Below are 71,360 nucleotides of genomic sequence, written 5' to 3'. Positions count from 1 at the left end.
TACAGAAGCTGGCTGGAAAAAAAGAGGCAATAATTCTGTGTTTTTGTTGCTTGTGGAAAATGAAGAATATGAGAACATGAAGATCTAGAAACTTGTTCACGAAAGCAGTACACTTTGCCATAGATTAATGGTAGAAATTTACAACTCCTCCAAAAATCATCAATCTATTAAAAGGTTTAGAAATGATGCATATCAAAACCATCTTTACTTCATTTCATTCAACCTGCAAAAAACCATTAATACTTGCTCATTGTGATATTTGGATTACTAAGCACACACTTGTATCCTTTCAAATTGGTAAGTATTTGGATGCGGTATTGTGTGATGTAATCTCAATTCAAGTGACACATGTATTGTTGGGTAAAGCGTGGATATTGAGGTCAGAAGTTAAATATGATGGACGTACTGATAAGTATTCCTTCGTATTTAATGGTCATCATTCTACACTTATATCACTTGATTATAAGCAATTTTGTATTGATCTAACATATATGAATAATAAGCATGAGTGTTATAGTGCGAAGAAAGAGCTAATTGAGTGAATATTGATTGATGAAGTAAAATTCGAGAGAGTTGAAAAAGAAAAAAAAGGCTGAGAGTAATAAGAGAGAAAAATCAATTGTTGAGTCAGCTATTGAGCAAGAAAAAGAGAGTGAAAAGTCTAAAAATAAATTGATTTTGAGTAAGAGTGCGAGGTCCTATATTTCCTCTTAACATCACAACGTACAGCCTGTTTGTAATTGTGGTATTCTAAATTTTACAACAATGAGGCAAGATGAGAAGATGAAATTGGCAAAGCTTCTGGACCGCATCAGTATTCCCATTAAAAAGTCTTGAGGAACCTAGTGAGGAAGATCACTATTCCCAAGGTTTGTTCTTGTCATAAGTAATAAATCTATATGAGTTAGCTGATTGTCTTGTCACATTGTGTATATCTTCTATTTGTCTGCTTTCTCTGGGCGTCTATGCAAGTGTTATTTGAGATAGTTCTGAAGAGATGCAAGAAGTTCCTATATGAAGCATTCGGAGTTGAAAGCCATTCGCATCATTATCTGCACACAGCTTGAATCCTGAGGTGGTTGTTGAGGTGATACAAACAAGTAGGATGCAACAGATTATCTGATATGGACATTTGTGTATGGAATTCAGAATCCAAATTTGTATATGGACATTAGTATAACTTGCAGGGATTTAGTCACAGGCATCTATTTGATCACCTGTCAGAGGTTGTTGAGAACACAATAAATCTTGAAGCAAGTAAATGTGCTCTTGTTGGAGATGATTCCTAGCTTTCAAGTTGAATCTTGGCATGAAAGCACTCGGCAACTTATACGGTTGAAGATGATCAATGGTTAGAAGATTTAATTTCTCAACTACGATAGCACTTACAAGATTGGCCTTACAACTCCTATCAATGGCCAAATTACAAATTTTATCTTTGACAACACAATGAATGAAAAATCAACCATGCAACTAAGATTTGATGATATCCAACTGCTCATCTATACCACGTAATGCCACTTCTTTGATTTCCTTAAAATCAGAAAGACGATGTTGCAAGCTAACTTTTAGACGTCTCATATTCGACGTGATGTATAAGGGAACCTGCAAAAGTTAGTGAAACAAAAGGTATTTTCTTCACCGCACAAGTTCACGTGTTTACACTTGTCATTTGTGTGTCGCTCAAGTGTTTTACGCTCTATTGATCTCACCAACTCTTTCAAATCATTGATCATCACCCTTCAGACAATATGAATTTGTCACAATTGATCAAGAATGACTAACAATTCAACTCATGATGGTATGTGACATGAAATTAAAATAAGAGGTAATTCACGGCTGGATTTCATGACTCAATATAAGAGAAAAGCTGAAAAATTGATTCAAGTGCAGCTGAAAATTATTTATGACAAAACATTATAGGAACAAAACACTACGGGAACACGACTCAAAATGGACAATATATGGCTGGACAAATCAGCTTTGAAGCTGAAACAACAAGACACAATTCGGCAGAAATTTAGAAGCCTAGATGACACTCTACCCAATTGTACTTGGCAGAAATTTGGAAACTTAGTTTGATTGATTTTTAGATTCATTTTTGAAAAGCAATTGATATTTTAAGAAACTTTTCTAAGGGTAATTCAAGCAGCTTAACAAACCAAATTGGACAAGAATTTGTGTGACTAGATTTTGGCAACAATCCAAGTTAAATTAGATTTTCAAATTCAAAACTATTTTCTTGTTTTCAAATTCAAGACCATAATATGTCCACGAACTTATTTCTTTTTTCTTTTCTTTCTTTTTTTTTTTCATATATCAGATTCTTTTCTCTTAGTTTTTCTTTTTCCACAGATCAAATTAAGAAACAAGGATAGCTGGAATTTCAAGTTCAACAAGATAAACTAGGATTTCAAGAATCACAACAGTACAATCCAAGAATTTCAAGAAACATCCAAACCAACTATAAGACTCAAGAACAATAAGAGACAAATACAAGGTATAGGGAAAATGTTTTTTGGATGAACAATAACTGCTATAGTATGATGAACAGTATCGCTACAGTAATGATGCTGCAGTCTCGATGAATAGTAACAAATGCTACACTGCTCCGATGAATAGTATGATGCTGCAGTACCAATTTTTTTGACTCAATAAACCATAAATGAAGATGACTCAACAAGAAATAAGAATTGAATAAACGATAACAAATATGATTACACGAGATTCAAATCCTAGAATAATGAACATAACTTTTTTTCTTTTTTTTAATTGGGTAGGGTTTGGTAGAAGAATAAAAGAAAACAAGAAAAGAAAAGAATATTAACTTGGATCAAGAGTCGAAATTCTGATACCAACTGATATAAAATCGAATCTCCAAACTCCCACTATTGAAGAAATGATCCGATCAGGAAATAAAAGGATCGATCTTGACCAAATTATGGATACAGAAGATGGAATAATCTTGACCCCTCTAACCCGCGAAATTGCAAATCTTGAATCTAATCATGACCCACAACTCAACAAGATAGCGAACCAAGATGTATTAGTAGAATGGCGCCACAATTCAATATGATCTTAAATTGATAAGTCAAAATTGAACAAAGGAGATTCGACTCACTTTGTATCAAGGGACGTTCGCAAGGAACAAGAAAAAGAAAACTCTCAATTTTCATTCATAATCGTCTAACCTTCGAAAACATTAGTTGATGGTGCAATCGGCCTCAAGAATCATTGAAAATCCGAACCTGTGTCATGCTTATATCTTGTTATTGTTTATTTAATTAAGTTTCTAACAATAATTGTTAGTTAATTAGAATTAGTCTCAAGTCATTTTTTAGTCATTAATAAGAGGAATAAAGGTTAAGATCATGTTGACTATAGTTAAACCAATTTGAATTAGTTAGTTTCCGATTCCAGTCGAGTTAGAGTTTTAGTGAAGTAGTTAATTGTTTTCAAGTTGGTTTAGGTCTTTGAATCTTGTACAAGGCTATAAATAAGTCTCAAGTGTCAACGTTTTTTATAGTTAAGTCAGATAATGAATAAAATTTGAGAGTTCTCTCTTTCTTGTTCCTTGATACGAAGTCATGTCGCATTTGTTCAAATTTTGACTTATCAATTCAAAACCACATTGAATTGTGGCACCGTTCAACCAACAAGTCTGGATTCGCTAATTTCAAGATTAAATTCAAGATTCATAATTTCAAGGCTTAGAGAGGTCGAGATTTTTCCATCAACTTTTGTTTTATAACCTAATCAAAATATATTTTTCCACTGTCTATGCAATTCATTTTTTCAAGAGCGGGAGTTTGGGAATTCGAGTTCGCATCACCCTTTTTAATCAAATCTCTTTAGTTTTAATTTATTGATGTTTTCTTCCATCTTTTAATTTTGTTTTTATCCATTAAATTGAAAAAAAATTAAAAAAAGAATTATTTTTCTTTTATCCTAAAGACTAATTATTAAATGCCACAACCACTCACTTTTATCTCATTTTTTGTTTCTTATCAAATTTGCATTTCTATTTTTGATTCTCCTAACTTCCTTTAGACTCCAAACTGCTTTTTTTTAATTGCAATCTCTAAATTCCAAAAACGTAAATTTAAATTTAAACTCACAGTGTCTAAATTCCCATCGACGTAAATTTTGAATAATTTCAAAATATTGTGGTATTTTTGGGTTGGATTTAAGATTATTTTTGGTAGATATAATTGAGATTGAGATGAAATTTATTTGTTTCAACTTATAATTTAAAAAAATTTATTTTTGAAATCCAAGTTATTCAAAAATATTAAATTTTTCATCATATAAAGTTTTAAATTGGTTCATTGCATGTCTTATTTGTACATATATATATATATATTTATATAAATTATTTTTTAAAAAAATTTATTGAACCACGATTGAACGGGTCCAACCTGTTGAACTTTAATACGAACATTTCACCAGTTCAATTAACGGTCCGAGTTTTAAAACATTGCCTCATAGATAACTAACACTAATTTAATATTGCTAGAGAAGAAATAAGAAAAGTATATATCCATAAGAAATTTGTTTTTTTCCGATCATGTAACAGCATTTTTGGTGTCTTGACATCCAAAACCCAAAAGATTCAGAGGAGATGCATCCAGGTATTGGTTTCCAGCTAGGCCAATATTGAGAGTTAGAAAATATATATCTACCCTGAAAGATCATTGAGGAATTGAATGCCGTATGATACATGGTCTTGGGTTCCAGCTAACGTCCATAAGATGATCACACTTAACTAAGAAACCAAAAAAAATAAAATAAAATAAAACACACACACACACACACACACGCATATTAAATTAAAAAAGGAAAAAGAGTCCCAATGGCCCTCTAACTATTAGTCAGGTGAACTTTTGATCCCCCAATAATTAAGAATCAAATTTTGACCCTTGATCTATCGAAAGTGCAAAAAGTTAAACTTTCTGTCAAGTTCAGCTGTTAAAACTAATGGAAACCAACATCACGTGAGATGCATGCTGAAATACAAGGGGCATTTTAGTTCAAGTTGTCATCCACTAAGTAAAAAGGAGTAAAAATCAGTTTAACTTAATTGTTGCCTTTTACCATTCTCTCTCCCTCTACCGCAAGTGGTTGGAAGCTCCTGCAATTCGTCGATCATCACCAGTGCATATCTCTTGAAGCTTCCGCTGGGGAATTACAGGTACCAAGAGGAAATGGTTGATTTTGAGCGATTTGAGTCGACGAGTGAAGGGATTGGATCTGTTTCTGAGATGGGTTGGTGTTGATTTTGGCTGAAGTTAAGGTTTCTTGATCTTCTGGTATCTACCGGTTCCAAAAAGCTCTCTCTAGCCTCTGCCCCGTTCCCTCCACTCCTTCCCCACCAAATCCACCATGGGCTGCCTCCTCCTTCCCAACTTCTCCTCCTCACTTCCCCTCCCCCCCCCACAAAGTCAATTCAAGAAATAATTAAGCTATTCAATCTCTGGCTTCTCTCTTCTGCTATCATGTCAAAGAAATTCATGTCAAAGAAAATGCTTCACAACAACAATAATGCAGCTAGTACATAGCGTGACGATGGTGTTCCTTGAAGTTTTAGCTAAACTGCTGCATAAGTGTGGGTGATTCCGTCTTAATTCTTATGACTTTCAATCACATGACAATGAAGGAAGAGCATGAAAGGTTCATAGATCTAAAGCTTGCAGCTTTAGTAACCTACTATTGGGAATTGCTTAATTTATGTCAGAGAAGCTTTGCTTAAATCATACTGAAGAGCTTTGCTTAAATCATACTAAAGCTTCAGCTGCCAGGGAGATTTTCTTCCTATAGCTTTTTGTTGGGGAAGAAATCCCTTTTTACCAAACAGAAAATTGCTGAACAGACCAAAATGCCCTTCATATTTTAGCATAAGTTTCATGTGGCGTTAGTTTCTATCAATCTTAACGACTGAACTTGATAGAAGGTCCAACATTTTGCACTTTCGATAGATCGAGGGCCAAAAATTTACTCTTAATTGTTGGAGGGTCAAAAGTTCACCTGGCTAATAGTTAGATGGCTATTGGGACTCTTTTCCCATTAAAAAAAAAAGGTTTGCTCCACGACTAAAAGAAAAAAATTAAAAAATTATCCATTCAACCGGCAAGAATTTTATGCTGAGAATCAATCAGAACGCCGCATTGCCAGTATATGAAATATGGACTTGACATTTACAGATCTTCAATGGGCCCACACAGATTCTAAATGATTGTGCCATAGAGAATATTGCATTTTTGGTGTTGTTTATGTCTACTGTTTCGTTAGGGGTATGTATCAAATTCAAATTTGATAATTCAGAAGTTTGAATTCAAAATTTTTCAAAATTTTGGCATAGAAATTACTGATCGAATTCGATTTCGAATTCATCAGTTCCGATTTCGATTTTGATTTCGAATTCACCGAATTCGAAGACCTTTTTTCCCTTTTTTTTGTTAGATGTATTGTTATATAATATAAATTTTATATTAAAAAAAATATTATTATATATATTAATATATATATTAATATACATATTATAAAACAAAATTGCAATAAAAATATTATATATATATAAATAAATAAATATTAATATATATTATAAAATGAAATTGAAATCGAAAATTCCGATTTCAAAAACTTCATTACCGAATTCAAACAATTCGCATAATTCGAAATTGAAAATTTCAATTTCAGTGCCGAATTTCGAATTATCGATTTCTAAAATTCTGAATTCAATTTGAATTCGGTCGGCAAATCGAAATTTTTAGATTTTGCACACCCCTAGTTTCATCATATATATATATATATAATAAAGTCGTATTTTCATTCTTATCGCTTCATATTTTCTCTATTCTATATGGCTTAACGATACGGCAAGTAGTTTCAACACGCTCTATAAAATGACCTACCACATTCTATTTCTCTCTTCTTTTGCCTTTGTTCATTTATTTCACGATTTTCACCTTTTTTTTACGCCCTATATGGAGCTCATCTCTCTCCTTTCATAAGCATGTAATCAATTGTCAATATCTATCTAAATTTAATTACAAATATAAAACCGTCCTTATCATCCAAATATGACTTATAAAACCATCCTTGCATCTTATCCTATATTTGAGACCCATTATCATTCTATCATAATCATATATTTGCGGCCGCTTGCTCCTCCTTTTGTTTGGATGTATATCAATTGTTATTTCCTGTAAGAATTTTTAATATTATATGATTCTTATTTCCTGCCCAAAGTTGCGTACTTTAAACAACTTAAATCAAGATAAAACTACTTTTAATATTCTTATCAATATCTCTTTATATCCTTATCAATTCTTATTTCTTATGCCTATACTACATATAGCCTCTAATATATGAATTTCAAGCATCAAATTTGTGGTTAGGTATTTTCAGTGCAAGCGGTTGGCACATTAAAGTATCGATTTTGGGTTTCCACTCCTCTTGATTATCGGTACATCTTCTTTCACTACACACTTTTTTTAAAAGACATGTTGATCTTCAATTGTAAGAATTTAGTAACATATCTTGAATTTGTTTTTTTTTTTGTTTTATTTTTTGTTTGTTTTGTATGAAGACATAATTATATATTTGCAGCCGCTTGCGCCTCTTTTTGTTTGGATGTATATTAATTCTTATTTCCTATAAGAATTCTTAATATTATATGATTCTTATTTCCTACCCAAAGTTACATATTTTAAGCAACTTAAATCAAGATAAACCTACTTTTAATATTCTTATCAATATTTCTCTATATCCTTATCAATTTTTATTTCCTATGCCTACAATACATGTAGCCTCTAATATATGAACTTCAAGCATCAAATTCATGATTAGGTATTTTCAGTGCAAACGGTTGGCACATTAAAGCATCAATTTTGGGTTTTCACTCCTCTTGATTATTAGGTCCGTCTTCCTTCAATACACAATTTTTTTTTTTTAAAAAAAAGACACATTGATTTTCAATTGTAAGAGTTTAGTAACATATCTTGAATTTTGTTTTTTGAGTTTTATTTTCTGTTTGTTTTGTATGAAGACATAGGATTTAAACAAGTATTTTCATCGTTATTTTTGTTGGATTTTTGCTAAGATGTTTGTTAATTGATTTTTGTGATCATATGCTAAGATGTTTGTTAATTTGCCTTTAGGAAAAACAACAAAAAAAAAGGAACTGGAAAGTAACGCGATATAAATAAAAGAGACATAAATATCTCTTTCAAATATATCTCCAAATTCATGCCAATAATTTGTGTACTACATAGGGAACCGAAGTAATTAAGAACTGTTATCACTACAAGGAGTAGAAAAATAAGTAATTTCTGAAGAGTAGAATAATATTTGATACTATTTACTGCACTTTTTATTTATTTTCAAGTTTTTGAATATTATGGAATTATTGAATGTTATTTTTTCCATTTTTGAATTATTATTCACTGAATTAGATGTTCAAATTTATATTATAAGAATACTTTATATTACAATGCGCAAATAGTAATATACTTAAGACAGGTTATAATAGATTATACATTAAGTTTGTATTTTATATCGTCATTTTTATAAAATTGACTAAATAGTTTATTATTTTTCGACGATTCCCATTCAACGAACAGGTACAAAATTAGTTGTATAAGAAAATAATCCTTCTGTAAATTCTCTCGAGATTGCCTCTCTATTTTGTATAGGATAAGCCAAAAATGATGCAAACTGACTCGTGGTATTACTCAAGCTATATATGGTAAAACTAAATGCAAATTTTTTGTCAAATCCTAGAGCTACTCCCACTAAGTTGATTTCTTGCTGCCTATTAATAATAAAATTGTCAGGTAGGCATTTGTTTGGTAGTACAAACAAATTATGGGGGTCCTTTTTTTTTATTCAAAAAATCATGACAAAAAGAACCATTAGGGATCTTTAAAAATTATTCATCTACTACCATCAAGCAAAAAATAAGCCGAACGAAGGAGGTTTTTGAAATTAATACGATTCAATTACATCTTAAAAGTAACTATGAGCAGGGAACGCACAATTCTTTCTTGAATATCATCCTTACAAGTGAAATTTACCGTTAGATGGTGAAAAAAAAGTGCTATTAAACTTTAAATTAAATATTATTAGAGATTTAAATTTTAAATTATTATATTTAGTCAGAGATACAATGATACTCAAAAAGGATCATAGAACTTTCCCACAATATGATTGTAACCGTAATGCAAATACGCAATGTGGATGGATTGTACTGTTTTATTCAGATTGGTACCACGAATTACCTGACAATTCAGCGTATAACTTCAGTCCCGTTAAAATGAAAAAATGTTGCAGCAGCATAATAACTATTTCACTAGAACAAATTTCCGTAGATGGACAATACGTTTCAGGCGTTGTCAATGTTTTGAATGTGACAATACGTTTCCAATGCTTATTTTGCTTAAAAGGCATGCCATGCCGTTTAGGATCAAACACCAAAAGATAAAAAAAAATGAAAAGATACTACTTATCATTGTGACAATATACTGAAGAAAATGTTATCTACACTCTAATTTTTTATTATTTACACTTCCACTATTTATTTTATCATATACTCCAAAAATTGAAAACTATAACATAATTGAAACGACAGTAGATGCGTGATTGACAAAAATAGAAGTGCAAATAACACTTCCCAATATTAAACACAAAACCTTGGTACTGAACTGTTGACAGAGAGCTTCATAAGCTGGGTTTCTCGATGCTGTCGCAGCAAGGATAGCAAGTATAATAGGAGGAGAGGACTCCTCTGGCTGGCAGAATCAGGCGCCTGAAAGAAATGGATGAAATAGTCTATGACCCAAGCCATCTACATGGCGCGACACAAAAAAAATACTAAAGCCATTTATATGGTGGCGTGACAAAAAAAAAAAAAGTACCAAGGCACTGGATCATATCTATTGAGTCTGTAAAATCCAAAGTGTGATCCTTGCAAATATATTGAAGCTTTAGCAAGAAATCACGAGGGACAACATATTTTTCCGTCATTAAATTCCACAGTTATCCAAAATATACAAATTCATGTACTCTGTCACCCCACTGGAAATCTGGTGCCATGGTGATTTTGATCCCAAAACAGGATGAGCACATGTTTGAACATAAGCAACTAGCTTAAACTCAGGGAACGGATGTATGAACTCGTGCAAACTTCTCCCCTTCTTGGAGAAACTGATCAGCTCTCCTCTCTCCTGTGAAAAGAGGTCATAGTTCATTTTCCAAGTGTTCATTGCATGTAGAAACTATCCAGAGAATTATACAGTAAGAGCTGCAATGCGTCCCAAATCAGTGACCTGGAAATGTCCACTTTTTCTGTCATATTTTATAAAGCTATTCTTTTCCAACAATGTCGCTGCTGAATGAACCTGCGCCATGAGAACAAAGTCAGGAAAGCAGATATGCATAAGGCATTCAAGAAGGTAAAGCTACAGGGCATTCCAAATGTATACTGGGTTTGACTACAGGATGCTACAACTGCCAAATAACAACGATAATACAATTCAAGGCAACAAAACACTAATTCAAAGCCCCCCCCCTAACAAAAAAAAATCCCAAAAAAGGAATAAGACAAATGCACACAGCAAACTCATAAATATGTGGACACTAAAACCACAGCTCTATTTATCTTACAGAAATAGAACTCGTTATTGATCCTCACAGGAAATTAAAACTTTTCAATTTCAAAAATGAAAAGAAAAAGAAACAGTTTTAGACAACATTCAGCTCCATGAAAGCAGGCTCTAACAGAGTTTAGAGTTATGTAAAGCAGATTAACCAAAAAGGGAAGTTAAAATGGGGAAAGGGAGGGGGCTACTATGAAGTGCACAAAATCAGTTGAATAAATATACGAGGCATGTGCAGAAATTTTACCAGATCAGCTCTCCTTTTCTCCAACCGACTATCTACAGCTAAAACATCAGCAGCTAAACCATAAAGTGTAGGATTCCGAAGCATGCGTATAAACATACAAGTATAACCAAGCCAAATGCAAGCTTCTTTTGCATTCTGAACGCTTCCAAGGACTATTTCCTCATTCAACCGATCAGCCAATTTCGATACAAAGTGGCTTTCAATGGGAAGCTGCTGATTCATCACAGACACATAATATGGAAGACCACTATGTCCAGTAATGATAACTTCTTCACCACAACTGTCATGTTGAGGCCTTCCGGCACGGCCAAGCATCTGCATTACATCAACATGACTTAGTTCAGTCCATGCTCCTTTTTCAGGATTGTATCTCTGGGTGCCTTTAATAATCACAGTATGAGCTGGTAAATTGACACCCCAAGCAAGAGTTGCTGTGGAAACCAACACTTGTATCTGCCCATCAGAAAACAGATCCTGAACAATTCGACGATCAGCTGTGACCATCTCAGCATGATGAATTGTAAAACCATAGGGTAGCAATTCCTTGAGATCATTGCTCTCTACAAGCTCTGTGTGACTCTGCAGAATTGCACGGCTTACACTATCCTCTTTTAAGAATTTACCAATAGTATCATTAGCAAGTGCACCATCACGTAGTGCATGGGCTGTCTTGGCAGTTTCTGTCCCAGAGTGCACAAAAATAAGAACCTGATGCTTTCCAGCAACACTCATTACTTTCTCATAGCACACATCATCCATCAACTGAAATCTCTGCAGAGGGTTTTCTACTGAGATTCCAACATGCTGTTGAACAAGCGGAACAGGTCTATAACTATTGTCAAAGTAAAACAGGCCTTTATTCAGATCAACCCGCAAGAACAAAGCTAGATCTTAGTTTTTAACTTAATTTCACCGTGGAATATGCCAGCCCACAAGCATTTCAACAGCAACTAATTTTCAAACTCGCAAGATTGCAACGGAGGAAACATTTGCTTAGAAAACGAAACGTACACCGCAACCACACACTAGTTGGAAAAACTTCAACAATTTTGCGCTGACGAAAGAGAAATCTCAAATCAAATTCGAAGGACAAAATCCAGGCTACACCGATTAAAATGTCGTTCGCATCAAATTAAAAATTCCGGTACTGTGTATTCTTTAAATATTGGCATTTACATTGTAATTTCAAATATTATTCCCAATACTGTAATATTTTTTATTATTTTCGATTATTTCCAATACTATAATATGTCTATACTTTTTTTCAATATATATTTTCTGTATTGTATATAATATTTTATTTGTCAAACAGGTATAATGTTAACATACAAATCAAAAATTCCAGTGGTAACATGCATCTTAATCTACAAGACAGACATGCACGATTCGTATATGGTTGTGATGCTTCTTATCTCAAAAAATTATAAAGGAAGGTAGAATTTCTTAATATATATTTATTTTTTATAGTACTATTTATAAACTATGTAAAAAAATACACTAATTTCGTACATTCTTAATTATTAGGAAAATGGTGATAGGTTGTTTAGCCAATGAATTAATTCATGCAAAAATCATGCATTTTCATTTATAGTACGCACTCCACAAAATTCAACAGAGTTAATTAAATCATCAATTTTGACTCTCGTATTAAAAGTGGATTGGTGTAAAGAGTGTTCGCACCTTCAAACAAGATTATCAAATCGAATGCTTAGTATTTGTAAGTATTTCATTTTAACAATATTCAATTACATTCATTTGTAGAAATATATCATTCCTTTTTTAATATAAATTTTTATTATTTTTTCAGAATTCATCTTCCGAAAAAAAACAATTCTTGAATGATATACACATTCTATCATATTTCAAGTTATTGTTAAACAGATATTACATTTTAATTTTGTTGCTGCAATTTTTTCACCTTTATTTGCTCACCCTTTTATTTTTAGTTTTTCCAATAATATCAGCACCGTGCGTAGTACGAGTATTCCCACTAGTTGTATAAGTATTATAGGAATTTAAAGGGTAGTGGGGCCGTGCCCGCCCCCAGTGCCTCCGCCTTAAATCGCCCTTGAAAATACGGCTGACGGGGCGGTTGGCTCTCTCTCTGGCGGCAGAAACAAATACTTCTGAGAAACGGAGGCAACACTCCTTTCTTTCTTTCTTTACCCAGAATCTCACTCTTTAACCCTTATCTTCACAAATCACAATCAAGACGCAGACTGCCAACTGTCATTATCATGTGTATATATAGATAGGTTCTATTAATCAAAATCGGAATAGGTTTTCTCAACGAAAAATATGCTTAATATCTAAAGGCTAAAAGTGCGCCCCCCTCAGTTAGCTCGGATGGCCTGTGTAGCCTCTTTAGGTGAGACAGGTCTGGGGTTCGACCCTGAGCTTGAGCAACCGGGGTATCTTCCTGGGGATCGGTGGGGCCCGCTCTCCTCGGGGTTGGGGGACTAGTCGGGTGTAGGCCCGGACACCCCCAACTGAAAAAAAAAAAAAAAAGGCTAAAAGTGCCATTAAATAATTACAACTTAATAATGGGATTAACTCCCATACCTCTAGACTCAAGCCTGTAATGCTACTTTTTGACTTCCATCCTAAACTCTCAATTTTAGACACTTTGTACCCTAAATCTCAAGTTTATTTCATTTATGTTCAATCAATGACAATATTAGTAAAATTAATAAAACAAGAGAATATACAAATTAATGACAATGTATCGTGTTGTTCTATTTGCAATTTCTTGACTCTTTTTGACCACTCTCAACGTACTGTCATTGACTTGTACGGTTACAATTACTAATATTGTTAACAACATAAAAGATAGTGTAAATTAATGACAATTTATTGTTTTGTTATAGTTGCGATTTCTTGGCCCATTTTGACCACTTTTAACACATTATTATTGATTTATAGGGTTCTACATACTATTAATTTTATTAAAGTTATCATTGATTGGACTACTACACTCTCTTTTATATGTTGTCCTTGATTTATATTGTCACAATTACTAATATTGTTAATAAGATAAAAGATAGTGCAAATTAATAACAATATAAGTGAGTGTGTTAGCCTTGTCATGCAAGCAAACTACTTACACCATTTTATCCAAGAAACAAAGAAATCCAATAAATTCCATTCTTGTCATTTAATAAACTCAAATCCTAATCACATCTAGAAAAGATTTCAAGATTCTACACCCTTCTCCCTTTTGATATAATTTCAGCTAGCCCCAGTAATTTCCATACTAGCAATTTTTTCCCTAATTGTTCATAGCCCTTCAAAGATTGTTTTTCACTTCCAAATTAATCTGAGTCCAAAAAATGGAGTCACAAATATGGTTGCCGATGTTCTTGAGTTCCTTCGATCCTTTCTTGACGCTGGTTTTGATAAAAATCTGATGGTGATGTGTCTTGTAGAAATCAAGCTTGGAAAACAAGAAAAATTCGAAGCCAAAAAAGGATTTGGATCCTTCAAACCCGGCTGCTACCTTGTACTCCCGCTGCTGGTTTCTAGTACGCACGAGGAAAGTAATGCGCACGTACACAAGGAATCTTTTTTTTTTTTTGAAAAACTGCAATTTTCATTTTTATTATATTTTTGTTTTCTTTCTTTGATTTTCCTACAAAACCAATCAAATAAAAATCAAATGAGATAAAATTATTTTCTTATAAAAAAAATAATAAAATGATTTATAAAAATTTTGGTGTCTACACTAATAATAATTACATATATGTCCCCATATTTTTTTTTATTATTTACAAGGTGATTTTATTTATTCTAAGAAACATAACAATTATTTGTTTACTTTAATTTAAACTCGATTAGGTTTAAAGTTGAGCTTGACTATGCTCAAACTTGAGTTCGAGGCTACGAGACTGAACTCAAATTTTACAATGACAACTTTTCATAAGAATGACTGGATTCAATTTGATGAAGCCAAAGCTGAAGCACTTCAACTAGATGATGGGCGGGCATGTAATTTTTGCGACTCATTGAGACCCAATCCAAATCTTTGGTAGTTTCTGGTAATGGTCTGACTTTTCAATTCACTCCCGAACTTCAGAACCGTACAAAATTTCAAACCAATGGTGTCCTATTAGCTTAATGAATCATATTTTGGTTCATAAAACCTTTAGCATATATGCACTTGTAAATTCCAGTTGCTTGAAAACCACATCAACTTCCTTCAGAATCTCCAGTTTCTCTGTTTTCTTTCCTGTAAAGATTATGTGAATGCATCATCACACGCTCGAAGAGAACATGTAGTAATGGTTCTACTTTCATTTTGGGGTCAACAAACTTGCTGATTTTGTCTAGTCAAAGTTGGTTGTTGCAGTGAAAAAAAAATATCAAGAAAATCAAGATTTAACAGCTGATGGAAAGGAAAGTCAGCTAAGTGCGAAATTAATTGGATACATGGATTGGAGGAGCAATTTCTCGAAATAAAACACGAACAAAATCCAGAGACGAAAAAGGCAAATCAAGAGATAAAAGGTAAATATAAAACTTTCCTTAATTGAATACGATGGCTGGCATTGAAAAAACTGTGTTAGCCTTGTTGACAGTGAACTCCTAACTCCGAGTGTGTTTAGACAGGAGATTATTTGAGATAATTTTTTGAAAAAAAAAATATGTTTATAATACAAGCAAATAAATTTGTGCAAATAATAAACTATCCGGACAATTCCTCTATTTTCTCCAAGAAAAAAAAAAAAGAAGAAATCCCATAGATTCCATGAGTTTTTATAATAGATGCCTGTTTGGCACTCATTAATGCACCTAATATATCATGTATATACGCATGCTAACAATTATTATCCTCTATTACATTTAGATACTTTCCCTATTTAATCTTATATTTTCAAAACTATGACACCTGAAATATAGTGCTCAATGGGCAATCACATTTGGAAAAGATTTCAAAATTGCATACCTTTTTCGCTTTCGTTTACATTTTCAGCAAGCCCCAAGATTTACATACTAGTTTTTCCTTTTCTCTCCCCTTTCCAAATTGTTCATAATCCTTGAAAATTCATTTTTCACTTTCAAATTGATCAAGGTCTAAACAATGGAGTCACCAATTTAGTCGCCACCATTGAATAAACATGATCAATACGTTATACAAGTGATAGCATCACAATCAACTGAACGTGAAGATCAAACATATGAAAATAATAGTAGGACGGAAAACCGAAACAATTTTAAATAAATCAAAGATTTAAGGGGTATTTACTAATGATAATCGAATTCTTGCATGTATTTTACTCTTAACACCTTCAGCTTAAGCCACAAACATATTTGTGGGGGCATGCTTAATTGGTGTTTTAATTAATTGAGCTAAATTCAAAAGAACCATCCCATCACAAAAACAGAACTAATGTCATATTAGTATTAGTAGTAGTAGCAATTATTATAGTAATAATAATAGTAGTAGTAATTATAGTAGTAGTAATTATTAGTAGTAGTAATTATAGTAGTAGTAGTAGTAATTATAATAGTAATACTAGTAGTAGTAGTAATAATAATAAAGATAGAAGTAGTAGTAATAATAATAATAATAGTAATACTAATAATAATAACATTAATAATACTAAAAGTAATAATAGTAATAATAATAATAATAGTATTAACAAATAATAATAATAATAGGATTCATGTTCCAAGAACCAAAGTTGTTCAACTATTGCCTTTACTAAAGTTCCATCTCCAAAACGAATTAGGAGTGACAAAACCTTTGCTAGAGACTTGTGCATATATAGATACACAGATCATCATCGTCGAAAACATCAAAGCTCGTCAATCCAAAAAAAAAAAAATCAAGAAACCTCACCCTCCCAGAGATATCTTTCTTGCTTTCTTCTAAGATTTTCTCCATCTTTTCTCGAAAACATTCAATATGTCACCACCGGGTTGGTTGCCGCCGGTCAATTCTCTTCATGAATATAAAGTAATAAAGAAGGCTGCTGCAGATCCCCCTGATTACAATCCATGTCTTTCGTTTCATTTATACTCAATCAAGATTATCACCTCCATTGACTACAAGTCGGCTAATGAAAGAAGCATGCAAGGCCTTTACCGTGAGGAACAGCTTGATATTCCACTGCACTATTTAGCCTCGGAATCAGTCTTCACAGAAAGAGTGATATACGCGCTTACTAGTGATGAAACCTTAATTCCATTCGAAATAGATATCGAACGAACAGCTACTTTTGCTTATGAGTTTGCATGTTGGATGTGGGAAGAATTAAGCAGTATCGATCCTGCAAGCTACAATATTCCGCCTTTTACATTAGCTATCAGAAAAGAAGCTGAAGTCTCAGATGGTGAGATCAAGGAATGGAATTCTTGGTATGATGACAAGAAGAAGAATGATCCCAATTTCGAGAAGGACTACAAAGAAGCAATCAGCAGGCCGCGAACGATTGAAGAATTAACGTACGAAACAAGCGCAAGGTTTAGAGCAACAAGTCCATCATGCATCAGAAAACTGGAGGTGGTCAGGCTAGAAGAAGATGGTTCAAACAAGTCCTGTCCAATTTGCTTGGAAGACCTGGTTCTGGGATCAGAGGTCACTCGTCTGCATTGCTATCATGTCTTCCATGGAGACTGCATTCGGAAGTGGCTACTGGCTACAAGAGAGTCATATGTGCCCCTTGTGTCGTTCTGAATATCCTTGTGTCTAGTCAAGATTTATTATATATTATTAGCATATATGATTGCAAAGTTTGTTTGTGCTAAAAATTAATTGCAGCAGGGTTGCTTCTCCAAACTCATTGACACTTTGCTGTGCATAGCAGAAACAGAAAAGGGCAGTAGCCAAAACCACATAGGAGTAGGACTAGCTATTTAACTGTCAAAAATAATATATTTTTAAAAAAAATCCCAAAAACTCAATGGGTATGCTAAATTATTCAGTTTAAAAATAAAAAAATAAAAAAAAAGAGCAAATCCGAATTGCCTAACATAATACCATGCATATTAAACAAGAAGAAAAAGAAAGAAACAATCGGATTCAAGATTACAAACTCATAATCCATCTTGGAGTAGGATCAAATTTTGTCTTCGATTTATTGGTCCAGAGCCACCTCACAAACAGAACAAATTCTCAATATTCACAGCCCCTTAATTTTTCTCAAGAATATTCACTGATCTTCAATCAACCTGTTCTTTCAAGTCCTCCGAGATGTCTCCATCAAATCCGTTGCCTCCATCCAATTCCCACCATCAGTACCATGTATCAGTAGTAGCATCCCAACTCGAATTTCCAAGAAACAATCCAACGCTCTTACAACGTATGTTCGATCTTGATCAGTACTAACGTTTTCGCTTACCCTGAAAACTTTTGCAGCAACCAAGAAACTTTTTCAGGCCTGACTAAATCCTGTATCTCTCAAAACCTTTTGTCCGCACCATGCTACAAACTAACTTCACCACAATTTGCCAGAGAAACCGTATTGAATCTGCTTGATCAGATGTTTGTTCCCTTTGAATTGAACCAAGTCACCTGGAGACAAAGGCATATAGATGGCGAATATATATAAGCTACTGAAGAATGTAGATAATCTGTGCATGAAAATTTCCGACTTTGCTTGTTCCATGAGGGAACAAATGTATAATGCAGGCCATAACATTCTGCCTTTCCAGCTTTCTGTCGTCAAGATGGCTGAAGTCCGATCCCAATTTATCAGCTCAAATCAAAGACTTCTTGCAACAGTGAGAATATAGTGGCCCATCCAGATTTTGAGGAGGAAGCAGTCCGAGAAACAGTGACGAATTGTTTTATGATGCAAACGGGGAGTTTGATTTGGCTACTGAATCATTCGCCGGAAGTCTTGGAGACAAGTTGATGAACATGACATTAGGCACTCTGACATGAAATTAACAGGTTTTTTTTTTATACAAATTGGAACATGTATCCAATCAGAATTATCTATATTTTTCGCTCTAGTATCGAATGTGATCCTTATAACTTCAACTTTAGTTGATGCTAGATCAGTTAGTATCCTCAAATTAAACTTTTCTTGTGGAATTAAATGAAAACGCTGAGTTCAATAATAAATGCTCTAATCAGGAGCCTAATAATCTCTCCTCAAATCAAGTGATTAAAGATGCTAGATTGATTGAAGTTATGACCATGATAATTCCCCAAATCAGGTCATTGACAATTCTAGATTGGTTGAAAATCATGATCATGATTATGGAGATCAATCATGATTATAGATATCAATCAAAGCTTTATAATTTAGCTCAACGTAATTAATTATTTTGATCCAAATCTCCTAACAATGAAGAGATTCAGCAGAAGAGAAACCAAGGCTAAAATAGCCAAAACTTAATACGAATAGGGTTAACCATAGACATTCTTTCTTTATATCATCAAATTCAAAAAGTCCTAAAGGGGAAAAAAATACAATAACAAAGGAAAAAAGAAACTACCAAACTCATGAACATCTATAGCAACTTCTTTGTTTACAAGAAAGGTATATAATAGAAAACTCAAATTTAAAAAGAAAAATCCCGATTTCTAGAATCTAACGCAACACCATAGAACAAAAAGAAAGAAACAAATTAGGAAGCCACCCATCACCCAATTTGGAGTGGCATCAAAAATTTCTTTATTCAAGTATTAACAACAGATCCACAGTTTCTTTATGGTAGTGCTCAATGCACACCCAATGTGTGTGCAATCAAAAAATACATAATATTTATGATCATATATTTCAAATAAAATTTTTATTACTGAAGCAAACTTTAATTTTTTAAATCTTTTTCATAAAATAATTTTATATTGACAATTATAATACTTAGGGGTACTTATGTTAAAAACATCTACTTAAATAGTTAAAAGTAAAAAATAGTCATAGATGGTTATAGATAGTTAAAATAAAAGTAATTTTTATAAGGACCAAAAAGGAAGTTCATAAAACAATAATAAATGTTAACCCCAAGTTAACCCCAAATCCTTTATCAAGAATTTATTATAGTATAGATAAGTGTTAGCAGGTCGCAAGTTCGACTCTTGCATCTGATGTCTTGAAAAGCTCTAGATCAGACCTTCACATCCAAGTAAGAGTTGGACTCTGTGAGCGCTCTCCGAGCCAAATCCGAATTAGTTTTACTAAATGTGGGGATACTGAATGCTCAAAAACACACACACACACCACGAACACAAGCATTTGTGTCTCAGTTTATCAACTCGTCATCAATCCACCTTCTTTTCTTCCAGGCCCTTCCTGGATGGAATCCAGTGGAAATTCGAAGTGTCCTTTGAGTTTGTCAACTCAGTGTCCGATGCGTTCCGTGTACGATGAGTACCATGTATCAGTGGTAGCATCACAGCTGCAAGAACCAACAAAGGCTGCAGGGCAGCAACCTTTGTTTGTGATCGATACTGGTGTATTTACAGTGATAACAATCAAAACCAAGCAAGTTTATAGTGCCCGCCGGTGGCCGATGGTAAATCGTTCACCATGCCAAGCTATAAACTAACCTCACCAGAATTGGCTAAAGAAACCGTATCAAAGTTGCTGGACAAGATGCATATTCCCTTTGAACTGAAGGAAGTTTTCTGGCAAGAAAAGCATATAGGAGATGAAATTGAGCCACCACAGAAAGTAGACGATTTGTGTACCAAGATTGCCAGCTTTGCTTGTTCTGTGGCGCAATAACCGTATAATGCTGGCCATAATTTCTGCTTTCCAACTTAAAAAATCACAGAGATGGCTAAAGTCCCAAAATCAGAGTAATCTGCCACATCCATAGTTTTTTGGACCAAATAAGAGCTGCTCCAAGCAAGTTGTTTGATCGTGCTTTTTTCCCCGTGACAGAAGAAATTTACTGGCTATGACATTTACTTGGTTCGTAATTTTTTTGTATGTGTATTCAACTAGTAACTCTTTTTATAATGAAAAATCTTTGCTTTAATTTGAATGTGATATGATTTATTTGATAGAAAACTAGCTCTCTCTTCTTCTTTTTTCTTTTTCTTTTTTTGTCAAATTGAACAGAATATGAGAACCATATAGATATTTCGGCAGCAAACGATTCAAGCTTTATCATTTAAATCGTCATGTTACCAATATGTTTTATTCAGTTTTCTTCAAAAATAAATTTTCAGATACAGCAAAAATCAAGAGATTGAATAGTAAGTATTAGTTTATCAGATTCGTATAGGAAGTCTTTGAATGCTTATATATAACTAAATAAAAGCTACATTTGGTCACATTGGAACATTAGGGACTGATTTGATCGAAATTGATTATTGTTGAGATTACGTTTGTTTTGGCCGAAGCATAGAGGACAAATTTAAACCAATCATTGAACTTTGAGGACTAAAAGTGAATTTTTCCCTACAAGAAAAGGACCAAACTGAAAGAAAATAAAAAAAATAAATCAAAGATGTAGAGAATTTAATTTGAATTCACTAAATCATAAAGGAAGCATTTCTATGTATGTGCTAGTCAACAGTAGTCACAAACAGATTTGGGGCTTGCTTATATGGTTGTTCATAGTCTACAAGAAGATTGAGCCACATTCAAGAGGATTTTCCTATTATAAAAAAGAAGGGGAAAAAAAACAAACAAGAACTGCTAAATAAAGAATACTTCAGAGCACTGTCCCCCCCAATGAATGTATTTAGCTAAATAATTTGTAGGATTTCTCTATTTCACTTTCAATGTATCTTATTTAACCCCCAAAAAAAATGTCATGTTGACACAAGTAATTTGGGATCAAATGAAGAGTTGAAGTAACATAGATGTAAATATCATAGTTAATGATGAAAATCCAATCTTATTTTTTACAACGGATCGAAGTAAAATTTTCTTTATATGTAATTTAATGTGCTACCTTATTCAACATTTTTCAATTTAGTATACTGCATTTACACCAAAGTTTTGGTGAAAATTATCAAAAAAAATGAAATGTTGAATAACGAATTAAAACCTAAAATTAATAAAATAGCAAAAATGAAGACGAATTGAGCTTTAGAGCCTAGTGAATATTTCATTAAACTCAATTTGAGCTTAAATTTTGGAATTTAAATCATTTCAAACTCGAATCCAAACCCAACTTTAAAACTTCAAATCATATACAATATTACTTTTTTGGGTTTAGATTCAATACATTTCATTTACCACCTTCCATAAGTACTCACTTCTTGAATTTTTGAAAAGAAACAAGAACAAAATAAATAATAAGATAACTAAGGGATCAAAGTGAATCAAACCAATACTGGATTGGACTGCTAATATTTTGTTAAAGAACTGGACTGAATGGTAATTCTCGCAAAAGTGAAAAAGAGGCGACTTTATAGTTCTTTTCTCTTTACAGTTTGAGAAGTAGCCACTTTATACTTTTGTTACTATTTCTCCAAAAGAAAAAGTGGCAACAACAATTATTCTACCAAGCGGTTAAAGCCAGATGTTATGGATGAAGATGAATTTTCTTTCAATGACTTTTCTTACCTTCATCTTCACTGCCCATCACCACAGCCACCTTTCCTCTATGTACAGTTATTCCCAATTTTTTGTGTTGTACACCTTTGTTACTACAGGTGTTGGCAAAAACAGAAAGGGCAAAAAAAAAAATTTAGGCTGACAAATGGGCTCTGAAATTCTCAAGCTCAGACTCCTCCTCCTTGCCTGGTTTCATCTCAAATCTCGATCAAGTAAGCTCCGAGCTCCAGAATTACCTGCATTCAATAGGGCCCTTTTCTTTCTTGATCTTCATTTTTGTTACTCTAGCATTTATTAGTTCCCATTGCTTTTGACTGTAAGTTCCTTGAATTATAGGCCTCTGAATTGCAATCATTGGTAGTTTTTCAATAAATTTGTGTGCTTGTATACGTTTGATTGGGTTAATTTGATTGCGTGAGAGTGTCTGTGTGTGTGTGTGTGTGTGTGTCTTTTTTTTTCTTTGTGCAATGCAGAATTCTAATGGTCTTGATTTTGGATTGTTGAAATGCATTTTTTTTTTTTTGGTATATCATGAGATGAGGAAAATGATAGTCTTCGAAAAAAATGGAAGGACAATTTTAAATATGCTGTTATGAAATTTACAGTGGCAATTGAACTTAGTCAACTAATTAATTTTGTTAAATTTTCTGTGGTTTTGGACAGTAGTCCCATGGCAAGCTATTCAGTTAGTAATGAGGTTGGTTTAAAATTACGGATCATGTTAGGTTACTACAAAACGAACAAGTTAAAGAATTATAACTTTCTTAGGAAGCAATGTTGAATACTTCATATTGTAATGCCAAGCATTGATACGCAAATGTGGAGTCTCAAAAAGCTAGTAGTATACAGGTATAATAACAGCATATTTGGCAACATGGGGAAAGGTGGTTTTGATTTTAATAATTTATGCAGTATGGCATAATGTGGTAGGTCCATTTTGTATTCATCTTGATGTCTTACTGATTTTTGTGATTTATCTCTCTGCTGAAATAAATTCTTTTTCTGATTTTTCAGCTTCAGTATATTTTGTTAAGTGCTTCTCCTACAAGGACTTAAAGAAGGCAACTGACAGATTCAAGAGGATCCAAGATAGCTCTATCAATGGAACTACTTATAGAGCTAAGTTCCATAATGGACATATTGCTGTGGTTAAAGAAATTAGAATGTTTGATAATCTTGATGATGATGCGTTCTGTAGAAAAGTGCAACTCCTCAGCCGCCTGCATCATCGTCACATTGCTTCACTAAGTGGATATTCCGCTGGAAATAAGAGGTTTTAATGGCTTGCTTTGTTCTGATTTATTCGTCTTATCCTGTTTTTTGAGTTGATGGGATGCAATAGTTTTTCATTCATAGAGGAATGTGCATATTTCTGACATAGGATGAGTTTCATGTCTCTGGTTACTGCAGTATAAACAGTACAGATGCTGCAATCAAGACCTCTGCCTTAATTTTGTTTTTACTGTCATTCTTATCATTGTTCTTAGTCAATATTGCCTTTTTCAACATTTACCTTGGTTGTGAGGCTTCCTAACAACATGAAATTGGGCCAAATAACTCGGTAATCAGGGGGCCAATCAGCAAATTTCGATTTTGAACCATGTAAGGTCTTCTAATGGAGAAACAAAACTTGTTCTGCTTAAAGTAGAGTCATATAGTGGCAATTATCTTCTAAAAAGTTTGGTGTAAGTCTTCGCTGTATGTGTGAATGCAGAACAATGCAATTATGTTCTGTAACTTGTATTAGAAAGATTATTAGCGTAGTTGACAATAATCTGCTTAATTGTCCTTATATTTGAGTCTTATGAATGTAAGGGACATAATTTATATATTAAAAAAAATCTAGCACTCCTGACCATTAATTATTTTGTTATCACTTATATTGAAGGAAGCTACTCTAGATACATGTTCCCTTTCGATTTAACCATTTTATTGGATTCTTATTTGTGATTTTGAGACAATTATGGGTGAATATCCAGAATAGAAGTTAAACTTTCATCTGCACTCTGTCCATGTGTGGCATGATTCTTCTTGTTTTTCTCTCCCATTATGGGATAGCTATAGGTAGTTAGGGATTCAAATGGTCGGGGCTCATGAATTTTGGCACTTTTCAAAACATAGTGTTGCTGTTCTGCCTTCACAAGCTATCCTGGATAACTTTTGCAATGTGTTGCTGGCTACCTATCATTCCCTTGTTCAGTTAATATCTCTATCTCCTGCCACTTCCCTATTTGGTACTTGCAAAATCTGGTCACCTTAAAACTGCATATTTTATGGTGCAGCAATTTGTAAGTGTGATTGAATCAAGAAATCTCACCTTAACTGCAACCAGTCAAATTGATAATTATTTCAACAGATGTCCACTCTATCATTCATAGAAATGGCCTTTTTTTTATGCTAACACCACCAAGGAGGTCACATAAACACCCTAATTTCTTCAAGCCAGATAGTTAATCACTATCTATTAGCTATAAAAAAAAAAATGTAAAATTTGCAGATTCCCCACAAGAATCCTTGTTACAATTGTTGATATGTTTATCAGGAATTTTATAGATAAAAAAACATATGTGGAATAAGACTTATCCGTAATGGCATATCTAAGATATATTCTCATATCTATAGCAATCAAAAAAGAAAGCAGTTTCAATCTAAAGAATATTGACTTGCTTGGTGTTTGTCTATATACCTTCTAGAAGCAGAACTTTCATCTTTGCACGAGAATTATGCAAATATTCTGCTATCACAATACTACTAATTTTGTACCATAAGATTACTACCAGACTTGCAACTGTCTTGAAAACTGAAAATAGTTGTTACTTGTGCATTTTAGGTTTTTGGTGTATGAACATTTGGAGAAAGGAAGCCTGAAGGATTATCTTTCAGGTAATTTCCTGCAGAGTAGCAGAACCTACTTGTGTCTCAGGAGATTTGTTTTGTAGTTCCTAATTTAGCACTTTCCTTCATGTAGATCCTCTCAAGACTCCATTGAATTGGAGAACACGGCTTCAAATAGCCATCGGTATTGCTTCTGCACTGGTGAGTTCTGAAGTTGGCTTTTTCTGTGTGGCTTATGAGGATGATATAACCATATCCTCTTTCACCTGTTTCTATTTTATACTGCTCTGAAAAAAACAACAGAATTATACTCTGACATACATAGGTAATGCATTAGAGAATCCAAAATGTTTTGAGCTGTGCTTATTATAACTGAGGACTTATTAGCATTTAATATGATTAAATCGATGCACTTCTTACTCGTGTTCTGACAAAAATCAATTCACTATCATCATGTAGTCTGCTTATCAGCCTAGCATATGTTCACAATTTGATAGGAATTGCACCTGGTATATGATCATTTTCTTACCAGTTACCTGTATGCATGTCATGCATGCTAAAGCTAGAAATACCATGGGCTCTCCAACTGTATCCTAAGACTAACCGATGATTAATTAAAATTATAGCACAAAATACAGATCACTAACATAAGCGCAGGAAAAATGAACTGGGAAATCAACTGTATTGAGTCAGCTTGAGTTTTTTTTTTTTTTTTTTTGGAAGTACCTCCCAATGAAGCAGGACCCGTTCTACAATAAAATCTCCATAGTTTTACAATTAATCAATCTTTAGTAGAAATGAATTCACTTGCACGGTTGTGATCAACTCATAACAGCATCTTTGGCTCTTGTTTTTTTTTTATAGGAATATCTGCATTTCTTCTGTGATCCACCAATATACCATGTTTCCATCAATTCAAGTACAGTCATGTTGGATGACAATTTCAGTCCAAAGGTACAGGTTACTTTTTCTCAACATGGGAATCTAAGCACATCCGTGGATGATTTTTTTCTTTTCACATTTCCATATCACCTGACTGACCTGATCAAAGAGATTGGGGAAATTAAACCAGTCATCATGCTGCTGTCTTTGCCAGAAGGCATTAATTTTGCAACATGTGAGTTCTAACTACTTGCATTCTTCAATGTCAAAAGCTCATACATACCAGTAAATTTTTTTTCTACAGCTTTGTGATGTTGGCCTTCCGTCTTCTGCGGGAAGTCACAAAACACTGCCAAACTCTTCAGAAAGAGGTATGACCTTGTCTTTCACATCACATAATCCATATCAGTGGTCTTAGTGAGTGTTCTTCTGCTTATCTTGCAGAACGTTGCGATAAGAGTTGCAATGACTCAATCTTTCAGCTTGGCTTGCTGATCCTTGAGCTAATCACTGGTCAGTCCTCAGATAATGGAGGAGTTGACTTAGTCCAATGGGTTCAAGAATCTCGCCTTCCAACATCCATCAGTATGATGATAGATCCAGACCTTGGAAACAGTTATAATTCCAGGGAGCTTAGAAGCCTTTTAGCCGTAGCAAGATTGTGTATTGAATCTGTAAATAAACCATCCAAGTGCTCTTCCCAGATACTACTGCGATATCTTACCACAAAGTAGCCCCAGCCAAAACTTCTATTTTGATGAGTGAGCTTGTAAAGCAATCAGCTGTCATCATCACTGTTATTGTTTCCCGTAAACCACACTTTATAGCAATTTTTGTTTTGACTTCTCTCTTTTTCCTTCGTTTTTCTTTCCATTTTTCTTTCTTTTTAATTGCAATAAGAAAGAAGTCAATTACTTTTCTTTTGTCCTTTTCTCCTCCGTCTTACCTGCCTGCCTTCCACACCAAAATAAAACAGGGCTTGCTCATCTGCAGTTAATGGAATTGTGCTGGTCTACCATTATTGTTAATGATGTAATGAATTCAGGAGACATTCCATGACATTTCAACACCCTTTTCTCAAAGGTTAGATCAACACATTTAGTAAAGGAAATCTTGCACCAATAACAGTTCAGTTTCTTTCGTCAGTAGACAGATTTTGTAAAATCAGTGTGTGCAAAAACATAGTACTTTTCTAGACCAGGGGAACTACTACTACTGATCTTTTCTGCCAAAAGCCCAATTATTTCTCCCCAAGAAAAAGGGGAAAAAAAAGAAAGCGAGAGGAGCAAATTGTGCCAAGTAAATTCTCTCCTTCAAGATCAACAACTGCAGACAAAACTAGATTAATCTGCCAAAGCAAATACATGAACAGCAACTCTTATAAGCTCATGGCATTTGAGAAAGTACAAAATCATCTCGTCCTAAAAATCTTCAAGGGATCACTGCTGAGCACATTGCACTCTCTGAGCTCCACCACCATGCATGTCATCATCTTCCTCGTAAGCCTCTTGCTGAGCAGCTTGCTTCCTCCTCATCTCCTCCTCAATGTTGACATCATGCAATGTTGTCTCCTCACACTCATCAAGCTCCATGTCAGTCAACTGTGATTGTGGCTTTGGAGGAAGGATTCCTTCCAAAGCCTTCACCTGGTCGGGGCTCAGAGAGTCTGGGAACTCTACAGTGAAATGAATATACATTTTACCCCGCATAAATGGCCTCTGGTACATTGGCATCCCTTCATCATCGATTGCCTTGAATTGATCTGCAAGTTTGTGCACAATGTATAATTCGCATGTCAAATACATGGAAAACTCTAATCAGAAAATAGGTGCAATTGATTAAATAGCGTGAAAGAATATACTGACCAGGCTTAATAACTTCTCCTGGCTTTGATTTTATAAGAAGTTGCCTTCCATCCAGGTGCGTCAAGATGAACTGGAAGCCGCAGAGTGCCTCAGTGAGAGACAAAGTATGCTCGACAAAAATATCATCATGTTTTCTCTTGAGCTTTGGATGCTCTTTCTGCTGGACAACAAACACTATGTCCCCAGTGGCAGTGTCAGGCTGGACAGAAGCAATATTAAGTCAGAATGATATAATTAAGTTCTCAAAACTTCAACTGTTTCAGAAAGTTACGTCACAATGCACCACTTCTTACCGCTTCATCTGCCTCTCCAGGGAAAGTAATCTTCTGGCCATTTTGCATGCCCTTCTCCACATGAACTTCCAATACTTTCTTCTCTGGGACAACTTTTTCACCTTTACATAGTGGACAGCGGTCCTTGTCATTGATAGTCTCTCCAGTTCCTTTGCATTCATTGCAAGGATGCTGCATTTGCTGGATCATTCCAGGACCAAGCTGTCTAATTGTCACCTTCATACCAGTACCTTGACAACCGGAACACTTTGTTGAAGCTCCAGATTTTGATCCTTTTCTGCACAGACAACCACATATCAGCTAGAATTGACAAATCAAAATCAAAATCAAAATCAAAAGCCAATCAAAACTTCTAATGAAAACTCGATTTAAATGCAGCGGTAAATACTTACCCACTACACTTTGTACAAATAACATTCCGGGACAGAGAGAGCTTCTTGGTTGTACCACTGTACAGATCTTCCAACGACACCTTCAATGGATGAACTACATCCTCACCCCTCCTCTGTCTTCGTCCCCTACTGCTACCTGTTCACAAACAAGTACAGTACCCCCACTGTTAAAATATGACCGACCAAAACTAAAGATCCAATCTCCACGCATTATTCCAAATGGATTTTAAATCCACCAAACTAACAAATGGTCTAGGATAAGCAAACATTTTTCTTTTGGCAATATTAACGTCTCACCTCTATTAAATGGATCTCCATTAAAGAAAGTTTGGAAGATGTCAAATGGATCATGCATGCCTCCGCCACCACCCATTCCCTCCTTGAGCGCATCTTCACCATACTGATCATAAATCTCCCTTTTTTCTGGGTCACTCAAGACCTCATAAGCATGAGCTAGCTCCTTAAACTGAAAGGAAAATGACAATTTATGTTCATTAGTCTTCCGCAACAGCTCACAGTTAGAAAATTCTCAAAGGACATTAAATCTTGCGCTAATGCCATGACTCTATAGCAAAGCAAGTAATTGGAGACAGCAAATTCACAATCATCTCATAATATTACCCTTCAAATATACAAAGATTAGTTCCAACAGGCCAGCACAGATACAATACTAAGTCCCCTTAATCCAATTGATTATCTTATTCACCTACATTGACCACACTCCCAATGAAAGCTTGCAATCCTACACATCCCCCTCCCAGGTTCTAGAACAACCCCCCCCCCCCCTTTTTCTTCCAGCTTCCCAAAGAATAGGACGAAAAATGCAACTATTCACGAGTTTTAAACCTCCTTTCCCGTCTTTTTGGTGCAAAAACAGGCCGGAAAGTTATTGTCAAATACCAACTTCCACCCTGTGGAAAAGTTCGACAATCAAGCCATGAACACCATTGGGAACAACTTCAAGACGCCCTACAAGAGACTGTCCATTCACAACATTGGCTAATCCGATATAAAATCAATGTGCATAATTTCAACCCTAAATTCACCTAAACAACTAGAGTGACAATCAGCAAAAATATAGCCTACCAGCAAATATCCTCTTTTTTCTTCCTTAAATATCTTATGTTCTCACGAAATATTCTTTCAATCAAACAGAACCAATTAGACCTATATTGTGTAAACCCGTTTCTATAACATCGGAAAATAAAACTATCCAAACTGACAACCCGAGCTCGATGTATACCCCAAAAATCCAAGAAAATAACAAATTGTGGAACGTGAGCTCAAACTTATTTGGCATGAATTGAACAAAATGATTAAAGTAATAAACAGGAAAGTACATTACAGAGGGCGTGTTCCAGATCAATCACAGCACAAATCAAAAGCTTCATTGCTTCTCATTATACTATCATAGGACTTGTCTTAACAACTATAATCCTTTCGAAATTCCCACATCAAATCTGATCACAAGACCCTTTTTATCCTCAAAATTCTAATAACAAGAGAACGCAAATTCAAGCAAAATAATTTTTTAAAAAAAAATCTCAAACTAAATTTAACCAAAAAAAAAACTCCTAACAAATCAAACCCTTTTCTCAAGATCAAGATCCCAGATTGTTCCAAAAATAAAAGGGTACCTTCTCAGGGTCGCCGCCCTTATCAGGATGGTTCTTGATGGCGGCTTTCTTGTAAGCTTTCTTAAGATCTTCAGGAGAAGCATTCTTTGACACCCCTAATATCTCATAGTACCGCGTATTATCACTTTTCTTAGGCGCCCTCCCAAACATCTTCGCTTGTGATTTACGACGATTTTCGACTTTTTCAGAGAGCTGAAGAGAAAAGGGCAACGAAGGCTAGAAACAGCGACAAGATTCTCAGAGACAATTCCTACAACGCCTGAGGAGCTATTTAAATATACTTTTGGAAAGACGCTTGAACGGCTGAGATTTAATCCCAAGTACCAATTGGAGATGGATTTGGGCCGTTGGATTAAGATATATGCTTTGTGTTCGGGAAAAATTGAGAAGGGTCTAGAATACTCTCGTCTTTTGATGGAAGACTGGTGGCCGTTGGATGGGTGATGGCCGGGGGAGATTGTAATTCCAGAGGGTTCTGTGGAGAAGGCGTTGAGTAGTTTCCATATTAGTTTCGCGTTTTTGGGAGTGGCAAATGCCCGGTCAAAAGTCGCGTTTGGTGGGAACTAGTTTTTGTTAGACGGCGTCAGTGTGAATGCGCAACGCTGGCAGCTGGGCAGTTGCTTCCCTCGTTCCCAATGTGAATGATTTGATTATAGTACTATTTTAACCTCCCAAACTTTTTCCCATTTGCAATTTGCATCTTGAGCTACTTTAACTTCTTTTTTTGGACATGATCCGTATGGATTGTTTTTGGGGTGTTTTTAAAAAATTTTAATGTAATAATGTATGTAAAAAACTTTTATTGTAGATATTTTTGGTAGTATTTTAAAGGTATTAGGTGGAAAGGGAAAATGGGGTAAGATTTTATATATATATATATATATATATATTTGTGAGTTGGCTTTGAGTCATTGTATGGATTGAAGTCATTTTTTTTATGTATTACTGCAGTATTGTATTTGAAAAAAGTAGTTTGTGAAAAATAAACGAATCCAAACAAATTCGTTTAACGAGATTGCTCATCATCCAACATGTTTTAAATTACATCACAAAAATCTACATTAGTGACATGTTAAATATACTCTAGAAAAAAAACAAAAAGATCTGAAAAACACTAAATAGATGTGAAAAATACAAAAAAAAATTTTAAATGTCTTCTAATAAGATAAATCGCTATACAAAAAAATTTTAGTGTCTTCTGATAAAATAAACCACTACAACTTCATTCTATACATGTTACACTTATCAAATCTACTAATCAACTATTTTAAAATCCAATAATAATGATGGAATTTGTCAAGATAGATATAAAATTTGAAAAATATTCCATATAGATTGTCTAATATTTACTATTCTAAAATAAAAATAATAGATTGTATATGTTGCTGAAGAACCTAAATAACCTCATTAGTCCCGTTTGCATGGATTAACACAACAGTTAGTCACACTTTACGTTAAATGCTTTTACCTAATTACTACATAGTAAATGGTTGAATTTGTAATTGCTTATCCACTTAAATGTGGTGGGTTATTAATGGGTTTTTTTTATTAATCAGATTATTGGAAGAATAATCGAGGAACATTTAATTCAATTAATAAAAACATATTCGAATTTAGTTGGAAAATTATGGTGGCAGAAAGGCATTAATAATTTTGCAAAGGCAAAGTGTGCATGTGATGGATAAACTATTGACATGGTTATTTTAACCATCAATCTAACGTAGAATACATATATCTGTTTGTGCACATATTATATTGAATTATCTCTATACATTTTATATTGAAGTGAGTCATTCTCTGAACATAACAAGATATACGAAAGTAATTTCCCTTTTATTTTGTATGTACAGCTATTCCTTTCTTTCTTTTTTGAATTTTTTCCTTTCCTCGTAGCAACTTGAAAGACTTTAAAAGCTCCTGTAGAATTGTCATGCTCATCATGAAGAGGTAACCAGGAGCCAAACAAACTTCCAAAAGTAATGCTTATAACTCATGCATGGAGTTCCTTTTTTTTTTTTATTTTTTAGAACAATATAATGGAGGGTTTAATGATCCATTAAACAACAACTAGTTGGAGGTATGAGACCCGTTGACTTAATAGCCGTCTAAATTCCTAAGTCATGTTTTTAGCTTACAAAGAATTAAAGATCCTTTATCAAGGTGGAGCAAGAGAAGGGGAAGAGAACCAAACCCTACTCTTCCCACGTTAATATTCTTGGTTCCTTCCTTCGTGATGAAGGGCAAATCTATTAGATATATTAAAGTTCAAATAATAATTGATCATTTTAATTAGATTTAATCTTATTTGACAATCTGCAACACATATAATTATTTACATATAAGTCTAACGTTGAATTAATTAATGATCCAACAAAAAGAGCCAAACCCTACTCTTCCCATGTTAATATTCTTGGTTCCTTTCTTCGTGATGAAAGGCAAACCACCAAAGAATTGATTTATCCCTAATTCATATACACATACTTTATATATGCTCTACATTGTAATACCCACAAACGTACATGTCAAAGACATTCCTCTTATTGTCCTCGAGATCTATGGCAACTTTTTCAGATTGGAAAATGTTTCTTCAACGATCAGCTACGAGGTCAGTAGAATTTAGATTACACTAGTAAAACATGCAAAACAAAGGTTGATCGATGAAGTTGAACGATATCTTAGAGATTTTTACGTCCGAAAAGTTGCACTTGTTCATATATGGGAGAACTAAGATTGTGTTTGGATTGCATTTTTTGTCATTTTTCATGGAAAAATTACTGTAGCGATTTGATATATGTGAGGAAAAAAGGTGATAGGGAAATGTGATCACGAAAAACGACAATATTTTCCGATGAAAACAAGCAATCCAAACAAGGTCTAAATATTGCCATAGTGAATTGGTGAACTTCAAAGTCATTTGACACTTTTACCGATGCTATTGGTTTTCTTTCCTTCTAACATGGAGAGATGGGATTTAACCAGTGGCGAGGAGATAAGAAGATTAGAACTCAGAACCTCTAACTTTTGAAATTTCAACATTTACTGCTATATCGATAATCGTATTAATTAGTTATCAAGGAAGTGGTAATTCTATTGATCAGCAAGAACTCTTGGTCAACCTACCAAATTAATAGCTCATCTGTAAAGAACACAAAAAATTGGGAAATTGTTTCTCTATGAAGTAAAAAATTTCAAAGTGACATCTAATCATAAGGGGATAAACTATTTGTCCATTTGAAAGTGAGATCAGTTATCCCTACTATTTTGTCCCCTGCCTTCTACTATTTGTTTTCCTCTTTGATGCTCCATGCGTCACATTGTCGACTGTTGTTTTTTCTAGTGTCATCATATTTCACAAGGGCCACCTAATTCTATATCTGCATTTAGTGTGAATTTGCATTGAACCATAAGAAGCAAATGAAACAAATTTGAAAGCCAAACCCTTATACAGTATCATATATGTCTGAAATGAAAATAGGCCCTTCATCTTCTCTCCGTTCCTTCTTTTTGTTTGTACGATTTTTTGTTTGTTTCAACTATCAAAGACTAAATAGTGGTATAAACTTTTAGAAATCTGTACAGGTTTCTTTTGAAAATCTTTAGAAGGAAAGTGAAGTAAAAGGCACAAACTTTCAAGATTATATAAGAAAAAAAGGGGCAAAAAGCCTTTTTATGAGTCTTTTTAAAGATTCACGTGTCTTCCACAATTTTCATGCCCCATGGCTAAAAAATCCCACTGTACCAGCAGTAACCAAAGCCCGCCCGATTGGCCCTTGCCGGCGACACATGGAGCCATCCGATCTGTGTGGGCCCCTCTATAGAATCCCGTGATTGACCCTTGGCCGTATTTTTTGACAACGACCTCCCTACCTCCGCAACGTTGTACGACGCCGTCGCACCCTGAAATTTTGAGCGGATAAAAAGAGTTTTGAATCTTAAAAAAAATTAATTCTTCTTTTACTTCATTCACGTCAAATTAAATCGCTATGATGCATTTTTCAATAATAATTAAAAAAAATAGCAATTTAAATAGGGTTAGGTGTTAAAAATAGTAGGAAGAAAAATGTTTTTTTTTCTAAGAATATCCATCAAATCTACCAAAAGAATTGTGGGGGTTGAGCAACTAGGAAGCTAAAAGGACAAAGTATTATTGTTTCTTGGAAATAAAAAAGAAATGTTTTTTTTCCGTTTCAAATGGATATATCATCTCCAATCCATAGTGTAATTTTTTTCTCTTTTATTTGTATGGTGGTTTCATAAAAATAAGCTGAGCCACTAATTTGATTCTTTAAAAAGTTACAATTATGGGGTGGCAGATTCATCTTGCATATAGACTTTCGTATTTGTCTTTAACTCATGCTCAACATGTTAAAATTTGTACTTATTTTCTTGAGTTTAGAATAATATCAATGAAAAACAAATATACATTCCAAATCTTGAAAATTTTGTTCTTACCTCAAAAAAGAAAGAAATTAGGTTATTAGCACAATTATTAACAAATGTCTTACTTTTAAGAAAATTATAAGAGTTTAGCTCATATTAGTTAACTTTGAACTACAAAAAATTAACTTATAAATCCATTGGTTATATTTTCTTTCTCTTAATTGCAAAATTTTTATCCTTAAGAATATTTACATATGCAACTTCAAGAAGACAGACTCTATTCAAAAGAAAAAAAAAAAGGGGTTACAAAAAATCAACTATGAAATGTTATTTGACTAAAATTTTGCTAAATATCGATTAGTAGCGTATAACTTGAAAACTACTTCATTTCTCTCAATGCTCAATTACTCAAGAACCTATCAATATCAATGAAGTAGCAAACAATCAAAAGATACATGGTTAGAGCCCGTTTGAATTCTTATTTTCTAGAGTTTTTTTTTTTTGGAAAAAAAAAATACTGTAATGGTTTTATTTATGTGAGATAAAAAAATAATTAAAAATATGTTCATAAAAAATATAGATTTTTTTGGAGAGAGAAATTGCCAAACCTCTCTCTCTCTCTCTCTTTTTGGAATAGAAGTACCAAGTAAAGCTACTTTTAGATGTCCTAAAATTCAAATTATTCTTGTTTTTACCCTTAACTTGTTCTAACCAATGTTTAAAGTTAAAACGTGTCGCACTAATGATGCTCAATTGCTCGTACACTATTTCAAATCGATTGGAGTAACAACCACTCTAAAAAGACTCCAAAGCTGTCAGAAAAAGAATACTAACAGAAAATAATTACCTTTGTCTAAAGCTTTCGGATACCGTTGACCACAGGTTGACCTTTCCCTTCCTTTGGTTGATTGATTGTGATTGAGACATAGAAGATTAATTATTATTACAAGGTAACTTTCCAACGGACAAGATTAGACATAATTAGATTCCTCCCCAACAAGAAAACCAAAAGCCAAAATCCTTTTTCGCATTTAAATTAATATTTAGTCATCATTTACTCTTCTCCCATTGTACCGAGTCCAAACAACCAAGCACCCATTTTTTGTTTTCAGGTTCTTTTTCTGAAGCATCTTCAAAAACCCATCATTTTTACTTGAGGTAAAGAAAAGGGTTCCTTTTGTTTTTCTCAAACGTGCCCACCATGAATTGAATTCAGCTCTTTTTTGCAGCTATATACGCATGCCAGTTGGATGATCTATAGATCTGCATTTCTCGTTTGCTGAATTGTCTCAACTGGGCTTTCCTTTCACTTAGCTGGAGCAGTCAGCAGCGTATTATTCTTTTTGTCTTCTTCTGGTGGGGTATTTTTTCAGTTTTAGGTGAATTTATTACAACATGAGCTGGCATGATCCATAAAGTTCGAAACTTTAGCTGAGTTTTCATCACTGCAGCACTCACCATCCAGTTTCTTGATGGGGGTGTTTTGAATTTTGGCTCTTAAGTTGAGGTCTTCTGGAAATCCATTTGAATTGTATGTTTGTTTGTAAGATAAGGGATCAAGTTAGTTCAGTATGTGTCAAGCTTTTGGATTAAAGGAATTCAATTATTTCATTTTATTGTTTTAGGTTTCTGTTTGATTAGCTTAGATGTTTCACAAATGGGAAAACTAGTGATAGAGCTGGTAATTACGGGTTACTTCTACTGTTTTATCATAATTGATGTTGCGGATGATAAAGTAGTTTTCATTGTCATCAAAGAGGTCATCATTCTGCACCAGTAAAGATCTGTGCAATACAAGCCTAATTATTTGCAAAATTAATCCATTCTTTTTAATCTTATAGATGTTTTATGAGTTTTACATTTGGTACTTATGGATGTCCTGTTTTGTAGTGAATTATTTTTCTGAATTGCAAAATTGACAATGATTTCTGTTACCGTGCTTCTCAGGTGAAAAGAGAGGAGTGGATGGCATGGGAAGATTACATTTTGCATTGTTTATAACAAAGAAATAGTCTTGTTCAATTGGATGCTTTGGAGTTACATAAAGCTTTCCTTTTGAAGGTGAGTATTTAGTTGGGGGGATGGATTATGATGTAGAGGTTTAACAATGTAGTAGATGTTTAGTCATCCTCATATATCAGGGGTTCCTGTTCATCCATTGCATTTCATTCCATATATGTGATGCATTATTGCATTGTCTATTCAACAGCAGTGACGAGCAGCTTTCATAACTTTCAATGTGCTAGGCTATCCCATGCTCACAAAATCCCAAGAGAGAAGTTTTGTTGTGATGCTGGGTGTACCAAGATGATTGTTTGGGTAGCCAACTTTAAGATTAGAGCTTGGTGGTTGTAGCGTGTTTTCCTTAAGAGTAATGTGTAACATGAGCAATTATATAAGCAGCTTAATGACTGTGATGAAGACTGCAAGAACTATTACTGGATTATGACACTAAGGTGTAAACGAAGAAGTGAATTGAGCAAGATGCTTCATGCTTAAACTGCTGAGTGCAACACTAGTTAAGTAACAGGATATATGAAGTAGCACATAAGTAACAGGATTCTTGCTTTGTATGAAATAGCACATGAAAAATGGAAAAGTTGGGATTATTTAACATGTTTTGCTACTTAAGATTTTAACAGTACTAAAGTCATTTTATGATTCGTGCAAGGTCATTACCTATTCTTTTGGGAATTAACTCTACCGCCTCATTTTAAGAATTTGAGAATTCTATTCTTTCAGTTATCGTGGTTTAGATAGAAGAAATTAAAAATTGTAATTTTTGAACTCTACTAATTTGAGAAGACATCTTGGCTGTTGAGCTTTATTAACATTCTTGTGAGAAGTAAGCAGGTATAGAGCGCTTTTGGTACAGCATGGATCAGGTGAAATCACTGTCAGTGCATATTCTATTGTTGCATTTTTCCCCATGCAATATGCTGTAAGCATGAGTCACTTAATGTTTAGTACATCTCAAGAGTCTCCCTTGTTAGAAGTAAATGGAAAAGTACAACACCAATACTGTATGTCCCATTCTTAGAAGCAAATGGTGAGCACAAGACTGTATATCACATGCTCGTGGACCACATTTCCCATTTAAGAGTATCTATTCTGTACCTTTTTGCTCTGATTAGTATTTTTTCCATATAGATTGTCTTATATATGAAGGTGTTTTTTGATTATTGAACTTGCTTTCCCTCTGCGGGTTTCTTCATTAGTTCTTCTAAGGTACAACTAGAAGTTAGCAGTAGTACTGAGTCATTTATATTACTTGTTGCAGGTCTGATGAGCCAAAACTGCTAACAATGGGTGTATCAGGGAAATGGATTAAAGCTTTGGTTGGTTTGAAGAAACCAGAAAGATCACAATCTTCAGAAAAGGATGAAAATGTGAGTACTTAACAAATCCTCAGGTGCCCACAGGGCAATAGGAGTGGAAGGACACAAGATGGATAGTTTTTCAAATTTGGCATTATTATTATTTGCCACAACCCCCCTTCTCCCCAAACCAACAGCTTGAACAAAAAACTAAAGGAAGAAAAGAAGCGAAACAAAAGACGTTACATCAATTGGGGATATAAAAGAAGAGAAGAAGAATTATGACACAATATGTGCCTATTTTTGCCAACTACCATCCAGAAAGAGGAAAAAATGGTCAAAGTAATGAATGTTAAGAGTGATGTGCATGTCATAGAGATTTTCCACTTGCATAGATGAAACTTAGTATGCATATCCTATTGTTCTTTTATAAATGAGGAACTCATTGAGTTGTTTATATTCCACTCCTGTCTGTGAGAGCATTGGGTGTCAAACTTTCAGTTCATCTTTTCTCAATTTCTGAGAGGTGAACGTGCCATTTCACATTACTGGTTTAGGGGCTCTGGCCTAAACTCCAGTATCTCCTGCTTGGTAAACTTAAAAGAACCTGGCTACAACATGGATATTGTAAAAGCAGAAGTGCTTACGAATTAGAAAATCTTGAACTCTTGCTTTTATGTCATCTTTTCATTTTCGTGTTAAATCCTGAACATTATTTTACATGTGCTTCACATTCCACAGTGTCTATGCTTTCTCAATCAGTCATTGATATTGTACATTTTACAGAGGACCAGTACTACTGGAAAGTTTTGGCACCGGAGAAAGCATTCTGTTGAAATTGATACTGACATACTTCAGGACGAATTGAGTCATGATGCTGCAAGGCCAGCTGAAGATGCTAGTGCACTTTCACTTTCAGATGCCACTGGCACGCCTTCTACTTCACTTCAAGTGGCAGATGCAGCTCAAATTCAATACAGTAGAGAAGAATGGGCAGCCATCCGCATTCAAACAGCTTTTAGAGGATTCCTGGTACTTCTTGCATCACTTTTTTCTCTCTCCAATTTGTCTGTATGTTCCTGATATGCTGTTCTGTTGATCTTTATTTCTTTTAAAGATCTATAGATTAGAAGATTTTCAGCTGAAAGTATTCTACTTTTCCTCCCCTTAACTCAGCCATTGCCTACCTTTGCATTCAAAAATTCTAGTTGGGAGAGGATGGTTAATCTGTTTTAGGACTACTAGTTGATTGTATGTATATTTTCAATATGTTAATTAAGCAAATGATGGTATGACATTAATATATCAATATACGGGAATGGGACATGTATCTTGTGGACAGGCACCTATACCAGATCAAGATATATTATTTGAACTTGTTTTTGTTGAGTGTCATTTTATAGCTTTAGATTTGAAAAGTATCTTCACATATATTACAAGTTCTTAAACCTTAAAACCTGAATGCTATATACTATCATGGTACAGTTTTCCTTTTTTTGTTTTGTTTTTATATTTTTACCCCCAGAGTACAGTTGTAAGGAACTATTATATATTTATTTTCTTGTATAAAATTTTGTTTATGGGATAAAAGTTTTTAATGCAAGAATTGTACCTAGTCTTCTATGTTTGAAGTTTGACGTTAGACACAAAATTGCTGATGATTTTCAGGCTAGACGAGCTCTAAGAGCCTTAAAGGGACTAGTAAGACTTCAAGCCCTTGTTAGGGGCCATGCTGTAAGAAAGCAAGCTGCAATCACTCTCCGCTGTATGCAAGCTCTAGTTCGAGTTCAGGCCCGTGTCCGAGCAAGGCGTGTTCGTATGGCACTGGAAAATCAAACAGCCCAACAGAAACTTCAACAACAACTTGAACATGATGCTCGTGTTAGGGAAATAGAAGTATGCAAATTCTAGATGCTATCATTTCATGATATTTTCTTGGCCACTTCTTAGTGTTTATGTAAAATAAATGGATAGTGAGCTAATATTTATCATTCTGTCTTGCACATTGGTTAGCTGATATGGTGTCACATCAGTGACATTGTAATTTTTGACTTGCCTGGTTTCTAGCATCAGTTTACCTTTTCTTGACTAGTTTGGAAGCTGAGAAAATAGATGACGCACATTCCATAGGTCATACAAAAGAATTCGTTATACTGATAAATTAGACAAGAGCGATTACAATCTAATGAACAAGGTCAGGATTCAGCAGCTTATCTATTGTCTGATTGTTTCTGTTCACAATGCATGTTAGACTGTAGTTTTATTTATTTATTTATTTTGGTTTATATGTATGGTGTCAATATTTTGTTCGTAGAATTTGAAAGTGCTGGAATCCTGTTCTCTCTTTTGAGCCACAATTCACAGCCAAAATAAGTGAAGTAGTTTTCTTTCTGTTTAAGTACTTTTTTTTCCATTTTGTTTTGCTTTTATGCACTCTTATTTCTTTTTGTTGCCTTGGTTCTTACACAGGAAGGGTGGTGTGATAGTGTTGGATCCGTTGAAGATATTCAAGCCAAGTTGTTGAAAAGGCAGGAAGCTGCAGCTAAGCGTGAAAGGGCAATGGCATATGCTTTGGCTCATCAGGTAACTATTTTTTATCCTCTAGCATGTAAACCGTGATTCTCTATGGTGATCTTACTATAGAAAAATTGTCAAGCACTAGATCAGTGAAAATTGAAAGTATGAGGATGCAATTATCTTAATGTATGAGATATCCAAGCTTAGCCTACCTAGCTCTGTTCGATTCTCATGTCAATTCACAGTTCATGCATTATAAGTCATGACTCAGTTTTTTGTGTTCTGAGAGATATTCCCAGTGCTTTAGATGAATGTCGTAGACTGACTGGACATGCAGAGTCTGATAGAGCATGTACATTGATAAAGATTCCTGAGTACCAGAAAAATCTCATTCCTTGAGCAACTAATGCTTCCAAAATTGACTCTTCGAAGAAATCCTTCTTATAATTAAAAAGATTGGTAAAAATAATACTTATTTTGCTGACTAGTGCAAATGTACTTCTAACTGAAAGGTAGTGCTTAAACTTGTTTGTGCCAAATTTGGAAAGAATATTATGACAAAATGTTTTGAAGGATATTCCAATTAAAGTGTCATTCTCATTGTCAGAAATCTATTTGGAACATGCAATCCAGTCCTCAGAAATTTAGCTGTTGCTGATAGATTTCTTTTGAAGGTTCAAACAGCCTGCCTGCTTCTCAATTCCTCTCCACTCTCCCAGGAAACTTTCAAGGACTTGAGATGCAAGTTAGGTCTATTAAGTTACAAGCTATGACCGAATTAATGTCATCCTACCTCTTCCCAACGTGCCTGTTCCAGTTCGCAAAACCTCTGAGAGGTTAGGATGCAAGTTAGATCGTCTGAACTTACCAAAGACTGGATGTATCATTACTTTTGCAGAATTCATACTTTCTGAGATCTTACCTCAAACGTTTGATCTTGTAAGCTTTTCCATGAAAGCTTTGAGTTCAAAGTTGACTTGTGAACCTTTTAAACTTCTTAACTCCTCACTCACTCTTTAAATTTTAAGCCTCAGTAAAGTAGTGGCATGCAAATCCTAACTGCCTTTAAATTTTTTAGAGCCTTGGTTAAATTGCTTGAGCAACTTTTGATTTGTTGTCATAAAACAAGGAACAGAGGCCTCAAATTGTCATTTTTACGTTTGACATACTCCTCGTTTCTATCTTCTGACACTTCATTATATGGCTATAAGTTCCCATGTATCCGTTTTCTCTTGTTCTTTCTAATTCATTTTGCATTTATTTTCTTTGATGGCTTTAATAGTATCATTTCCTCTGTTACAGTGGCAGGCAGGATCAAGACAGCAGGCAACACCAGCTGGTTTCGAACCAGATAAAAGTAACTGGGGATGGAATTGGTTGGAAAGGTGGATGGCCGTTCGTCCATGGGAAAACCGCTTTTTAGACATTAATACCAAGGATGGGATGGCACTTCAAGAGAATGGATCAACTGAAGGAAAAAATGGTATAAATACCCAAACAAAATCTACTGGCAAGAAATCAATGACTTCAAATCACCCAAATGAAAAAACAGGCCCATCTCGTTCAAGTATCAATTTGAATCTGTTAAATGAGAAATTAGCTGCTTCTCATTCTGATGGCTCCAGCTCTTCCCCAAATAAGTTGGCCACAGTGCAAGATACAACTCCCACAGTTTCTGCCAATCCAAGGTTAAAACAGATTCATGATGATTTAGCTGAAGGCGGTAGTTTAAAGCCCAGTGTCATTTCAAGATCAAACAGCAACCCTAAAGAGAGATCGATGCAGTCAGATAAGCAGGGAAAGAAGAGGCTTTCTTTGCCTAGTGGTTAGTTTTTCTCTCTTTGATGCTGCTTTTGCACTCAGTTTTGTGTATTCTCATTTATGTGGTTGATAGAGCATCCTGCAATTCTGCTATGCAACGTAGAAATTTAATAGGCCTTTACTATCCTCCATCTGTGCTGAAAAGTGAAATAAAGGTTATGTAGAATGACAAAAAGGGCAAAGTTGCATGCAATTTCAGTTCTACAAGAAAAGGTTTTCTGAAGGTTTGGCAATATAATGCATAACACAATAAAAACTCCTGCAGTATTTGATTTGAATAAACCAGTTATTTTGGGGTAGAAGCATCTCAGATAAAAACCATTGTTTTTGTATTTGCAAGTAGGAATTACTAGATGAGAATATTGCACCAACCATCTTTCCATGCTAAAATTTGTAATTATGGAATCCCATAAGCAGGATACTGTGAATACTAAAAAGTTCATTCTTATTGATGTTCTTCCTATAAACACCAGTCCATTTTTCACCTGGACATTCTGGTTATTCACCTTGTTTAGGGCAAGGTCTTGGCTCTCAGACAACTAGGCAACCTAGTAGAAATGCTGTCAAAAGGAGTCCTACTGTACAGAAGCCCTTGAAGGACAGATCCAAAGCAAATGGCACTGATCTAAAGCCTACCAAATCGATTGCACAGTCTGTGGACAACTAGACTTGATGTTCTGTTGGGATATGCAACTCTTCCATATTAAGTTCTGCCTTTGTTAGTCTGTACATAGTGGTGGCCTCTCTTAAGGAGATGCGTTGGCAGTGCTTCAGTTCCTCTTTTTTCTGGCAATATCGTCAGGGCAGGGATGGAAGACAGGTGTTGTTGCAGGAATAAATCTTCTCGGAGCTACTCAAGCTGTTGTAACGGTTGTCATGTCATCATTTTTTATCGGCTATTCTCTTGTTTTGTTAGCTATTTCTGAGCTGCTTGTCTTAAGTTTGGTTCATATGTTGAGAGACTTCGTTCTGTTCCTCCACTGTAGAAAGGTTGTCAATTGGTTCTTTTGTTCAATTTATTCATAAGATCAGACTCAAGAATTCGGCAGGCTTGAAGGGTATATGTTTTAAGTGCAAAATTTTAGTGACTTAGAAGTAAGATTTATCTGATGAATGATGAATTCATCTGTGTTCAAATCCTTGTCAGTATTCTATACTGCACTTGATTCTATAGTTCGATTGTAAGATAATACTGGCACCATAACAGAAGTCACTGGCCACTATGACAGAAGTCACTGGCCCGTTGTGTACTCATATTGCAATTTCATCTATTGGAGATTGAGATAGAAAAGCACATTCTCATGTTAGACTGATCTATTACCATTCTCCTGTGTCCCTGAAATGTTGAGGCATCAGCAGGTTCATAGTAGATTAGTGGTAAGTAAGCCTGCTTAGCTTTTCATGGTTTTGAGCCTTCCTTACCCCCAAAACAAAAGGGAGAAAGATTCATGTTACTCCAGAAGTAGTTCTATTTGTTTCCTCATCAAACAACACCTTAAAGTATTGTCCTTATGGAGGAAATTCTGGAAGTAGGAAACAAGAAAATTGAGATGTCATCCATCATGTTAAAATTGATCTTCTTTCTGCCAGAAAATCAATCTATACCTGCACATTATAGTTGAGATGTCATCTTTAGAAAGTTTGGCCGTCCGAATTCAAAATTATGGAAACCCAATTGGGAAAAAAAAGAGTTGAGCTTATTCATGTAATAATTATTTGTGGGATTCAAGTTTTTCAAAGCCAGGTTATTATATACTCATCAAATGTTGAGGAAGCTGATCATTATTTTTGGGGTTGTTGGGGAGATTGTTTTTGTGGGGGGGGGGGGGGGGGGGGGGGGGGTTGGTTTCAAACAATAATTTTGCTGAGCTAACTCTTCCAGCCACACTGGAAAATCCAACATCCAATTCACACCTTTAACTAACTTAGAAGCAAATTTTGCTAAGCTACGGCTTATAGTTATTGGTTGGCCACAGCGAAGGAAAAGCACAGACGGAAAGAATTTAGCAAACAGACACAAGAAAGAAATGTACAAAGTGAGAAGAATTGCTTAAAATTTTGAAATGGATTATCTTTTCCATTTTAAAAGCAAAAATTATCTCGTTGTAGTATTTGGAGCCAACTTGGGTAAATCAAGGTATTTTACCCCTATGATGGTATCTTTAATGGATGGAAAAATTAAAAGGAAAAAAATGGCATTTCCTTCCATGATAATATTTGAACACATTGGCTAGTTCTTTTTTTTTTTTTTTAATTTCTATTGAAGAAAAAAATTAAAATAATAGTTTTTCACGATTTTAGAAGGAGTGTATAATCTTGAGGATGGTAATGCATGGTCAAAATATGTCACATTGCAGAACCAATACTAATCATATCTCACTAAATAATTAAAATACCTAAAATAGGTCCTTGATATCTCATACTAATTAATCTTATTTATTTAGTGAGATATGCTTTAAATGTACATAGAAGAATTTTTTTTGGATCAATTGGTAACATTTGCCCTACCTTTACTTGTAGTCTAGCATTTTATGGAGAGACTCAACCGGTCAATTGAGCAATCGACATGAATTGAATTACCATCGAACCACACGGATGTACTACGCATTCATATGAATCTGGAGAAGACACATATAGTGACAAAATAATGGAAGTTAAGATTTGAACTCTTAATCTCCAACCCTATCAAAACTTAAGGTTTGATCCCTTTTGAACTTGCATATAAGAATTTGTGAAGTGTCCTTTTATTGGACTTTGCAAGAGACTTGTTTAGGGAAAGCATTATGCATGATCACACAATTATGTTTCCGTTTGTCTTGTTGATATTTTTTTAGAAGTTTTTATAGAAAAATATCATATAACGATTTGATAAATATAAGGTAAATGGGTACTCGTGAGTGTTTTATGTAAATTTTTTTTTTTTGTGAAAAACTACAATCCAATCAAGGTTAAAACGTGATTGTAAAAAGGTGATGTATGCTATTTTGGACTTTTTTGACGATTGAGAAAATAGAGATGCTTGCTGCTTGGATCATTCACTGCAACAGACGAATCTAGCAAGCCTAAAATCTACAGGATGTATGCCAAAAATGTACAGGATATATGCTTTTTCCCTTGCAGAATTTACCACTGTCAAAGTTCTTCCCTTGACCATATCAGAGAATTAAAAGTCACTCTTTTTTTTTTTAATATATATAGTAAGAATTTTTCAACTAGTGGGGCATTCATTAAAGAACTTAAATTATACTGTATTTACCACATAAATACATTCATTCATATCTATTGAATTCCTGAAATTGTGACACTTTCTCAAATTAATTATACTTTTTTTGAGAAAAAACTGACACCTAAAAACTTTAAATAGTTTTAGCCAAACCGATATACTAATCCAATTCAATTCTTGAAGAATAACTGAAAAATCTTCCAGTCGTTCTTCCATTAATTTCCATAAATTCACTACCATAAACTTATTGGATTCCAATTTACTGTATACTGCAGGCTCGATACTTCAAATTAACAAGATCCAAATCTGACCAAATCAGTTACTAAAAAGCAACATCTCCTTACTTACATCTCAATCTATTATGTTCCCTGTATTAAATAAAGCTTCCAAATACATTCAAATTTTTTTTAGGGTAAAAAACCTCAGCAGCCACTAAACTATTGGTCAGGTCATATTTTGGCGATCAAACTATTTTTTGTCAGTAATTGGCCACTAAATAACTAAATCAATAAACTCGTGACAATTTAGTTGATAATTGCTCTTAATCTATGAAATTAACTGTACACGTGGCAAAATGCAAGGTAATTTTATCCAACAACTACGCGATCCTATTTCACAAATTAACTGCTAATTTTACAGTTAATTTGTGAAATAGGATCGCGTAGTTGTTGGATAAAATTACCTCACACTTTGCCACGTGTACAGTCAATTTCACAGATTAAGAATAATTATCGACTAAATAGTCATGTATTTACTGATTAAGTTGTTTAATGACTAATTACCGACGAAAAATAATTTGATGGCCAAAACACGATCTCATCAATAGTTTAGTGATCGCTCGGGTTTTTTGACTTTTTTTTATTACCAAAAAACAAGACAGTCTCCTTCTGCATACAACTTACCTGCTTTTGGACTGCAACACATTACTCCAATCCTCCACCAGTCCCCACCTCTCATTATCTCCCTTTTCCTGCTGGATCTCGACTGTTCCCTTCTCCCTTCCCTCCTCCAAAATCCCTCATAGCCCATCCCAATATCACTCTTTCTTCAACCATTTCCTCTCCCCCAATTTCCAAATCTTCCCAAATCCCCAATTCTTGAATGATCAACATTTTCACACCACCTTAAACACCCACAAACCCCACCCCACCGCCCCCACCCCCAAGCCCAAAAAAAAATCCCCCAAACAAGAAGGAAAAAAAGGAGAAAAGCCAAAAAACCCTCAAAAAATCCATCAATTTTCCCACCAAATGCACTGAATAGTACTACTACCACTCCTACTAATCAAAACCCTCATCCAAAATTTTCCCACTTTCCCAATAATCCCCAACCCCAAACACCCACAGACCAACAATGCCAATAGTATCCTACCCTTCATCTCCGCTCATCCCAACCCTCACACTTCTGCTCTGCCTACCGGTCCTTTTCTACTTCATAGCCCCATCCTTCCTCCCTCCTCGCCGTCTCACCATCACCGCCCCGGACGAGTTCGACGACTTGTCCCTCTTCCACAAAGCCATCTCCCTCTCCTCTTCCACCTCCACCTCCGTCAAATCCCACCTCCCCTCCACCAAATCCCGCCTCGGCTCCACCTCCACCTTCCGGCCCAAAATTGCCTTCCTCTTCCTCACCAACTCCGACCTCTACTTCATCCCCCTCTGGGAAAAATTCTTCAACCAAACCCGCCCAAGTCTCTACAATATCTACATCCACGCCGACCCTTCTGTCAAAATCACCCCACCCACCGGCGTTTTTGCCGATAAATTTATCCCATCTAAGAGAACTCAACGATCTTCCCCCACTTTGATCTCCGCCGCCCGCCGCCTCCTTGCCACCGCCCTCCTCGACGACCCGTCAAATGCATACTTCACGCTAGTCTCCCAAAACTGCATCCCACTCCACTCCTTCAACTACCTCTACAAATTCCTGTTCGACCTCCACAAGCTGTCGAAAAACCTCGAATACTTGAGTTACATTGAGATCCTCTCCGATTCGCCGACTTTGTGGGATCGGTACAATGCTAGAGGGGAAAATGTGATGACCCCAGAAGTTAGTTTCGATCAATTTCGAGTGGGCTCGCAGTTTTTTACGCTATCTCGAAGACATGCCCTCAAGGTTATTGAAGATAGGCGTTTGTGGAATAAGTTCAAGATGCCTTGTATAAATGTAGAGTCTTGTTATCCTGAAGAGCATTATTTTCCTACACTTTTATCAATGACGGATCTGGAGGGGTGTTCCCAATATACATTAACTCGGGTTAATTGGACCGACAGTGTCGACGGACATCCTCATACTTATAATCCACCTGAGGTGTCTCCTGAGCTGATTCATCGTTTAAGGCGCTCGAATTCTTCGTACTCTTACATGTTTGCGAGGAAATTTTCGCCTGGTTGCTTGAAGCCATTGATGGAAATCGCGGATTCAGTCATTTTCAAGGACTGATTTTGGTAAGTTTTCTAGCTCCAGATTTCTGTTCTGCCTTAATTTGGGGTTTGTGAGTTGACTCGGGATGGATTTTGATGAGCTGGGGTGAGTTAGAATTGTGTGGAGAATCGGTGGTGGTGGATATTTTTGGTGATGTGGGCGGATAGTAGTGGTGCTAGTACAGTATTTGGTCTAATCCGCTACCTGTAAATTTGACATTGAGCGGTGAAAAGTCGGTACCTTTGTTTTTTTTCCTTGGAGTAAATAAAAAAGTCTGTGTCATTCTGGCCTTTTTTAGGTGGGAAGATGGACGATATTGATGGGGAGATCTTTTTCTTTCACTTGTTGGATGAAAAGGCCACCATAATTAAGCAAATTTCATGTGAGATTGGTGCTTTCAAAAGTTTTCATTTTTTTTTTGGGGTTCTGTTTCTCTGTTGTATATGGTCTAAAGTTCAAATGGCAAAATGGTTATTGTCTTTTATGGTTAGTAGCTGTTTTTACTTGTTGCTAGTTTATATCCTAAATATGGAAGAATCATGAATGTAGCTTAGCTAATTGAGGTGTTGCTGAGTTGGTAAGGGTCCATGATTTTATTCTTGAAAATGCATCAGAAATAGATCTGCAAAAGTAAATGTAAAAGGAAATGGAAACATGTAGGGTTTGTATTTAGCAATTTTGGCTTGAAGGTTTCTTATTAAATTGTGCTATTTAGTTAGCAATTTTAGTTAGCAGCTTGGTGAAATCATGTTGATTTTTTCTGTTCAACAGGTAAGGAGAAGCAAAAGGGGATAAAATTTTCCAAGGCTATCTATGTATACAAGGATTTGGAGTACCACGTGGGATAAGGTTTTGAAGGGGCTGTAATAGAAGGCCTTCAACCAAAGGAACCCAAGGAGTCCAAATTAAGCAAAGGGTGGATGAGGTTTAAGAAGCAAAGTGGTCAAAATGTACGTTTAGGTGTAAACTGTAATATTGGGGTTGATTCTTAATAATTCTGTGTGGTTGTACATATAGTTGGATGGATGGTTAACAATGTGAATGACACGAAAGAACGGCCATAGTCCATAGAGGAATGAAAGAAGTCCTAAGGCCTAATTGCTTGTCATTTGCAACATCTGAATCCATTTGGATGGTTGTATGTATTTGCCATTGGAAAAGTTGAAAATCCAAGGTAGGAAATTCTCTTTTTGGCATCACTCTTGGCCCTTTTTTCGACCTTTTTGTCTTTGACCTTCTCTTTGCTTTGGTGTTGGGTTATTCCATTTGCAAGTGCTTCCCTCTTTTTGTTAGTGCTGATTCTCATTTCCATTTCCACCCGTGGAAATGGTGGAGTCTTAAATTCATACGAGAAATGAAGAATTTTTTGTCATCATTTTCCCTCGTGGCACTTGGCTATACTTGGGAATTGGAAAATGCTATTTAGTTTACTTATGATTTCTTGTTAAATAATGGTGTTCTATAAACTAATGTGGGCGTTTTAATGCTTAATTTCTGGCATTAGTCCCGACAGAAAAGAAGGAATAGCAGCAACTTGAAGTTATTTTGGCATCACTAAAGTTTGCAGTTGCTTCTCTTTGGGCCAAAACTTTTACGCCTGCAACTGGACAATATTATAGATGGTCTAATTGCAATTATTCTCACCTAATGGAATTTGCCCTTTTCTAGGATTCCTTTTTCTCTGACAATTTGGACGTATTCTTTATCACGGAGTCATTATCAAGCCATTGGATAGAACAATATCTTGAGCCTGAGATTGCTTTGGTAGGTAAAGTAAAAAATTTTACCTGGTTCAGTCCCTTCCGGACCTTCCGTTCCCTCTCGTTTAATGTAGGATAAAATAGATTTATCGTAAAAAAAAAAAAAAAGGTAAAGTAAAAATTTTTGAGGTAAAATAAAGAAAAGGTTCGGGATAAGTTTATGTAAGGTCGTTAAACTAAAGTTCTATGGTTAAACTTAAGTTGGCCAAATTTAGGTGTAGATGTACCAACTTTTCTAGTCTAATATACAAGTCCGATGGTCAAGGTTGTATTACATCAATGGAGTAGCATACTTTACCAATTAAGTGAGAATAAATGTTTTTTATTTTTTAGTACCGATCTCGTGACGTAGGGAGGGGCCCATCTATTTGACGGGATCTAATAATTGATCTGGACACAAATGTGATACCATCTCACTGTAACACAAGTAGAAACTGCACCACAAGTTTGCGAAACCATCTCATTGTAACACAAGTAGAAGCTGCACCAACCGGGGTTGGGTCATGTGTCAAGCAACTTGGTTTCGTTTAAGCAGGTCTCGCGTTTGAAATCTTGCATACCTAATCACTTTTGTTGGAAGATTTATCCATCATAGACAGGTGTGTGACTCGATCAATGGATTAATCAGGGCAAAGCCTTGGATACCATGACAGACAACTATAAAAAAAAAAAAAAAAATAGAAACTGCACCACAAGTTTGCTACTAGCACCGCCCGATTAATACTGCCCTACTTTTTATTTATTTTAGAATGTCTCAAAATATTTATTATGTTAAAAAGATTAAATTATTTTTTAATATCTTCTTTTAATATAACTCTTCCCTTTAATTATATGTATATTACTATTTAAATTTAAAATTTAAATTTATGAGGATAAGATTAGAAAGAGGAGTATACATATCAAAATTAAATCACTATTTTTAAAATTTTGAAATTTCAAAATATGACAAAATAATTGGGACGGAAGGAGTAGCTGGTTGCAAAATGCAATTCCACTTTTCATCAAATGCCTTTTAAATATAATGTGCATTCTCTGCTCACAAGTTCGAATTTGGAAGTATGAGAACTTTGAAGGGTATCAATGGCAACAGCAAAGTTTTGGCTAACACAACCTAAAAATTCAAGGAAGGCAATTGTAACTTCTTCTGTGGCTTCATAATCACCATAATTATGGCCAAAAAAGGCTAATTGCTCTTGTAACTTGTTCAAATTGCAATTCATACATTTTCGTTAGTGATGCATGTAACCTCTACAACCTTTTCATCATTAAGATCCCAAGTAATTGTAACCTATCTTTCATATTCCAATCAATGAACGAGGGCCTTTGGTCTTTCCTTTTCTTGGTGGACCACGAGGGTCTGCCTTTCTAGAAAACTATTCTTATTTTTTTGTAACCCCTCTTGAAAGAAAGGTATATATAATTTATTTTCTTCCTCATTATTTATGGGAATTTTCTTTGTTCCTTCGTTATTTGTAAAGTATCTGAAGCCAATTTACTTCGACTTTTTTCCGCTAAAATTTATTTGCTTACTTTCAAGTGCTTCATGAAAGAAACTATTAATCTTTCTTCTCTTCCTTGTCCCCATATACTACAAGCATATTGCATATATAGCTGAGAATTCACTATGAAGGAGTATCCAAAGTAAAATGCCTTTATTCTTTTTTTCCCTTGATATCCTATCCTTCATCTGGATCGAGAACTTTGACGAAAGATTTGAAATCCTCTCAAATCTCTCTAATTGTTTAAATTATTTATGAGATATTTGATTTTATAAATTATAATATAGTGTTTAAAATATATTTTGATAATTAGTGAATCACAAATTCAAATACATTTTAAATAATCCAAACAACAACTATAGAGGGATTTACGTAGATTATAAGCCTTTATTAAACCGAATAGAGGATGTGCTCACATTCCCTTTAATCTTATGCGGCCGACAAGAATGAAACTTATTGGACTCCTAGGCCCACTAGTTGGGCCTACTATGTACTTTCCGCTTGAGGACCTCTTCATTCATGCATCATCAGTGTCGGTGACCGAACACCTAATACAGGGCAGCAAAAGGGTAAATTATATTTACCTCCCATGTAATTTGGTTTAATCAACTTCTTTCCCCGGAAAATATATCAAGGGGAAGGCTTGTAGCGCAACTATATTGATACTATTCATCTGCATTATCAAGTCACAGAAAATATTTGTCTAATAATTTTTTAGATTAGATTTTTTAGCAAAACCTAGAATGTTAGGATACTTAAACGATATTGCAAAATTTTCATCCTTAAAAAAAAAATAAAATGAAACGATGATACTATCCAATTTCATTTGGTTCATAATCTAAGAAACGCTTAAAAAGTAAATAAAAACACTAAAGTAATCCAAACATGATATATATTTTAGAGTCATGTATCATCCTTGCCCAAATTTTTGTTGTGCATATGAAATTACCGTGTTTTATTTCATGCCTTATATTTTTACCACGAATAATAGTTCAATCTATCAGCTTGGAAGTCAAAAATTGCTTGCTTTGTTGCACCTTCATTATCAAGAGGGATTTTGTTTTTGTTTTTGTTTTGTGTGGTCACTATCTCAAAGAAAGAATAAACATGGGGCCTTTCTCTCTGTTTTTTTTTTGGTGTGGGGGGGGGGGGGGGGGGGGGAGGATTTGGTGGTTTGGTATACCTGTTTTGTTCATTTTATACAATAGGTGAATGGCTTTTCCGAAGTTGAGTAGACAGATGATTTTGTGAAAAATCTGTCAAATTTTATCTTATGCTTTGACCCGAGCACACTTTTGTTCACAAGCAAATTGACTACTTGGACATCAACATTTGGTCTTTTAGTTTGTGGCCCTAATATTATGTCCTAGCATGTCATTGAAATTTGATATTTTGAAACTTAGGTAACATTAATGGTCACTCTTTGATCAATTTGAGTTCTAAATGAATCAACTTTTTCTTCTGATTTATTGCTATATAAATAAAAGTAAATCTTATATACACTGACAGTATATACAATTTTACCGTTAGATCCAAGATACATAGATAAAAGTTGAATTTCAAATTTAAATTTTATATAATTATTATTCATCCAAGTATTCCGGCATTGTAGGAAATATTAATCCTACAAATACTGGCAAATTGCATTGAAGCCCTTATCATCATTGATCAATCTTGTGGAAGATGATTGTCTTGCTTACATCATAGAAATTCTTGTTTTGGTGCTATGTAGACTTCAAAATTCTATTTGTTACTGACAAATGTCTGCTTGCTGGACAATTTAAAAGTTAGAATTAGATTGTAGAAAGACAACTGGAACCATCCTCAAAAGACATAAAAATCATCTTTGATGACTATTACTTGTGCCAATCAATCAGATGTTAACAACTATTAGTTCCTTTCGAAAAATCAAAAAAAAAAAAAAGGGAAAAGAAAGGGGTAATAATTGTTCACAACTTTCGGGACATAACACTTGTAAGAGAACAACTAAATTAAAATTGGGGTTGGACATAACAAACACAAAAAAATTTGCCACGAACGCATAAAGACAATGACAAACAAATCATGAGCAGCTACGTGGACCACAATAGGAAGATGAAAGCCCCAAGCAAAGGACTCTGGTCCCCTTTAATTTTATTTTTTTCCAATCACAGCTTGGGCTTCTTTTTGGTCATGAAACAACTCTAGGGACCCCATTCTGAAACTAAGGATGATGATCAATTGAAGAATAATTAATGGAGTTAAAATATTGCATCAAAATTTTTTTTTTCAAAGTGAAGTATTTAAGTTTGGTCGTGGGTTCAGATCCCTCTTCCCCTTTTTCATTTCTTAAATTCGACTAGTCTCTTGCTGAAATTTTTTTTATTGTCAAAAATATCTAAGTTGACGGATCATAAATTGATAATTAGATCGACCTTTTCCACTAAACCATACCCAGAGAACTAATTAGATTAATGAAAAGTTGGTCATAGGTTCAAATTCCTCTTCTTCGTTCTCATTTCTTAAATTCCATTTCTCCCTTGCTGAAATTTTTTTTTTTGTAAAACATAATTAAGTTGGTGGACCATAAAATGATAATTAGACGGACCTTTTTTCACCAAACCATACCTAAAGAAATAATTATGGCAATGGACATATAAAGTTCGTTGACATATGTCTATAGTTCATCACTTTATGTAAATTGTACGGATTTTGGATCATTGAAGTTTGTCCACCGGCAGCATAATTTGCAATTTGAAAATCGAACTTCTTGCTCAGTTACTAACCAAAATAGAGATGATCGAAGCAAGGCCATCCTCGTAAATACATGAAACAAAGGGGAAAAAAGATCAACTTTGGCTTATTTCAACATAAATTCAAGAATTCAAAGTGCCCTTTTTCTTCTTGAACCTCCCCCCATCCCCGATTCCCTCCCTACCCCCAAACCTGCCAATCAGGATTTAAACTCTGTTCTACTAGGCGGGAGTTCAACTCTTCGCCCATTAACCTAGTAGTTAATTCCTGGGCATTTTCAAATCTAGTTATATTTAACCAGTGTTGTTAGATTCGAACTAGATTGGCCGGTTTGATCAGTCTGATCATGAACCAGCCTTCTTTTCAAATTGGTTTGTAGTATAAAACAGCTTTAGTCAAAAACCAGTCGAAACCATAGAAAACTAGCTAAATTTGTGATCCGATTCGATTGGTCAATCCGATTCTCAAACTTTTCTTTCTTTTTTTTCCCTAACATAATTTAAATTACCTAAATCGTAACACTTTCATTTATTAATAGGAATAAGAAACTGTCACCCATTTAGTGTAAATATCAAAATCACTTGTTTTTCTAAATGATCTCTAAATCAAGATGTTTTCATCCCTATGATCTTATTAATTTAGCATCAATTATTCCAATTTGCATTAATTTGTTTTTATTTAGTTTTTCAAGTAGGTTTGGAGAATGTACATATTTTAACCATGAATTTACATTTATATATATAATTATTCGGTGTATATTTGATTGCAAGTCTAATATTTTTGGAACATTTTTCATGATTGGCCAAATATAACCAAGAACTTAATTTCAATATTTCTGAAACTTATAAAAATATGAAATAATTATAACATCATGCTAACGTTAGCGGGTTTTTTAGAACTATCTGATCGATCCAATCAGTTAACTCCTGATTTAGTAGTTTAGCCGAGTTGTTACCCTGTCCGAGTTTAACAACATTGTATCTAACAATTCTATAATTTTAAGGTCAAAGCCACGCAATATACGTACTTACTGTGAAAACAATGTGGTGTACGAAATTATGGTACATAGTTTCAAGAATGGTAAAACCTTAAACCATTCAAACACCAATCCAACAAAATGCAGTTTGGCACTAGTAGAACAAAGCCCTCATCTGAACTTCATGATTTCAGATTCCTGCAATCTTGAACTGAACGCGACATCAATCATAGATTGAGTTGTTTGGTCCAGGTACACTTTTCTCTTTATATAAAGTCTTCGTAATAAACTCAAATTGACACAACTTAGACATCAAATCTTGGTGTGCTTTATGAAGTCTCAAAATTATCTGCAAGCTACGTGCTCAAAGAGTTTGACATTGTTCAGAATTGACAATCTAAACGTAGACAAAACTACCGATTGCTGTTCATAACTATTTGAATCCAAATGCGTCAATATTTCTTCTGATGTATTACTATTTAAATGGGCAGTATACCACTGATGAGGTCTTGGACTACTAGTCAAGGTTGAAAGCAAAAGCTTCTTATTGATTGTTGTAATAAAAGCAAGGTATACACTGACTGACAGTATATACATTGTTACCGTTAGATTTATAAATCATAATACATGTGCAAAAGTTAAATTTCAAATTCAAAATTTGTATAGTTATCATTCATCTAAAATTGCCAGTGTATAGGAAAAATTAATCCTGAAAGTAATAATTGATGCCACATTATGCGACACTACTTTCAGAGAGATGGTAAGTCTCTTAAGCGGCCGAAAGTGTTAATGTCAAAAAGGAACAGGAAAGATGAGGGGCTAGGAAAGGAATAAAATCTTCGAGTGGACAAAGCAAAAAGGGGGAAAATCGAGCTTGGTCGGGTAGCATAGCACAAGGAAGGGATAGGCAAAACAAATACTACTCAATGTCCATCTTTAGCTCCTTTTGGAAAATGGAGAAGTTGTATGTGTGGATGGGACGTAAAGCAAGATGAGAAGTTGAAAAGTTAAAAGAACCAAGATTCAAGTCTCACCAAGTGTGAACTCATTCTAACTTTGTGTTAGCTGTAGTCTCCTATATTGTAATCTCTATTTATTGTAGGTAATCTTATCAAAAAGAAAAAAGAGTATTGTATTGTGTTCCCAAAAGTGCTAGTTTGCTTGCATCATTAAAATTCTGGTTTGGGGCTATGTAAAAATGTGTTGATGGACAACATGAAGATGGAATTAGATGGTAGAAAGACAACTAGGACTGTTCTTAAGAGACTTAACAAATCATGTACAATGCTATACAGTAGTATTTCTTGCGCTAATCAATAGAACTATAAACTGCTATAGCTCCTGTGTAACAAGAAAATTTTGGTCAGGAAACAAATTTAGGGGCCCCAATTAGGATGATGATGAATTGAAGGATTAAAAAAAAAAGAGAGAGATAATGAGTATCTCTTTTTTTTTTTTTGGGAATTTTTTTTTTTCAAGTTGATGACCTTTTGCTCATAATTTAGACGGAATTTTGTTGCCAAACCATACCTAAGTAAATAGTTGTAGTCATTAGCTAAATCACTTTTGGTGATGAAAAGCAAGTCCTTCCCTTTAGAAGGGTACGGGGTGGTTGTACGAAAGCAATGACTCAACTAATTACCAAAATCAAATGGTCTAAGCAAGGTCGGGCTAGCAATTATTTGTCTCATTTTTTAAAATATATTTTTTACAGCTTTACAGTGTAATTTTCGTCAGTTCTTTAGATCTGTAGTATCCATTCTTTTGATTTGATTTTTGATATCTGTGTATGTTTAATAATATAGCTTCTGCAATTAGAGCAGATTTTAATGAAATTATGATGTTTTATTTATTTATTTTTTTTTAAAAAAAAGGCAAGGTCAGCCTAGCAAATACGTGAAGGAAAAAGAGAGATGATTTTTGTTGCCTTGAACCTGTGGAGCATTCCATAGTTTAAGATTTGGTTACATCTCACACTTCTTGAATGAAGGCCAAAATTTGGTCACGCTACAAGTATTATCCGTGAAAACGTAACTCCATTTGGATTTCCCTACTTTCAAAAAACAAGTTTTTCCAATACAATACTACAGTAATATATAAACAAAAACAACTCAAAAAAATCTCATATAAAAGTTTTTCATATGCACTGTTACAGTAAAATTTTTCAAAAAAAACACCCAGAAACAGCAAACCCAATCGGCGAAATCGTCCTACACGGTTTCAAGAATCGTGAAACCTTAATTTTTCAAACACCTATCCCCACATGACGTGAAAGAAAAATTCTGTGTGTTTTTATCCTTCTTTGCGTTTTCTGACTTCCAAAATTCAGAAAAGTTAGGTCTAATGGCTCAAGGAAATCATTCCAAACAAATCAATCCAAGATTTGAAAGCAGAATAGTATCGTTTATCAGGAGGCAAACTTTGTCAAGTTGTTTATCTCCTTAAAAGCCAAAATTTCAAATTGCATATGGAATCGGTTGAAAGGATTCCCCAAGTATCAGTACCATGGAAACTTCTGTTTATTCTGACTCTCTGGTGTGTCAAATTTGTCAGGACATTGTGTGTGTCTCTCTCTAACATCAAATTAATGTGTCTATAACTCTCTTCTCCATGAAGTGAAGTCCAAAGAAAGGGAACTATGGAAATTTATAGTTTCAATCTACACCTTTGTGTCAATTTCCTGATATGTACCACTTCAATGATCTTTGCTCTATGATCTAAATCTCCGATATACAGAACCATAATTTGAGGATGTCTTAGAGTTGTGCAGTTTCTAGCACCCTTAGCCTGAACCAGAATCTGAGCCTGAATAGCTTTGACTGGGAGACCTTGGCAACATCAACTTTGTCACAAAGTCGATAAGCTGTGAAACTAAGGCTATTTACGAGCCAATGCTATTGAAGCCAACGTACACAGTTCTCTGTTGAAATGCATTGACAGCATAATCAACCTGGAAATGTCCTAAAGATGACTTGAACCGAAGGCCATATCCAACTCCGACTCCGCTTCCTGGCTTACCATGCCTGAGAGCTGGATTCCCTAAAATATGGGAGCAGATCTAAGCATTCAAATGGAAATTGAAACAAAAAACACAGGAGTGACATTTAAGGAATGGAATGGCGCATAAAAACACTAGATACATGGGCAATTCTTTGAGAAATGCTGACAATTGAATCAAGAATTACACCATGTGAATTCAAGTTTCTCTTCTCTTCTTTTTTCTTTTCCTGTAATCTTGTAAAACCAACTTTGTATATAGGACAAGCCACTGCCCCGATTATTAAAAAGGCCAAACTTATGCATACATAAGTGGGGTGGCACTCTGCTCACTGGTTATGCCTAAATGAAGGTCATGGCACTGCTGTGCAGCTTGTACTACTATTTAAGAATATTCATACCAAAGGAACATATTTGTCAGAATATCAGGAGGGTTGACCAACTTATCTTGGGTTTTAATTATGTACTGTTGATGAAAGATGCACCAAAAAAGTCAACACATTAACCAGCATTTAGGTGGAAAAAGCTCTCAAGTTAGACTAGTAAACCAGATCCTCAAGTTCATAAGAATAATTAGGAAAAACATATACTTGGTGCAATCTACTCGCAGGTAAATTTCTAGGAAAATGTGTGCAAGGATGCCAATAGGTTTAAGATGGAACAAACCAGGCACATATCGACCAGAACCCAAATCAGATCCACAATCCAAGAAAACAGCACCTTCAATCGTCCGGTTCTGGATATAAAAGGAATTGCCATAAGAAGATGTGATAATTGCAGAATCTTACCTCAAGGTAAACACACAAAAAAAGAAAGAACACATTCAATTAAGCAAGACTATGGCATGCATGGCATGCATAAAAACATGAAATTTATCCACGAACCAATAACAAATCAACAACCAAGAAGCTCCGGTTTTGTATCGATATGCAAAGGATAAACACGAGAGACTGGAAGAAAGAGCACAGGCTCAAGGATTCTAAACTAGTTTTCAGTTGACAAAACAAGGAAAAAAAGAAAAAGATGCATCAAATGCATAATTAAGAAAAGGAAGAACCATAAGTAGATAAATTTCAAAGCAAAAACCAAATCCAGTCTGCCCAAAAAGCATGATGTTCTGCATGTAACTGAAGCACATGCAACATCCAAACAAAGGGCAAACAGAAGGCAAAACAGTACAGGGTTTTTTTTTTTGGGGGGGGGATGGGGAGAAAGTTGGGGTGGGGGGGGGGGTTAAATTCTATCACATGTTCAAGCCAGTTTACAATTAAATACTCCAACCACAAAGTATCAGTGGTCTACATGCTTAAACCAGAAGATATATTCTCTTGCAACTGAATTCGTTTTTTTCTGATGACAAACTCCATTCATGATACTGCACTTATTTAACCATGAAAAAATATTGTACAACTTAGATCTTGAACACTGTTTTCCTTTCTCATCCTGTATATATCAAACACTGCATCTTGCAATTTACTATTTCATTCTTGCCTCAATCACCCACAATATTAGCTGCCATCACCCCCTAACCCAAAAACCAAGAAAAAGGAAGGAGAAGAAGAAACTTGAGAGAAAGCAAAACAGGGAAAGTGAGCTGTTGTGGATCTTGTGATCTTTTGAAGTAGGTGGGTTTGCCAGAGCTAGTATGGTGCGCCTTAGTATCTACAAGAATAAGCCCCCTGCCCCAAAAAAAAACTACAAAGAAAAAACCAAAAAAGTATTGAAATGAAAGATAACAGAAAGCAAATCAGGGACAGTGAGTTTTCTTGGATCTTTTGAAGAAGGTAAGCTGGCCAGAGCTGGTATTATGCATCTTAATGAGTAATCTAAATCCAGCTATACATCAGGTAAAGGCCGCTGCTGACCAAATAACATCTTAGCCCCCTTAAATTGCTTCAGCTACACCAACTCAGATAACTTTTCCAGCTTTGACTATATTTCACTCCACTTCTCACATTGATAAAATAACACATCATTATTTTCAGTGTTTAAACCAAGTACAGTAGTCCACTACAGTAATTAGTCAACTAGTAATAGTTTACTTGAAAATATTCACTCTTGTTGTCTCCATTTCACTCTCCAATATCAAAAGTTTACTTGCCTAACTTTGAATAATGAACATGTCATTACAATATTAGGAACTACTAACATGTACATACATGTTCAAAACTATCCACAAATATTTCTAAAAGAATACAGATGCCACGGCTAATGACAAACTAAACATTATAAAGGCTAGATGAATATTTGATCTTGATGTGCTATAGTGTTCAAAATCTTTCTGAATTATAATGCATCTAGTTAGAATAAGGAATGCTCATTCTATGTTGGTTGCTGTCATCTATAAAATCCTTAGAGAAGCAGTTCACAGTAACTGTTGCATTATGAGTAATACTCCCTCCCATTTATTTACATTTTTCATGAGTGACGCCTTGGGTGACTAATATATTGAAAAGACAGAGCCTATACACTTGCATATTCTCATGTAATTTATCTAAAGTTTTACTAATTCAAAAAGATTGCCTGCAATCTTTGCTTGTGTTTCCCTAGAATATCCTTCTCATACTCTGATGCAAGGTATTTTCGGTCTTCATTGTTTTGTTGTTTAGTATGCATCCGTTACGCTTAGTTGCTAAGTGTAGCAGTATAGAAATTGTGTATCTGGTGCAAACATCCTAGGCATGTGCCTCATTAAGGTATTTTCATCTTGTCATTTTAGGTCAACTATATGTTTGAAGCCCTATAAGTAGCCATCTATCTACTGTAGCAAGCAGGTGTGCTTATGTGTGTTTTTTTTTTGGTTATTTTATTTTATTTTATAATCAGCTAATCTGTAAAGCTTGAATCAGCTCTCTTTGGCTATGATACAGCCTAGAAGCTAATTCCCTTCAATCTTTTATGTTTTCTTTTCATCAATCATAGTACTTTGTGCTGCTAGCTAAAGTTCCCTTTAGTCTTCTGCCCCACTATCACTTAAATGCCCCATTTTCTTGACATCCACTTAAGGTGTCACTTCCGGGGAAAAAAATTAGTATAGGCAACGAATATCCAAGTCATGGTTCGAGAGAGAAACATTGGATGAACCTCAATAGAATAGAAAAATGTGTATCTGTCACATTGACAACTAACCTATAATTTAGAGACACATCCTACAGACTGGCTAGTTTGACCGGACCAACAAGGCCATGTTTTCTGGCCCAGCGCAGGTTCAGCACTAAACTGGGATTGTCAGGGCATTGGGGAAGCTGGGAAAACATAAAAGCAGCAAAACCAATTTCAACTGCTATAACGTTTTCTTCTAAAAACTGTCTAGCAAACAAGTTTATGAAGTTAATGAGTACCTACCAAGAGGAAGCCAGCTTTTACAATAGAGAGACTGATTTTTGCAGACCAAAATTGACTACGAGATTAATTTTGTATTTATGTGCCATACCAATCACTAACACATAAATGGCGAAAAATGATTATAAAATGATACAGTGGCTGACACGCTGTAGAATCCCGAACCTAAAGACATTCTCATCTTCTCATGAATTGGCATAGGTTCTCTGCCCCTGAGGGCATCTTCAATAAGTCAGTCAGTGTTATGTTTGCTATAATTAAGACGCTATAATTAATAGGCTATAATTTAAGAATTGATAGGCTATAACTTGATGTTTGTCCTGTGAGCATGCTGGGTAACACCTACCAAACTACCAGTAGCAGGGTATTCTGAGATTGGTAAAGAGTTGTCCTTGCAACCAAAACTCTCCTCACAAAACAGTTTCCATTTAACAATTTCAGCATGTTTATCATAGCCGTAATGACGGTTTGATATCAAGGGGTCATAATATTTTTACCTCAAGTAATTAAAAAATCTCAAAATATTCCTTTTAGCCAAAAAGCTTTGTATTTTACTTGGACTTTACAAAGTCAACTCAAACTCCAAATTGCCGTGTTGGACAAAAGCCTTTACACTTGTACCTCATATGATCTAAAAATCATAAACACTTGAGGATGGCATGGGATCGTCTTTTTGAAATAAAAATTGCATGGTATTGTCGGGGATCAACTTATCTCCAGATGCTGGAGAGAACAGAAGAAGGTATACCTATTGATATGGTACTAGCTTCCATTATTCAAGTTAAATAATCCTAATGACTGATTGAGGCAGCTTCTTTTGGTCATTGTCAATGCCACTTCAATCAATATCTAAGGATACAGACATATTCATGCCTTATAACAAACAAGCTCCAATTCTTATATTTAACATGTTTGATAAGCAAACAAAAGCTGGCCATGTTGAACGTAGACTAAAGAATGTGCATTAAAGCATAGATCAAGAGTTAAGTTTCATATGCCAATTCTAATAGCTTTGCTACTACAAGCTTTTTGTTTCAAGTTTTTCCCTGTCCTACAAGCATCATTTCAGAGGACCTTCAAGGCCAGCAAAAGCAATATGCTCAAGTTACGAATTGTGTTACTGTCAAAGCTAATATTAATAAACTGTTTAAAGTACTTAAGACTTTGTCAAACAACATGGAGAACAGGATTATCAAATAGGAGGTCTACCTCTATGGCCAATTGGCTCATGAATATTGTTATTCCTTTGTTATAATGGGAATAACGGTGAAATGAATCTGATCTTCAGAACATTATGAAAGTTAAATGACAAAATCAGCTTTCTCAAGGATGAAGATAAATTTATACAAGCAGAACATATATAGAGACACTATAGACATAATTAGGGATAGACTGAAATAAATAGTTTTTAGTATTAATATCAGTACATACCAAAGGCAATGTCACTTCAGTATTGGCCACCACACAAGACCTTCCACAACCAACAGCACCTTCACCATATCCTCGCACACTACCAAGTCCTCCAATTGCAAAAGCTTGATACGGAGCTATATCTCCAACAATAGAGCCACCCGTAAAGCTATCAGAAAGAAAAGAGTGAGTAATGGAAAAAGGCATACTCACAAAAGTCGAAAGTAAAATTCTACTGTTCATAAGCTAACTAGTAGCTGGTGATGAGATTGGCAGCCACGCATTAAGCAGCAGGCTTTATTGATGTAGCCAGTTGGCAAAAAATTTGAAATAAATATTCTGTTAAAGGTTCTTGCACTCAATGAGCATATTCTCTTCTATCCTGAACAGCATTCTCACCACCCGAGCAAAAAAAAAAAAAAAAAGAAAGGAAAACAAAAGAAGAAATTCAATTAAAAGGTGTTGTTACAAATGCATGTGTACTTTCTAATCATTTCCACACTATCAAGACAAAGCTTCTCACACAAGTTCATGAAACAAACTTCATCTTTCCTTCCCTTTCTATTAGTTCTTATACTATTTCCATTTTTTATCCTTCATCCTTCTAGTTGTCATAAAATATTGTCATTCACATGAAATGGGCAAAGCTGCAGCTTGCAGCTAATCAGTAGCGGTGCAACAAGAAGAAGATTCTGCCCACCTTGTCAGAAGAAATGCAGGCCCAAGTCTGATTCCCTTTGATGCGACAAACTTGAACCGGTTGAAGATCAGCCACTTAGAAAGAAGAGGAATCCCTTGTTCTATTTGCAGATTAAACTGAAACCGTAACCAATCAAAATGTTCAGATGCACCAGTAGACAGTATAAGTTTCATTTATTATTCTAGACAAAGTAATAGCCATTAGATTTGAAAATCTTTAAGCTAGACCATTACAAGCTACTGTCATATTTTGGCAATGTACACTACATTACCCTAGTGAAACTGTGCTCACTGGCCTTTGCAAATCGAGATTCCTGCTTTATTACCACCATACTGTCATGATAACCACCACTGCAGAATAATTTTGAGACACAATCAGTTTTCAACTTATCATGAAACAGTAAATGCATTTTAGTAGCCTCTCCTACCTGCAAGTCACAGGAAAACCATGAAGATCTCTGCTAATTGAGCGGCCATCATCATTAATTGGACGTACATGCTGCATGCGATAGTGTTATTGAATTCCTTAAAATAAGTTAAAAGGGTATGCTTTGTACTAGACCTTTTTGCTGATGACACAGAAGAACATAATTACCTCAAACTTTACACTCGTTTTGCTGCTCCAATTTGAACTTGCAGGCTCACTTAAGTCTAGACCAGCAGAAAAGCGACAAAGATTCACGCCTCCACTCCCTGAACGGGAGTAATTGTCAACGGGAACACCATGGACCCCAATTTCTGGAGAAACCGAATGCTGGATAAAGAGCACTTCAAGTCAGGCTCTATACTTCTCACGAGTTGCTGCTCTTGTCTACCATACTAAAGCTCCAGCTATTACATGGTATGAAAGTAAAGGCAGTCCCACAGCAGCTTTTATCAATCTCAATGAAAATTAGCATCAGATATGCATCCACTTTCCAATATTTTAATTGTTGCAATAAAAATACTCTCTCTGAAAACCAGCATGCACGAGCAGAGAACTAACAGTCATTCAGCATTAAGATTTCTTGAACTTACAGTTTCAGGTAAATTTATTCCACAATAAAAAAGATGCAAGAAAACTATTCAAATTCAACTACTCTATTCACCCAGTATCTCTTTCAGAATCAAGTTCAAACTAAATTTAAAAAAAAAAAAAAAACTAATGCTTGCTAAATTTTGAATAATAAAGCAAAACGACAAGGAGAAAAGTCAGGAGTTACAGCTTAACCTGTATAGAAAAGGATTGTTGAGAAAGCCATTCGGGCCGTGGCTTCCTGTAAGCTATCAAGACATTGGAGTCATAAAGTCCTTTATCCCATAGAACATCAAGCTTCTCACTCTTGCCAAATAAATTTGGATGCTTTATGCAAAGACTGCAAGAAGGCATTCAATCAACCATCTTTCCCAGTTAATTACAAAAGAAGACGATTTCTGCAAAAAAAAAAAGAAAAAAAAGAAAAAGAAATTCCTGAACTTAAAATTGCACAAGAAATACCTTCCAATAACGAGAGACAGAGGACTATCAGTATTCCTGTTTCGGATAAACAAACAAACCGTGCTCAGAATCAAAGCTTAACTGGAAATTAACTAAATATGGATGAAACTAAGAAATTTTACTAAGCTCAAAAGATGAAAATGACGATTGGAAAAAAAAAAACCTGGAAGAATGTAGCATCAAAGCAGCACATAATTTGTGGGTGAAATCAACATTGAAGTCTATCTTGGCTGCATACAAATTTCAAACTTTATCATCCATCTTTCTATCATCACAATTCACTATTAATAACTTTTAAAAAAATGTTTGTCCAAATAAATCTCATAATTGGGAAGTGCATGCTACATCCTCATCAAAAAAATCAGAGAAACAAAAAATCCCTCCAAAAATAAATAATTCTCCACAAATGCCACTTTGTAATCATGCTTCTTCAATTATCCTAATGGGTTTTTCACAATATTTTATATATCATTTCACAGATAAATTAAACTGTCAAGAAGGCGAAAAAAGAGGGAAACAAAATAATTGAGCTATAAAAATTACCATTGCCAGCATGAATGCTCTTCTGAGCTCCCATCCCATTACTTCAAATCCCAAAAATCCTCAATCTTTATTGTTCAGTGCCCCATTGGATACTCCACCAAAATGACGGCGTTTCAGTTACACAAGCAAGTAGCTGTTTCTGTTGGCAAAATACAGTAACTACTAATACTACCAAGAGAAGAATCAACAGAGGGAGAATCTGAAGTGTTCAGAGAAGAGAAGTTATCTCTTTCTTTATGAGACGGCTTCCCTATTCTTGCAGTACTTGGGGGACCAGTTGGGCAAATTCTGCTGCTTATAATTTTTTTTTAAATCTCTGGTTTTGCACTTTAGTTTTGGGCTTTAGAAATCTGTCCCCAATAATATTAATTAATTTTCACCCCAAACAAGAATTCATAAGTAGATGGAATATGTACTGATGGATTTCGAATTACACATAAAATTTAGAGTTCGAATTTAAATTGAGATAACATAACATATATTTATCCTCACTCGTGCATGTTAGTGTCAATAAAAATTAATTCATGAAAAAGAAAAAGAAAAAAAAATGAAGTTAATTGTGTGGTAGGGAATAATGCAAAAAAAGGCACTTCAATAGAAAAAAATTTGTGGTCTCTTATTTATCCAATCGACCAGAAAAATGACTGAACTTGCCAAACAGTTAATTTGGAATAAGATATAATTTCTCAGGGGATAATTTCAGAAACCTCTCCTGAGGTTTCTAATAATTTCACCCATCTCCCTTTAAGTTTGAATAATTATACTAACCTCCCTTTACGTGATAAAATGATTATAATATTCTTCACTTATAAATAAATAAAAACTTCTAAATACAATTCACCTTATCTCTCTACACAAAATAAATAAATAAAAACTCCTAAATAAACTCAAAATTTTCAAGTGACTTTTTATTTACATGCATCAAGATTTTGATACGATGATGTATTTTGTCAGATAATTTACGCCTCATTGATGGATTGCATAATTAGTAATTCGAAAAGATCTGAAATCATTTAAGAAGTAAAAAATGAGGAATGACTTGCGGTTTTATTGTTATTGTCATGTGCAATATTGTTCAAAGAATGAAAGTTGGGCTTAGATGTAATTAACCAATTAAACTTTTATCCATATACACATGTAAAAACTACAAAAATGGATATACAGAAGCTTTTGAAAAAAATTTTAATTGGATGACATAACTTTGCTTCTGATTCTGGATGACTCTTATGTGTAACAATTTTCAATTTTTTTAAGGGTTAAAAACAAAAAAAAACCCCTTGTGATATACATAATATATAGAAAAACTCCATGTGATTTCAAAACATATAAAACGACACCTCATGTTTTAAACTAAATTGTAAACTAACAAAATCGCTAAACTTAACGGAATCCGGTAAAATTAATGGTAAACTTAACGGAATCCTGTAAAGTTAACGGTAAACTTAACGAAATCCTGTAAATTTAACAGTCGAGACCGTCATTTACGTTAAATTTAACGAATTTTGTTAGTTTACAATTTAGTTCAAAACATGAGATGTCGTTTTGTATGTTTTGAAATCACGGGAGGCTTGTTTGTATATTAGATATACTACAGGGGACTTTTTTATTTTTAACCCTTTTTTTAATTTGCAAATGGTAATGGGAACAAATTAATTATGAATTCGAGATCTATTTTTTCATGTCTTTGACTTATTGTTACATAATTTTAAAGCAATGAGTTTGATCATATATTGTAAAATTATTCATGGATACTCAGTAATATTGAGATACATACATTGGAATATTAATTCTCCACAGTCAAATCCATTAAGAATTTGGGTTTGATTTCGGATTTAAGTAAATTTAATGGATATAAGATTGCATGTAGTAGTTGCCACACAAAATAATTTGATTTTGTGGAATTGGTCAAGCTGCACATCCAAGAAGATTGCCCAGAAGAAAATTCAGCATAAACATAATTAAACATTTAATTTTTCCTTAAACATGACAAAGAATTGAGATGCCACCAAAATTAAGTGAGAGGAGCATGAAAAACGAAATCAATTCAGTTTTTTTTTTTTTTTTTTATGAGCAACTCGAATTTAATATCTATGGGAGAAAAGCGGAGTCCAACTAAACTTGTATGAGGTTGGAGGTGAATCTCCGGTCTAAATGAATGCACTATTGCACTTTCTGAATTTTTCGAGGAAACTTAATACTTTTTACTTTTCTACATTTTCTCGATTTAACCTTTTGTATTCGAACATAATAGAAACCTAAAACCTGAAACCATCTTAACGGTGATGCCTATTAAGCAATTCACAAAAATTTATACATTAGATCCAGTTGGATTAATTTGGAACATAGAACATATACAAATAGATCCAGACAAGGGTTCACACAGGCACAGTCCATAAACACATGACTCCAGGATCAACATGAAAAAGTGAAACCAGAAAGCCATGATTACATATTTCTGGTGAAACGGAGCAATATATATAGTTTTATTAACATTGATACCCGATGAACACATGAATATAAACTCCATGGTAGGGCTCCATTGCATCCTTAGCATCTACCATCTGGGCAATGGCAGGCACCGTTATCACATATTAATGGGCAAGAGGGATCACAGTCGTCAGCCATTAAAACTTGTAAGCTGCAAGTTTCTAATCTTGCCGCCTGAAACGCTGCAAGGCCCAACTGCATATACTTCAAAATCATGCTTTGAGCTTTGGTTAACACTGGTGGCGACAAGTACAACCTTGTGGCTAAGCTTGCAGTTTGGAATAAGAAAATGATTGTTTGTAAGCAGTCTTGGTACTTGGAGAAGTTTAAGTGTAGGTTAATATTTAAGGGCAAAAAAAAAAAAAAAGAGCAGAAAAGGAAAACAAAAAATAGATATTGAAAATTACACTGTAAAGCCCTCTGATTTTAATATTGAAAAAACCCTTTAATTTTCAACAAAAAACCCTTCAATTTTTTAAACACACCATTAGATATTTCTTTACAAATCCTCTGAAAATCGAGTTTTACCCCAAAGATTTTGACAGTGAAGCTTTTAATTGATTGGAAAAAATATCACATGCGAGACATGGTTCAAAGCTTTTTTCTTATGGGTAAAACTCAATTTTCAGAGAATTTGTGAAGAAAAATCTAGTGATGTGCTTAAGAAATTGAAGGGTTACCTTTTTTTTTTTAAGGGTTTTTGATGCTGGTCTCGATGCTTCAGTTATGAATGAACAAAATGCCCTTTAAATCAAGCCAAATTTATGCGTAAAGTCACCGAAAGTCCTCAAAGTGAATTTAATTATTTAAGGGCCAATCAAAAATAAAATTTAGATGATGAACCAAAAGTAGATAACTGCAATAATTTTAGGGTTTCTCAGATTTTTTACCCTTATATGATGAGGAAGTTCAGCGTTGGGAAATGTTTCGGTTTAGAAGACTAGACAAAATCCCGTAGAGATGGTTTGGCTCATTATTACAAGTGTCTTTCAAGAAGCCCTTTGATCTATGCATGTGAGAATTCAAAGTTGAAATATTTGTGTTAAACCTTATATCATTTGGTTGGAAAAATTACCAAAAAAAAATGAAAAACAGACATCAAAGAAATATATCTTCATGGATTAAAAGATACGAAAAAAATAAGTTTCAAACTTTTGTTATCTTCAAGTTATCCCATTAAACATTACTAAGGATCTAACTTCTTGTGTGATTTTAAGGAATAATTTAACACACTCAACATCCTATGAAACTCAACAATTTAACATTCGACATCTTATAAGATTCGATAACAATTCCGACCACATAAATAGTTGAGAGATCGAAATAATTTCATTAAAAATGTTGGTTTTGCATAATATTAAGGGTTAATGACAAAAACTCTACTTAAGTTTTGGTTAAAATTGCAATTTACTCATTAACATTTATTTCTTCTCAGTTTACTCCCCATTTCAATCTAACTCGTCAAGATTTGTTGACTATTAAAGCATTCGAGTTGACATAAATGCTCTTCGATACGGATTATAAGAAAAAGACTTCCACGAAATTCTTTCAATGTTCAAATTATAAGGTTTGATTTTTACTATAGGCTAATTTTTTTGAATTGCTAGATAAAATAAATTAGAATACTAATATTTTTTCTACCTAGAATCATCATCCATATAATTACTTTAAGTGGGTAGGCCCTAAATTTTGAAAAAAAAAATGAAGAAGAAGAGAAATATGTATTGAATGGCAATCAAGGAAGAGAAATATGTGATTTGCTATTAAATTTACCTTTTATCCACAATTCTTATTTATAATATAGAAGATATTTCCTTTCTTTTTGCGCAAATTTTAGGATCTATCCACTTAAAATAATTACACACATGATGATTCTAGGCAAAAAAAAATTGAATATTAATATTTCAATTTATTTTATCCAAAAAATTTAAATATTTTAATTTGAGCACTCAAAGAATCTTGTAGGGATTTTTCCTTATAAATTATGAAAAGGGCTTTTTTTTATCAATTCCAATGTTTAAATAGTCAACTTGATGAGTTGGATTGAAATAGGAGGTAAAGTGAGAAAAAATAAATGTTAAGATGTAAACTTTAATTACACGCATAATGTTAATTCAAAATTGTTCCATCTTTATGAACTAGGCTGTAATATCAAATATGTATCCTTTTCATTAAATTTTTTTTTTGGGGTTAAACTTTTGATTAATATTCTCAAAATATTAATAAAAAAAAAAAAGCCAGGATTCCGGGTCAACTTCAGTATCCCACTAAGGCGGTGAAGCCCAAGCAGCTTAAGCAGCTCCTACTCGTCCCCCACCTCCATTAATCGCATTCCGCCCACCGCCGCCGCCATCCCCTGCCTCATTTACTCTACTAACCTCTACCACCCATACAATACTATATAAAACGAGTTTGTGGTTTTGGCTCCTAAAATCGAAAAATTTTGGACCCAAAAGAAAAAAAAATAATAAGGGGATAATTGAAAGCAAGAAATGGGGAAGGGGGAGAAAACGGGGTTAGGGAGAGCTCTGGTGAAACACCATAATCAGATGATCCAAGATAGTAAAGAGAAAGGGAGGTTTTACAGGGGCCAAAACAAGAAAGTTCTGGAATCCGTTACCGACGTTAGCGATATCGACGCCGTAATCGAGCAGGCTGACGAGGCTCACCGGTTCTTCTCCGATAACAATCCACCTGTCAACGTGCTCATCAATTTGTAAGCCCACTTTAATTTCCTTATATCGTCTTTTTTAATTTCTTTAAATTTGGGTTTGTATTTTTTGCAGTAATTTTAGCATTTTGAGGTTTTTTAAAATTTAATTGTGGTTTTACTGAGTTATTCTGTTGGGTATTGTGTAGTCCTATCAAAGAATGGTGCTTTTGTCTTTATTACTTTCTCAGAGCTGGCTGGATTTAAATAATGGCATATTTAAATTTTAAGCTGTAAAGTTGATTGAAAATGTGAAGCTGTGTACCTATGAATTAGTGCTTAAAGTGGTGGCCAAATCTAGATAGGATAAATCTGAATACGGAAGGATTGCAACTTGCAAGACTGTTAGACATGCTGACTGGTTTTGTGCAAAATGTATTGCATGAATTGTACAAGTTAGTGGTGGGTTACTGATTCTTTCAAATGTAAGAGGAAAGCATGGCATTTTCAATCAATTTATGACCAAAATTTGATAATTAAGCTCTGGCATGGTTTTAGCACGAGATCCGTGCAGAATGTTATTTTCGGGAGCTTATCTTTAGTGCAAACGTGGCACACCCGAAATCATAATTCGTTCGCTACAAATTTAGAATCCTTTTCTGAATTCAATAATCTGATTTTGAGATTTCGAAAATGCATGATAGGATAATGAAACTTGTCCAATAGAGTGGAAAATAATATTACTGTAAAGTTATCATTGAATTTTTTTTAACATATAAATGTAGCTTAGTGGAGAAGATGAGGCATCAAGAATTTACTTTTACTAGTGATTGG

The 71,360-nt window shown here is 34.5% G+C and overlaps 6 protein-coding genes across 15 annotated transcripts in view; 4 read left to right on the top strand and 2 right to left on the bottom strand.

The window, feature by feature from the left end:
• The first annotated feature begins 22,354 nt into the window (after positions 1-22,354).
• LOC113726017 (probable receptor-like protein kinase At1g49730) lies at positions 22,355-26,930 on the top strand. Its single transcript, XM_027249475.2, has 7 exons — positions 22,355-22,579; positions 23,382-23,640; positions 25,198-25,250; positions 25,336-25,403; positions 26,067-26,156; positions 26,389-26,455; positions 26,529-26,930. Exons 1-7 carry the CDS (start codon positions 22,513-22,515, stop codon positions 26,816-26,818), a joined length of 894 nt encoding a protein of 297 aa, XP_027105276.2. The 5' UTR covers positions 22,355-22,512; the 3' UTR covers positions 26,819-26,930.
• Positions 26,931-27,181: 251 nt separating this feature from the next.
• On the bottom strand, positions 27,182-30,531 carry LOC113726009 (dnaJ protein homolog ANJ1). The gene is made up of 6 exons (XM_027249464.2): positions 30,272-30,531; positions 28,932-29,100; positions 28,635-28,770; positions 28,243-28,519; positions 27,950-28,148; positions 27,182-27,846 (listed from the first exon to the last, which is right to left on the bottom strand). Exons 1-6 carry the CDS (start codon positions 30,419-30,421, stop codon positions 27,524-27,526), a joined length of 1,254 nt encoding a protein of 417 aa, XP_027105265.1. The 5' UTR covers positions 30,422-30,531; the 3' UTR covers positions 27,182-27,523.
• Positions 30,532-35,618: 5,087 nt separating this feature from the next.
• LOC113725993 (protein IQ-DOMAIN 5-like) lies at positions 35,619-43,443 on the top strand. Of its 7 annotated transcripts, none has more exons than XM_072075117.1 (9): positions 35,619-35,763; positions 35,881-35,982; positions 36,599-36,712; positions 37,932-38,040; positions 38,755-39,000; positions 39,637-39,864; positions 40,438-40,551; positions 41,788-42,310; positions 42,822-43,443. In XM_072075117.1, exons 4-9 carry the CDS (start codon positions 37,957-37,959, stop codon positions 42,971-42,973), a joined length of 1,347 nt encoding a protein of 448 aa, XP_071931218.1. In that variant the 5' UTR covers positions 35,619-35,763; positions 35,881-35,982; positions 36,599-36,712; positions 37,932-37,956; the 3' UTR covers positions 42,974-43,443. The 7 variants fall into 7 exon arrangements, with proteins under 7 accessions (XP_071931218.1, XP_071931210.1, XP_071931214.1 ...); XM_072075109.1 differs by having other exon boundaries at positions 35,881-36,007; XM_072075113.1 differs by having other exon boundaries at positions 35,620-35,809.
• A 3,162-nt stretch (positions 43,444-46,605) lies between these two features.
• Positions 46,606-49,152, top strand: LOC113741758 (glycosyltransferase BC10-like). The gene is made up of 2 exons (XM_072075095.1): positions 46,606-47,976; positions 48,725-49,152. Exon 1 carries the CDS (start codon positions 46,883-46,885, stop codon positions 47,969-47,971), a length of 1,089 nt encoding a protein of 362 aa, XP_071931196.1. The 5' UTR covers positions 46,606-46,882; the 3' UTR covers positions 47,972-47,976; positions 48,725-49,152.
• An 8,198-nt stretch (positions 49,153-57,350) lies between these two features.
• Positions 57,351-65,583, bottom strand: LOC113725985 (outer envelope protein 39, chloroplastic). Of its 4 annotated transcripts, none has more exons than XM_072075072.1 (11): positions 65,390-65,583; positions 65,010-65,076; positions 64,847-64,882; positions 64,580-64,724; positions 63,965-64,123; positions 63,798-63,868; positions 63,642-63,720; positions 63,371-63,486; positions 62,692-62,839; positions 58,585-58,654; positions 57,351-57,960 (listed from the first exon to the last, which is right to left on the bottom strand). In XM_072075072.1, the coding sequence occupies exons 1-11, from the start codon at positions 65,421-65,423 to the stop codon at positions 57,803-57,805; spliced, it is 1,083 nt and encodes a 360-aa protein (XP_071931173.1). In that variant the 5' UTR covers positions 65,424-65,583; the 3' UTR covers positions 57,351-57,802. The 4 variants fall into 4 exon arrangements, with proteins under 4 accessions (XP_071931173.1, XP_071931180.1, XP_071931185.1 ...); XM_072075079.1 differs by having other exon boundaries at positions 57,598-57,951; positions 65,390-65,572; XM_072075084.1 differs by lacking the exons at positions 64,847-64,882; positions 65,010-65,076 and having other exon boundaries at positions 57,598-57,960; positions 64,580-64,782; positions 65,390-65,523.
• Positions 65,584-70,137: 4,554 nt separating this feature from the next.
• Positions 70,138-71,360, top strand: part of LOC113741753 (GTPase LSG1-2-like) — a 6,809-nt gene continuing 5,586 nt past the window's right edge. Inside the window, exon 1 of the mRNA XM_027269371.2 lies at positions 70,138-70,592. Within this exon, the coding sequence (XP_027125172.2) occupies positions 70,369-70,592 (224 nt within the window). The 5' untranslated portion in view covers positions 70,138-70,368. The remainder of the gene's footprint in view (positions 70,593-71,360) is intronic.

This window comes from Coffea arabica, chromosome 1c (assembly GCF_036785885.1).
Source record: "Coffea arabica cultivar ET-39 chromosome 1c, Coffea Arabica ET-39 HiFi, whole genome shotgun sequence".
Lineage (NCBI taxonomy): Eukaryota > Viridiplantae > Streptophyta > Magnoliopsida > Gentianales > Rubiaceae > Coffea > Coffea arabica.
The sequence above is the reverse complement of the archived record's forward strand: the minus strand, read 5'-3'. Positions and strand labels throughout refer to the sequence as shown.

What these genes read in the sequence shown, in the direction of transcription:
- LOC113725993 (XM_072075117.1), top strand. Translation starts at nt 37,957, where the DNA reads ATGGGTGTATCAGGGAAATGGATTAAAGCTTTGGTTGGTTTGAAGAAA. An exon ending in CTTCAGAAAAGGATGAAAAT is followed by an intron (nt 38,041 to 38,754) that starts GTGAGTACTTAA and finishes TACATTTTACAG; the next exon opens with AGGACCAGTACTACTGGAAA. An exon ending in CTCGTGTTAGGGAAATAGAA is followed by an intron (nt 39,865 to 40,437) that starts GTATGCAAATTC and finishes GTTCTTACACAG; the next exon opens with GAAGGGTGGTGTGATAGTGT.
- LOC113741758 (XM_072075095.1), top strand. Translation starts at nt 46,883, where the DNA reads ATGCCAATAGTATCCTACCCTTCATCTCCGCTCATCCCAACCCTCACA.
- LOC113726017 (XM_027249475.2), top strand. Translation starts at nt 22,513, where the DNA reads ATGGGCTCTGAAATTCTCAAGCTCAGACTCCTCCTCCTTGCCTGGTTT. An exon ending in CCTGAAGGATTATCTTTCAG is followed by an intron (nt 25,251 to 25,335) that starts GTAATTTCCTGC and finishes TCCTTCATGTAG; the next exon opens with ATCCTCTCAAGACTCCATTG. An exon ending in GCCAAACTCTTCAGAAAGAG is followed by an intron (nt 26,456 to 26,528) that starts GTATGACCTTGT and finishes CTTATCTTGCAG; the next exon opens with AACGTTGCGATAAGAGTTGC.
- LOC113725985 (XM_072075072.1), bottom strand. Translation starts at nt 65,423, where the DNA reads ATGGGAGCTCAGAAGAGCATTCATGCTGGCAATG. An exon ending in TTGATGCTACATTCTTCCAG is followed by an intron (nt 64,883 to 65,009) that starts GTTTTTTTTTTT and finishes TATCCGAAACAG; the next exon opens with GAATACTGATAGTCCTCTGT. An exon ending in CTGAAGTGACATTGCCTTTG is followed by an intron (nt 58,655 to 62,691) that starts GTATGTACTGAT and finishes TTTTATATCCAG; the next exon opens with AACCGGACGATTGAAGGTGC.
- LOC113726009 (XM_027249464.2), bottom strand. Translation starts at nt 30,421, where the DNA reads ATGTTTGGGAGGGCGCCTAAGAAAAGTGATAATACGCGGTACTATGAG. An exon ending in TGGAGATCCATTTAATAGAG is followed by an intron (nt 28,771 to 28,931) that starts GTGAGACGTTAA and finishes GTTTGTGAACAG; the next exon opens with GTAGCAGTAGGGGACGAAGA. An exon ending in AGGAGAAGTTATTAAGCCTG is followed by an intron (nt 27,847 to 27,949) that starts GTCAGTATATTC and finishes ACAAACTTGCAG; the next exon opens with ATCAATTCAAGGCAATCGAT.